Source organism: Micropterus salmoides, unplaced genomic scaffold (assembly GCF_014851395.1).
Source record: "Micropterus salmoides isolate LMB-PRFRI ecotype aquatic unplaced genomic scaffold, ASM1485139v1 Ms_hic_scaffold_2, whole genome shotgun sequence".
Lineage (NCBI taxonomy): Eukaryota > Metazoa > Chordata > Actinopteri > Centrarchiformes > Centrarchidae > Micropterus > Micropterus salmoides.
Window position 1 is genome coordinate 31,330,695 of NW_024041150.1, and position 72,089 is coordinate 31,402,783.

Genomic DNA, 72,089 nt, shown 5'->3' on the forward strand with positions numbered 1-72,089 from the left:
TGCAGCTGTATCATACAAATAAATAGTTAAAAAATCATACATTGTGATTTCTGGATTTTCTTTTTAGATTATGTCTCTCACAGTGGACGTGCACCTACAACGACAATTTCAGACCCCTCCATGATTTCTAAGTGGGAGAACTTGCAAAATAGCAGGGTGTTCAAATACTTATTTTCCTCACTGTATGTGTAGGGGCTGAAGGGCTGAAAACATTGAGTGCTAACTGTGCCAATGACAAATACTCCTCCTCCCCTATTGAAACATCTCACCTAAACGTTTTAATCCACAGGAAATGTTATTTCTTTTATTGAATAGCTAACAGTAGAAAACTGACAATATTGTGTGTGTTGTGTTACATGAAGCCAACTCTGGCTTCACTGATCTCAGCTCTAAATAGCGTCCACCAATAAATAAGAGCCTACAATTTTGCCTACTAACAAATCCCAGTATTCTCTTGAACTTTAGCTTTATAATATCACTGTGGTCCTGAGCTGAAATTCGGTGTAATGGTAAAAAAAAGTGTCAATATTTAGCTGGTGTTTGATGCACATCGGCTCCCATTCATTGTCCTAACCCCGGCTTCCTGTTCATTTTTATCCAACTTTCTCAACAATACGCAACACATTTGAAACCATTGCTCCTAGCCAGAGCTGTTTTGACCAATTTAAAAAATTTTTTAGCCGTTTACAAACAAGTTGAGAGGAAAATGTTAATCTATAAACCCAATAAAAAACAGTTACCAGCCAGCAGTGACTAATATTTACCTTAGGAGGATTATCCAAATTACATTACAGAGATTTTCGGTTACTTGAATTTATGTCATCCAGCTTGTGCTACCAAGTGGGGGGGGGGGGGTGTTCACAACGCTGCCGCAACAAAACAGAGCAACCGCAACATATTGTTAACATAATTTTCCAGGACAACACAAGACTTTCCCGGACATTTGACTTTCTTTCATTTTCCATGACTGGAAAATAGGTCAACTGTTTTCCAGGTTTTCCAGGACGAGTGGGACAACAAGTTTCTGGACTAAATATCCATAACAATGAACTGGAAGCCTCTCAACTTCACACTCTGCTCAGGAGAATGGAAGCACAGGAAGTGGACTGAACTCTCCCATAAAAACACCAGAGAGTCATGTGACTCATTCATTCATTTACACACAGAGCCATCGAAACACTGACGATATCCATTCATCAGGATTCCAGACTCATCACAAGACTTTGTGCGAGCCAAACAATCAAAAGGTGGTTAAACCAAATGGAAGAGGCTTCAAAACGCAGAGCTCCAACACATTTATTTCTGAATCATTCATTTTGATACAAGGATTTAGTGCTAATTAATAAAGAGAATTAAATATAACTATGGGGGATGTTGTGGGGATAAAAAACAAAAAAATTCAGTCCCATTGAATTTAAACTGCAATCGTTCTGTAGGCTTCCTGAGCATTTCTATAACATTTAAAAGGTGTGAGAATTTCCTACGTTATGTCCCTTTATAATAATCCAGAATTTTCTAATCTGTGCAGGAACCACGATGACAATGAAAAGGGTACCTTGAGATCTTTCATCGTGTTTTTCAGGGTCTTGATTGTGTGTCCAGAGTGTCCACCTTCTATGGTGCAGGCGTTGCACACGCACACCTTGTCATCCATGCAGTAATACCTGGAGACGCACACCAAGTAAAAACTCAGATAAACCTTATAAAGGACAGCTCAGTATTGAAATAACAGGTTGGACTCACTAAGGAGTGAGTGCCGCTCCAAATGCGGCGAAAAACGCAATGTGGGAAATATGGAGTGGAAAAGATATTAATGTAAATATGTTTGTTCAGTTGGGTTTTGTATACGTTATTGAAACATAGTATGCAAAAGAATTAGCCTTGGTGTAGAAACTTGTAGTAAGATCCAAGCCACACCAATTCACACTCCCAGCATTACTTGATAATGAAAATAGCTTCAGCCTGAAACATACAATATAATATAAACATAAACATTGTTCCATTATGTTCCGTGTATCCGTAGTTAATATCAGCTGGTCATCACTGACTCAAATAGCTTCAGTAAGTTCCCACCTTTACAAAATATTAACAGCAATATATGAGTGCACATGCCTCCTACCGGTATATCTCATCATGATCTGGGCACTTCCTCTTCCAGAAGTCATTCATCGGTTCTGTCAGCGGGTGCTCGCGGAACGCCGGAAGCTCCAGATGTGGCTTTACATGCTCCTGGCACATCGACACCTCACACTTCAGGCACGTCTTGACCGTGAACATCGACGCAGCAGCGGCAGCACCAGCAGCTTCCTGCTTGCCACCCTCTTCCTGAGAAACGGAGGCAGCGGAGGACCCGTCCCCAGCAGAACTGGAGCCCGACGCCTCGGCAGCGACTGAGGGGCAGTAGTCACATGGAACTGCAAACACACTCCTGGCTGGCTGCGCTGCTAGAGAACACGACAGCAGTTCTCTGGATTTTAAAGCTGTAGCTGCTGCAGTGGTAGCTCTGCGCCGGTGACGGTAGTCATCAGAAATATTGGCTAGTTTGAAGTTTTTCTGAAAGTTGATGCCACACCGGTGGCTGTCGCGGCACTCTGGGCAGCGAAAGCGACCTCTATCAGCTTGCCGCTTTAGGCGGTCCAGGCAGGTCTTGCAGAAGTTGTGGCCACAGGGAAGCAAGTAAGGGTCGCGGTACAGGTCCAGGCACACCGGGCAGGTGAGCTCCTCTTGCAGGACGCTTGACTGTTCTGACTGGGCCGAGGCCATGCCAGTTTTTAGACTGTGAAGTCAGAGGGGTGAGCTGGAGGCGGGAGGATGTGGTGGGAGATGAAAAAGGATGAACAGAAGGATGGACAGAAGTGGGGAAAAGGTGGATGAGGAAGAGGTGGGGATAAAGGGGATTCTTTGTTTAAGTAATTTATAAAGCAAAAATTCAAAACATTTGATTTGCAGCTTTTCAAGTGAATGTCTTTGAGTCTTAAAACTAGAAACATGAAGAAGTCACTTAAGGATCGTTGACAGAGCTAATTTTAATTAGCTAATTAATCATTTATACTATAAAATATCAATATGAAAAATGCCCATCAACCTGAGATGATGTCTTCAAATCAGACTAACAGTTCAAAACACAAATGCTCACATTACAGACGCTGGAAAGATTTCACCTTAATAAATACCTGAAGCAATTAATAAATACATCAAAAGTAGTTGCTGCCCTCCTCATTTGTAGAATTAGAGAGGAAACATGAGTTGATTCATTGATTAAGTAATCAACATAAAATCTGTATGCAACTGCTTTTAATAAATCGATTAACCAATTTTTCACTATTTGCTTGTCCCCAGGCTCTCAAAGCTCATATAAGGTTTAAAGTGATGGTTAGATAACACAAGCAGATGTCTATAGACAACATAACTACTTGATTAATCTGGAAGACAATCTGCAAACGATTCAGTAATAAAAACAAGTGTTAGCTGCAGCTCTTAGTGTGATTAGGCCTCCAGTAACCAAGTTAACTTTTGTCTTATTTCAACCATTGTGTGAAACCGATTTACCCACCAACAACACTTCCTCCTTCCACAATGAAAATAATAAAAATGAAAGTAAAACTCAACTTTAGGCCTTGCTACATACAACTGCCGGAACAAGGTCAGCTGTCCTGCTGCTCAGTTAAGCTTGTTAAAATAAAAAACACACACAGTCTCGGCTCCGTTTAAAGGCTTTGACCCTGAGATAACCTGGAAACCTACCAACCTGTGCTGTTTACATGAAACGTAAAGGTGGTGTCCCCCTTTACTGAGCAAAGGTTTCCAGTCCGTCACCTGACAGCCTTGGACATAACACAGGCCTATAAAAAGCTGCTCTAAAAACTATCACCGTTTATTTAGTATGTTTTTCTGACGAACCAACAATTAGCTAACGTTAACTTGCCTCCCCGGTGTTAGCTGCACTAATCTCCCCCCTGGCTGCTCAGTTGTTGGGACGGTTGATGAGCTAAAAGCAAAACACGACGGACAGACAGCTATTAACGCTACTTACGTTGACAATGCGGGCACTTGCGACGTTATGTTGTCTTCGTAAAAAGATGAAACACTGATTTACCCAGAGCTTCAGAAGCTCACACAAGATGAGGCTAATGTCTCAGACGATGCACCTGCCGTCCTGCTGCTGCTGCTGCTGCTGCTGCTAACATGGTAACACGTTACGACCGTTAGCTCCGTTTGTTTTTGTTCCCACAAACAGCCCTGTCTGTTTTAGCAGTCCGGGGAAATATTCCAGTCATCGGGCGTTTAGTTGCTCATCTGGCGTTTTCGGCATTTGACACAAAAGGACGAGTAGACACACACACCTGTGAGACAGACAAACAGACGGCTGATAGTGGGCAGGCTGATGCGGGGAAAGTGTTGCCTTCAGGGCGACTCGGAAATTCACTCGACCGCTTAGGGCGCTGGTACATGACGGCTGTCACACGTTGTTGTAAGTAAGCTGTTCTTATTAATATAATCAATTAATAAGTCTTATGTGTCTTCTTGTGTGTGTGTTTTCTCTTTTTGTTGTGTTTTCTCATCTGTTCATGTGTTTTTTTTAAACTGTTGTGTTTTGTGCTTTGTTTTTTCCTAATCTGAAATAGGGAATGAAAAAAAAAAAACATTTCTGCAAACATAATCATTCTGGTAGGACTCAAACAGCTAGGAAATAAAATTGAACACCAAATGATGTTTTATAAATTAATTGTTACTTTCTGCCAAAATAGGAAACAGCCAGCACAAAGTCTGACTGCTTTCTGAAAGTGTTTTCTACTAGGGTTTTAAATCCAGTCAGTCGCACACAAATAAACCTCAGTGCTAACAGATAAAAAACTAAGCACAGTTGAGTAAGTCACTTCATTGTTAGAGTTGAATGAACTGAAGATGTATAGCAGGCTATGCTGCTACCGCCATCAGCTCATAAAACTACAGGCCATTCAGGAGTGCCGACAACATGAGCATAAATCAAATGATTTGTTCCCATCATATCATCTTTTGGACTTTAGGGGGGGGTTTGTGTGTGTGTGTGTGTGTGTGTGTGTGAGAGAGAAATATTGGATACTAATACATCTTTGGACATTAAATGGTTAATTCAATTAAACCACGTCAGAGGTTTAGAGTGACAATCACTATTTAGTGTAACTGCTAAAAACTACACACTGCTTGGGCTGCTGGAGGGCTTGCACACCACCCCAGGTTGGAAACTGGATTGAATCCTAAAATAAATTTGAATTAGATCAGAGGGTCAACATTTCGTCTAGAAAATACACAGGTATTTAAGACACAGGATTCCAATTTCAATTTAGTGTTACAAACAAAATGTTCATATTTTATTTAGTGATGTTTAGATGTTTGATGCAACAGACACATTATTTCATGGATTTTACGTACATTAATCTGCAAATTTAAAATGGATTTCTGTAACTGTACTGACAGATACTGAGATACAGGACACTACCATTTGGCAACCAATCCATCCACCAAATTTCAATAGTAATGTAAAATTCTGGCCAATTAAACCTCCTGCACACATGGAGCCTTCTGTGTCACAGTTCAGCCACGAGCTGGGGCGGGGCTTGAACATCCGGATTCGAAACAGTAAAACTTACCCTGTATCACCAAGTATTGGTATCAAATGTCTGGTGAAATTCTTAGTGTCGATTTAAACCAGGTGAACAGCAGCTGGAAACTCAGAAGGAACAGTTTCCTCCAGATATCTGAGCCAGAGCACCAGTATGATGCACAATAATGAAGGTTCGATTCAGCATGAAAGTGAGAAGTGCTCTTTGCTAGAGACAGTATTTTATATAACTCAAAGGGGAAGACTGAAATACAATGAAAAGACAGGTAAAGAACTAACCTCCCATGAGCAAATGTTTAATTACAAAACCCCCTTTTCCATAAATATTGATATGTGTATGAAAAACCCGTATTGAAGATGGGGTAAATTATTTATTTATTATTCACAACAGAAATGACTGACATATAAATGGACACAGGCCTATGAAACTCCCTTTTCCCCATCAATTCAAATAATAGGTACACTTTAAAAAAAAGTAATACAGCAGCACACCTCTGACATCATTTCAGTACACTTCATCATTATTGCCAAATCATCTGCATACATTCTTTTTAATGACATTTTCATTTTCAAGATGTTTCTTTTAAAATATTGATTTAGATCTTATAGAATACACATAGGCCTAAAAAATACATTAAATCAACAGAAATGCAACCAACATACGCAAAAATTGAATACAGTCCAATACAAGAATTTTACCTTTAAGTTTGTTCATGAGTACATTTTAGGGTAAAAAAACTATTTCCAAAAAATGTCAACCTGATTTTGAAAGAAAATGTTTTATATGCCTGTCCACCTTCGCAAAAATCACTAACGCAACATGGTTAAATAAACCTAACTTAAATATACCACTATATCGTCTACTCAAATATCTAAGCAACTATTACAGGTTGCCATGACATTCACAGTGCCAAGACGATAAAAACTACTGATATCGGTGATCCCCTGACTTTTCATGCATCACCATCCGTGGTTTTGTAAAGGAAAAAAGTCTATAATGTTGTCAAGCAAATGTTTGTTGAGTCTTTATTACACTCCCAAAGTGTTCCTTGTGAATCACTGTCCGAACATGTGAGGAAATCCCACTTTAAAGATGACAGGACCCTGAATGGTGAAGCCAAGATAGAAAAGCATTGGGCTCAGTGCTGAAGCATCAGGTTCAATCTCTGCTACGGCCATTATTTTCTTCCCTCCAACACAAAGAATCACGTCCTGCTTTTCACGCCCCTGTGGCATCGTGGGAGAATGGCATAGCTCTCCCTGGACTGGAAGGAGGATATCTTGGATTTCTGGGATTCCCCACACTTCCCCCTTGATCCACATTTCATCGATGCGTTTCTCCTTCATTGCTACACATAGTTCAGAGTCAACTTTTTCTTCCACGATTGCATCCAACCTTGATTTGTGAATCCATTTGCTCAGTCCGGAGCCCTTTCCCAAAAAAAACAGAGGCAAAAGGTAACGGCCTCGAAGGTACTTGGCATACTTTGATCTGTCATACGCTGTCTTCATTAATGTGACATACTGTTGCAGGTCACGGTCGAACGTGAGCTCGAGAGATGGTTGTGCAGGCTCTCCTCTTGGTTCTTGTTCCTCGTCGTTGTCCTCATCCTCCCAGATTTGGTCATTTGACTCGTCATCTTCTGTGGACGGTAGTTCAACTTCTTCATCATCCTCTTCTTGCACCACCTGAGGCTCTACCTCAGGCCAAAACAACAGCAGAACCAAAAGGTAAAACTCAGGGCTTCTGTGCCCTACTTCTGTGTCCAAGAATCTGTGTATTATTGTTTGGAGTTCTCTTACCGGGGTCAGCCGGGGAGAGTTATGCATTTTGTTGCTCAAGATGATGTTGGAGAGGATGTACCTCTCAGCTGCTTCGACATCATCGGTGGTCTCGTAGATGGTCTTCAAATCATCTCGGATTGCTTCTAAATCAGACACTGTTTTCTCAGCCTCCACAAACCTAGCACGTCTTCCCTTTGACATGAAAAGGCCGTGATTCAGACAATCTAGAAGGCCTGTAAAGCTGGTGGATTCAGCTGCTGTTGCTGTTGTGTAGTGTTCGTAACAAAGTACTACATCCCTCCAGAAGTAAGGGGGCTCTGAGGATGTCATGTCAGGCTTGGAGTAGGTTAGGTACCATTCAAAAAAGACAAACTTGTCTATAACTTCTTCTTCATTTACTAAGTTTTGGGTGAAACTACTGTTTTCCTGTGAGAGTTTTTCAAAGGCTATTTTTGCCACTTGCATGAAGCCAAAAAGGCCTCTGTTGTTGAAGAAATTTGAAAGGCTTACAGTACGAGCTATGTCCTCCATTCCAGGGTCCTCTTCTCTCTCAGCTTTCATCTCCACATCTTTAAATGCGTCGAAGGCATCTTTTGCCACGTTTGAGATTTCCTTCAGTTGCGTGGCTTTCCTCATCAAACAGTTCTTGTAAATCTGCCCAAGATTGTCAGCTACATAAGAGTTTTTTGGAGCTCTTGTAATAGCTTTCTTTGCCCATTCTTCAGCTTTTTTATAGTCAGTGATCTCTTCGCGGATGTAAAAGAGACGGGAAATAGTTTGAGGGAAAATTGGGTTCTGTGTGAATTTATCTGATGCCTTTTTCAAGACAGAGACAGCGTTGTAAAAGTTCTCTTTCTTCCCTATATCTTCAATCATCCTTGAGAACTTCTCTCTACCCCTTTCTCCACTTTCTCTTTTTGTCAGCAAATCTTTGATGAACTGGAGTATATATGGTTGGGGCTGATCTCCACAAACTGAGAACATAAATTTCTTCATTGTAGCACTCCTGGAAATCCCTAATTCAGCTAGCAGCTCCACAGCTCTCTTTGCAACCAATGGGTGAATCATATGCACAGAGCTTGAACTGGATGTGCTGATTAAGAAAGTAAAAGGCTTCATTCTTTCTTCAAAGGGGGGTCCTCCATGGATGGGATCAGGTGGTCCAAGGATCTTTTGACACTCAGGCATCAGGAGGTAGGAATCAGGAGTGTATGCGTTCAGAAGTGCCAAAAAAGAGAACAGTTGCGTGTTGGTGGACCCCTGGTGTTGTCGCACATACTGTGCAACAGGTCCAGAAAGGTGTTGGAAATATTCCACCAGTGTCAACTCCGAACCACTAACCAAGGTTTCATCTCTACTGTCAGGGGCCATTATTTCTGTTGAATTACGCTCCATGATGATAAATGTAGACTTTGAGATGCTTCAGAAAGTAGTCCAGCAGTATTCAAACCTAAAGAGGTGATAAGAACAGAGCCCATGTTCATAATTTAGTTTTAAAACATACAATATCATACATATACTATTAATAAATTACATACTTTTTAAGGGGTACCACTTTTAATGAGGCATCCCTTATGGATAGTAATGGTAGTCAGTTGGTCAGTCCACCACTGTGGTCCAGACGTAAATATCTCAAATCAGAGATGGGGACTCGAGTACAAAAAAAAAAAAATAAGATGCAAAAGGTAACGGCCTCGAAGGTATTTGGCATACTTTGATCTATCATACTTTGATCTGTCATACGCTTTCTTCATTAATGTGACTTCAGACTCGACTCGGACTCAAGATGCGGGACTCGAGAACAATGTTTATTTTTAGGAAACGTCTGTCGAGCTTGCCGTTATTCCATCCCTCTGTTACCCATAACCTGCCTACGTAACACGTAGCATCTGTCCTCTGTGAGAGAGGACAACAAACACCGGCATCTGCTGAGCCATTCATCATAAACTTTGGCTTTAAAATTTCATACAACAAGACCCAAACAAAGAAGCTCGTTAGTTATGAAAAGATGAACAAGCGTTTGTTTACTTGCCAAACTTGTGGTGGTCTGCCATCACCTTAATTATTGCTGTTGGCTAGAAAGAGGTTACAAGTTTATTGTTGATCATGTAACCTTACAGTTTTTTTTAGTTATAATGTTACACTGGTTTGAGAGTCTGGTGGTGTGTTGACTTACAGTAGTTTAAAAGCTCTCATTAACTGCATTGCACATGGTTGTGCTCTGTAAGTTAAAAACAGGCTACAGCTTTATTGTTTTAGATTTTAAAACTTTATTGTTTTAGATTTTAAATCAAGATACAAAACATATCAGTTTATAATGCAGAAAGTAAATTAAGTAGGTTAAATTAGCCTCATAACCAAGTATGAGATCAAAATGATGCTTACATGTTAATGAGTCAGGATTAACAATCCAGTAATGCACTGACATGGATGACTGTGCTGCCTGATGAGAATTGTCTCCTAAACTTGTGAAGACACGCAGTGGCACGATGCATTTACTATTTCTAACCATCTCAATGCTTAACCCTATATATGTATATACTTACACACACACACAAACATATTCTGTATATTGTATGTGTATACATATGTACTGTATTTAAAACTCCTGGATCAGCCTTGTGAACCTCTTCCTGTTTAGCTCGATGCTGCCTAGCAATGCCGATGGCAGATATTATTAGACGTCCTGTTTGACTCTGCAATTCCAATTATATTGAATTTCAAAATGTATTCATATAGCTTAACGACGTTCTTCATTAAAATCTGCTGCTACTGTATAACCCTACACTATCAAAATGACTTAAATTATGCACTAATTCAAGGTTAATTTGTGTCTGTAGGCCTTTATAATAAGGTCAACTGGAAGTGTAATCTTCTGGATGCCTTAGCACACCCTTTGAAGAGAGTGATGACATGCTGTCACATTGACAGAGACAGAATGAATGGCTGTTGTTGCAGTTTTAAAAAGTTATTTTAAAAGTAGTCCAACATTCAGAACAGCATTATAATTTGAGATTTTGAATATACCTGAACTAAAACTAGGTTATAAATGCTTTTTCTAGAGAAGCTACAGCAATGTCACTACATATGGCCTGCTGTGAATATACCTACACGTTTGAATTGGTGTACTGATAAAGTAGCCTACTGATTTTACTAGAGACAGTTCTATTGCCATTAACAAGCGTTAACTCCAGTAATTCTGACGTTATCTTCATGTGCTTTAGGCTACTTATCCAGCGGGTCCTCTCTGCTCTGCTTCCTCGAAATTATTACAATGTCTGGCAGTTTTTTATTCTATTTTCTATTCCGAGAGCTGCATGCACATCTCAGCAGGCATAACAGCTGCTTAGGGACTTCTTCTAGGGACTCTGCAAAGTCACGCCCTCCCATTGCCTGCATGGACAGTAGCTGGATTCGTGGTGAGTTCTAGCACAATAAATTATATTTGTTTATTAGATTCAATGTATTAAGCAATTAATAGATTTAGTATGAGTAGAAATGCTGTTTCTGGAGTAGGCCTATACAGTACGTCTTGTGTCGCAAGTGTTCCATTTCCACATCTGCTTGCTACAAAAGGTTTACAAATAGGCCTGGTCCTATGTAAACATTGCAGGAATGATTTAGAAATGTTTAGGAAGTTTTACAATTACGTAGTCTATATACTTTTTAGAAAGGGGTTTGAAACTCTTGTAATTATTAACAGTAACAATTAAGTAATTAAATTGCCTAAATTCAGTAAAAAGAGGAAAGAATATGTGAAACTGTTTCAGCAGTACTTCTATACTGAGTCCAATAAGAGATTGGTGACTAAACTTTCATAACATATGGACTTAGGATCATTTATCGTTTTTAAACAGTAGCCTTACAATTGGCTTATATAGAATTTAAAAAAGATTACATCACCAAACAGAAGAAGTTCCTGGAATAATTTAGAAATGTTTTTAAAAGGTAACGATTTTTTTAGAGTAGGGTTTGAAACTCTCACAATTAAGTAATTAAGTAAATTAATTCAAACTGTTTCAGCAGCAGCAGGATCACCGTGAAGATGATGAAAGATTAATGATAAGATTGATGGGCTGTGAGTTCCAGTATGGTAACATCAAATCATGTTACTGAACATTTCATAGAAAAATCAAAGAAATATAAACAACAAATGCAAACACAAATCTTGTTACCTGTTTGAGTTCCTGCAGATGTGTGGGTGACTAAAGAGCCTGAGGATGTTACTTATATACAGCTTTATGCCACACCTTCTGCATGCTTTACATTCTTGGATCTTTGATCAGACGTCAATGTGTTGAATATCATTCCTTCATGGTGAAAAATGTTGTATTGTGAGTATCAATACCTTCAACAGCTCGTGCTTGAATGACTATTAAGTTACATTTACACAGAAATGAAAGTGAAGTCCTTCAGCTCAGTCATTGCAGTGGTGATAATAGATGTTCTGTTTTCCTGTAAACGTCTTGTACTTTGTACTTCATCAGACTGCAATTACTTGTGTTACATTCCTATTGACATCCAAAATGAGCATTGCAGACAATTATTTAGATATTTCAGACATTAAAGCTGCTCTAATAAATAGTTTAATTTCAACAACAGATTAAATAAATGTAATATGAAAGACTGGAGAATTGTTACCCAACTGTGAAGTTCGGCTCAGCTCTATGAAACGATTTAGCATCTTTCAGCTCAATGTTTTGGTTTTACTACCTGTGACTTTCAGTCAAAACTGTACACGACCTGCACAGCACAAAGCGACATACAAAGTTAGCGACTAGTGAGTGAACATAATGCTAAAAAGACATATTTCCCTAAAGAGCTGGTAGAGACCAAAAACACGTTATGTCAATGTTGCTTGTTTGCAGGCTGTTGCTGCTTCCCCCAAGTGGCTAGAAAATCATTTAATTAAGGATTAAGAACTGTAGATTTATAACAAAAGGTGTTGTTGATGGTTATTAGTAACAGGACATGAAAGTTCATTCTTTACCAAAAGAAAATCTCAACTCAGGGTCTACTTCCAAGATTTTTCTGAAGCTTTTAGCCGCATCTCACAGTCTCCATCAGTGAATGAATTTTGCTCTGTTCTCTGGATCATGGCTCAGATGTAAGTTCCATACTTCACAAAAACAAAACAAACTCAATCCACAGGGAGATGTGGTTGAAAGCCAAGAAAAGGCTAGAAGGTGGACCTTGAGTTCAGATTTTGTTACATTTGTTACATACAAAAATTTAATTCCTCACCACAAATACAACAAAATACAAACCACGTATTATTTTAGTTACTATTAAATGTTACATTTACATAACAACAGAGTAAGTGCAATAAAAGACATTAATAAAAATGGTTTCACTATTCAACTGTCATTTGATTTACAGTAAAACAAAAGTAACCTTAGGAGTAACAAGTGGGTGTTGCATTGCAGGTCAAACGCAACTGTTTTATCGGTTCTATTGTGTTTGTCTTGCTTATGGAAGACCTGTCCATTTATGTCAGCCTGCCAGTGGACTTGGACTCCACACCCAAACTGGTTTTCCAGCTGTGCCTGAAACTGAATGCAGAATGAATGCTGAAGAATGTTGAATGTGATTAATGTTTTTAAGACATTTAAGAAAGTTGGAAATCTCAACATATTTCAGCCCTTTACTGTTAATTACTGTGTGATGCTTTTACTATGAGATTATTATAAATCTAAAAGAGAAAATTTTGAAAATTGTTTAGGTTGTAATTGTAACCCAGGCATAAAACAAAGGTGGAAAGCCATCTGAATCTGGCCCCTACAGTGAGAAAGGATTACTGTATTACAGCATTTCATGGTCAAATAAAACCAAAAGATAAAGGTACAATCCAAATATATACAAAAAAAGGCAGCCACTGTTTTTTAATTGAAAACAGAGGATAAGAAACTACTATTACTCTTAAATGTTGTTAAGAGTGTTCTTAATACAGAGTCAATACTAGTTGTCTGCATCAGTAATGTAACCCGCTATAGTAAAAGTGACTATGACCACTTTATGGGTTCAGGTTGTCTGACATCGTCAGTAACATGAAAAGATGGTGATAATGGACCTATGGCTGATCCAATCTCTGTGGCTGTTTCTGAAACTGAAGGTAATGATGCTTCATTTATCAGCAACCTAACATTTATAATATTAGCGAGCTAGCCGCACTCCTGCACCTTCTTCTTCCTCCTGTCTTTCTTTTTTCTTTTGGTAGCCTGATTTTGAAATGACATGATGCTTCAACATTCCCCTTAAGTCCTCAGCGTCAGTGTGTTTGGAGATAAACTATTTGTACATCCTACTGAAGGAGAAGACTAAACCAATGTTTTAGATAAAAAAAATAGTAATATATTTATAAAATAGTAATTAATAGTATAATTTTTAATAACAAAAATTGCAGATGAAACTTAATTCTAAGATTTTTAAGGGTTCAAAGAAAATTCCTCTATTGGCCCTACTACCACGCACCCCTTTGTAGCAGTGTCATTATTACTAAATTATTTGCTAAATTCACCTACTGCTAAAACACATATTAAGTATATATAAAATTAATAACTCACCATTGTAACAGACAAAAGGTAAGCAGAAATAACAATCATTGTCATTCTACTGATACTGGATGGACCCATCTGAACGTCGCACAGTTCTGATTACCTCCCAGATTATCAGGGTTACTTTCATCCCAGTTTCTGAAAGAGCCAGTGCTTCCATCAGACCACATAAACACGTCTCTGAACAGCCTGATCCAGACACTGTTGTTGTAAGCATGCATACAAATCTCTTCGTGCTGTGCCGTAGTTTTCACACTCACCAGGTCAGTGTAATACTGTCTGCCGAAGCTCTGACCGTCTTGCCATGACATAGTTGTGGTTTGTAGGGTGTAACTTTCTCTCCCATTGCTGTCATCTGGAAGAAAATAATTGATTAATACAGATCAAATCCATCCATCATTCAAGGCAGTTATTTGAAACCATTATGGATGCTGAGGTAATTCGTTTTGTATTTTCTAAAAATTTGTTTTTTTTGGCAAACCAGAGAGGAGTTTTCACTGATTTCACTGATTTCATTCAGTGGGTATTGGATATTTCGGACTCAATGTATTACACTGGCCATTGACCACTTTTAGGCCAACCATCATAAATTAATAAGGGATCAGTATTTCTCCCCCAAAATTGTATCGCAAGCAGTGTGAGAACGCTTTGAAAAATGCATTGAAAGATGCATTTTACAGAAAATATAATCAAACAATTAGCTGAATAAACAAAATAAAAATATGGAAAATCCAAATAATTTAAACATTTTAGAAAGAGCTGCACAATTTGGAGAAAAAGTCATATTGTGATTATTGTGGACAATGTTGCACAAAATACGGATATTTCTTAACTCAAACAAAGTTGTGGGTTGATTCTGTTGTGAGTGTTGCTCTCAGGAGGAGGAAGCTAAAAAGATCACATATTGGGACAAAGGCATCCTGACTCTGCATCTGTCTAAATCTACATCTGTCCACTGCAGATGCTCTATCCACAACCTGAAGGAAGAACTAGTATAGTGTATTAATGTAACATATTAACATTAAAAAAACAAAAAAATTTAAAATTACTATAGTCATTATAATTTCATATAAACTATTTTACCACTAGCTGAATAATAAATCCAGTTACAGCTGTTTCATTTCTGTGGGTTGTTATTATTTATTAAATCCTAGTGCAAAAAAAAGCTCTACATTTGTTAATACTACATACTAACTTAATAATAACTCAATAATCATATTGTTTAAAGAGGTGGCATTATGCTTTTTGTTTTTCCCCTCTCTTTTATGGAGTTATATATCTTTTTTTGTGCATGTCACAGCATTACATGCTATACAACGTGTTGTTGGTTACCCCATACAGTAACCAAAATGTCAACTTCAATTCATTATTCAATTTTGAGATTCATCACAAAATTTTTAATCGTTGCCCAGCACTAATTTTGATTTTATTTATAACACCATCAAAAATATGTATTTGTGTAAAACAATATCATTAAGAAGTTCTTAATATATTCCTACATTTTATTACCTTTGCTGGTGCATGTCTTTGTACTGCAAAAAACACCGTGTGTGACATTAAAAGCGTAATGCATTAAAACATGTTTATCCACTGCATTTACCCATCTGAAAAATATATTTATATACAGCATAGTCTACAAGTCCTGGTCCCATCGGACCACATTTAACAGTCTTTTAGAGAGTCGAAGCTGAAGATGGATTCTGCAAGTCTGTGTGTTGACAGTGGCGGAGGGTCCAATGCAGGTGACAGTGTCTTTTTAAGTTGATGCAATTATTTGCAAGATGGAGAAGTGAGTTGGGGAAAGCTTAATCCCATCCCATTCTAGGGAAAGTTTCTGCAGCACCTTAAAGGTGTAGCGCAGTGTTTGGGGGGTATGCAAAGTTGAGGGCATAAATCAGAATATTTTACACGTTTATTTAAACAGGCATTTTTCAGACAAGAGTGATTGGTAACGTAATATACATATAACATTAAATATGTCAAAACAAGGGCTGGAAACTCACAAAAATATTTTATTTAAAACACCACACTATTATTTACAACTTTAGACGTGTTTACAGGCTAAATAAAGTAGTCAGCTGCGCTAAAATACAATGCAGTCCTTTAGTGTATAATGTTACACACCAGCCTAGCAGCATGTATTAAGTTAATTTGGTAATGTTACTTTAATAACTTCTTTAGTGAAATTGTAATAATTTCAGGTTAGTCAGTATGTACGTTAAACACATCTCCACTTCTGTTCTTCTTTCAACTTACCCACTCTTTGGCAACTCTATACCTTTACAGTATAGAAATTAAATAAACAAACGAGCTTTTAAGCATAGTTACATGTGGGCTTTTTTTTTTCTAGCCCTGGTAACGTTATAACAATAACGTGGCAGGGGTTTTCTAAGCCAGGCAGCTCTTGAGACAGTGGCAATGATATCACAAAAGTAAAGCCCTGTCATGCAGCACCTCTGTCTCAAACAGAAACAGATTCAGTTGCCCTGCTTTGGTCTATTACCACTAAAATGGCAGGTATCTTGTCTTGTCCATAAGCGCATGTGTGGATTCAAATGTAAACACCCACTTGGATTACAATTTACTTAGTATTTTTAGCTATTTATTCAGCGACTATTAAACTTTTAAATAGTATGTGCATCTATAGTAAAACCTACTCCTTCCACACAGTTAGTGTATTACATGAATAAAATGTGTAAAGATTTAAATATTTACTTAAGAAATTGTAGATCTCATTGAAACTTAATTTTATAATGTAGAAATTAAGACTTTAATATATTTTACTATACCACAAAGTTTGTTTTTTCAGTGTACACATACGTTGTCATGTCATCCTGCTGACCTAAAGAGACTTACAGGGAGACAGCAACAAAAGTGAATTTCAGGTCTTTCTTCTGCAAAGCAAGCAGGGGACATGCAAGAGATTGACACACAGGAGACGACACACTTTTTTCCACAAAAGCTCCCATTAGGTGGCTTTAAAATGTCATGCTATCAAAATAGAGGGACATGCATGCAAACAGGACATCCTCCTAGATCATAAAGTGGTTTGCAGGGAGGGAAATTGTATGGAAATGTAAGGGAAATGTCCAGATGTACACACAATAACAAGGTGAAAGTTAATTCAGTTGTCGGTGATGCTAAAGTGACATCAGATATTATTATCAAATGTTATTAAAGAGGTGGTGTAATGCTCATTTTCAGGTTCAAAATCTTAATTAGGGGTTGTACCAGAACAGGTTTACATGGTTTCATTTTCGAAAAACACCATATTTTTCTCATACTGCACATTGCTGCAGCTCCTCTTTTCACCCTATGTGTTGTACGCTCCGCTCTTGAGCTACAGAGTGATGCATTTTACTTGTACAAAATCTTTGTTGGGAATTGCACATGCGCAGTTCCCAGGTAAGAACTACTAGCCAATCAGAAGCGGAGAAGGGTGGGTCGTAAGAAACAAGGTAATGTGATCCAAATCAAAGACTGAGACCGTAACCTAGCAGATGTTACTCTCAAGTCCACAACATCATTGTTCCACATCTTACCATTAGGACTAAAGTTGAACTGATCTATGCTGCTTTGCCGAAAAATGCTACCATAGCGCAAATCACTAGACTCGACCCTGCTCCGTTTTCCATTGCAGATAGTACCCAGAGATAGTACGTAGCTTGTCGTCATAGCGACGCCACACACAACTGCTGCGACGTAATGTTCAATGCGACACACACACCAGCACAGCTTTCTCTTTTTAAGTTAAAACGTTTCAACATTACTCAGAATGTAAAGACAGATAAGCGTATGAAAACCTTCCAGCTGTGTTTTCCTCTGCCGTTGTTGCTGCAGCGGTCTGTGTGACAGCGGGAGCAGAGGGCTCTGTGAGCGGGCGGCTGGCCGGCCTCACACGCTGCTCCAGCGGGTTGGCACAGGCTTCCCCCGCAGCCACTTGCGGAGCTCCTCAACTCCGACAATATTCAAGCACATTTCTGTTTCGCCATCGCTTCAAGTAAAACTGTCAATATTCGAAATCTACACAGCTGATTTCACCTCAAAACTTCTCAGAAGTGGATTTAGTGATGAAATTCCATTCAAAAACTGTTGCTTTCTGTTGCTGGCCTCTGTCTGGGGCAATGATGATGTAGTTAATAGTGACGATTCTCTCTGACCAATCAGCAATCTGTCTTGTTTTCACGTTACATTTTAGTATCCCTCAGCTCGCTTGGAACCTCGACGGAGGTGAGGTGATACGAAAAAATGTACCTGGAAGCAGGTACAGGTACAACATTTCTACAATGGAAAACCAAACAAAGGCGAGTCGAGCCAAAGGGCCTCCGCTCAGACTAGCTTGGTTTGAGGGCGTGCCTGACCCCGCTAGCCGCTTGGCAAGCTTTATGATGCGTTTTCATTGTGATGTCACAAGTAAAGGAAGTGAAGGGCTGGACTACAAACGAGCTGTTTTCAAGCGGTTCAGAGCAGAGTTTTCTGTGGGAGATGGGAACTCCCTTTAGGCTGGACTTTGGGGTTTTTCACTTTGCAAACCAGTTACATGCACAAAAAAGATAAATAACTCAATAAAGGAGAGGGGAAAAGCCACAAAACATAATACCACCTCTTTAACTTTAGTTGTTCTCTTGTGTTAGTCCATGTATTTAAAGACCTGTGAATACATTTTGGACTGAATGCAACAGTTTTATATCTGGATTTTAATGACATTGTGGGTTATTTATTCACTTTCATAATACACAAAACCATTATCCGCTCCACATGTAAAGTCATTCCACACACCCGTGTGAGACATCTGTCCGCACCATACATTGTCTGTGAGTTCCTCCTGCCCAAAGCCCGATCCAGCTGTATGTCACATGACTGCCCAACGTGTTGACCAGCATGTTATTGCAATCCATGTTGTTCACGGTGGCCAGGTTGGTGCACTCTACTCTGCAGAAGCTCTGAGCCTCATACCAGGTAAGGGAGCCATTGATGAGGTGGTACTGCAGAGGCACTTTGGGCAGAAGGTTTAGACATTTAAAAACTCTCATGCAAAGCAGAAACGTTAATATTCAAACATACAAACTGCATCTACAGAGAAGATTAGGCGTGTCCTGAATTACTGCAGAACTGAACCTCAGCCTTTTTTAAAATTTATTTAGTAATAACATTTAGAAAGAGCACCACAACCTTGTGGTGCGCAAACAATCAATCAGACATAATGTCATTATCAAATCTGTATGACTGTATAGTTGAGTTTAGTTTAGATACACAGTTTGTAAAATACTCTTGAAAAATATATATTTTTTCCCATTTGCATCAGTTTTGTAAACAATTCCAATTCCTTCTAGTTTAATTACATAATGCATGAATGTTAAGTTACTTGGTTGGTCTGTGAAATTTTCACTACATGCTACATACTACTGCCAATAACCTCAGGAGCACACAAGCCCTGCCCGTAATTACACAAACTGAATGAGTTTTATTTGAATGTTAACTAATATAAAAGGGCATGATGACCTCCAACAAAATCTGTCAACAAAAGTGATGACATCTTAATTAATTAGATTTATTAGAGAATTCTATATTTTACAATACAGAATAATTTTAGTGCATTTTTTTAACACAGACTTACCTCTCCTGTTGTTGAAACCTGTCACAACCATCTCTGTTCAGGAGTTCAGGTTGTGTGTTGGGAAAAATTTTTCATGTCATTTCATGCAAATTTTGACCAGTAGTGAGGAGGAAACAAGCAGATTTGTTTAGCAGTGGTCCATTGACATCAGGGTGATTTGCTTGCCCAGCTTTAAAACAATAAAGTAATAAAACTTACGCTTCCTTCCTATCCTGTTCTTCCTATTTTCTATTTCACCCTCTTAAAATTAGCATTTTAATGTCATTTTTTTATTTATTTCGCTATGTTGCTTTTTTTTTATGTTTTATGTAAAGCACTTTGAATTGCCTTGTTGTTGAAATGTGCTATAGAAATAAACTTGCCCTGCCTTGCTTAACAAGAACATGTATACAAACCCTCAAAATCAGTGTTTATGTATTTATGTATGGCTTCATTGCTGACATTTTCAAGAAAAATATAATGAAATGAAACATAATAATAATAATAATAATAGCTTTATTTATATAGTACTATTCAATACATGTAACTAATTGCCTTACAGCAATTATGTAAAACATAGATAAGTATCAGTAAAACTGGTATCACACACAGTGTTTTCCAGTAAATAACAATAATAATCATAATAAATAAAACATAAGCAAATCAAAGTACAAATAAAAGAAAATCTAATTATGCATCACACAGTAAAAGCTTTTTTGTAGAAATCTGGCGTAAGAAGTGAGAATAAAAACAGGAACAGACTCTGCAAAAAATTATATAACATAGACGTTTTGTGTGTATATTTTGTAGTTTAATTTTTATTCTCAGTTTTATGAATATTTTCATAGGCAAACAGATACAAATTTTAGACCATCTTTTCAGGAATATTACCATAGTCAAAACAATGCTGTGTGTTACCGGACAGAGCTAAGCTAACTGGCTGTTGGCTACAGTTTCTTAATTATTGTACAGACATGAGAGTGAACGAATCATATTATCTAACTCTCAGCAAGAAAGTAAATTAGCCTGTTTTCCATAATGTCAAAGTATTCATTTTTATGTGCTGCAGCTGCTGCTTCCATAGTGGACCTTTAACAGAAAGATTTGTTTTCTCACACAATTTCTTTGAATGCAAAAAATGACAGCTTCAACCTTCCTTAATTTAGTCATAATTGACTGAGTAAGATTAATGTGGCTCAGTTAAAAATGAAATGTTAGCACACAGCCAAAGTAACTTTAAAAGAAACCTTGTATACAGTTACATTGAGTAAATTAAAAAGAAGGGGGTAAAAACACAGCGTTTATTTACAAATACATTTTCATCTTTATCAGCTTTCCTGTTTTTACCATCCAGTACACACAGTCCACTGGTCCACATTGTTCAGTTTCAGCCCAGTCAGAGTGGCAGGACTCTTGATTCAGCTCCCTCCGGTATCACACACCTGTTGGAGTGTATTTGTGTACTTTTACACTTCCCTGCTGATAAACATGTTGCCCTTTACATCATTTGCTGCTATGTCAAAACTTGCACAAGTCAAGTCAAGGCAGTATGACTTGGGATCAAGTCAGCTGAATCCCACAAATAGCCACAAACAGTGGGCCAATGTTCAGGCTTTATACTGGACTTTTATTGAGCAAGTAACTAGACAAACTCTATTTATGCAGCAATTTTAAAAATAGTACAAGTTAAAGAAAGAATAAAAGAGGAAGAGTGAAATTTTAAAAACTGACAAAACAGCATATAAAAACAAGGACACCAAGTTCACAAACCACTAAGTATAATGTTTTTAAAACAAGACAAAGACCAAGAAAACTAGTTAATTTAAAGTCTAACTGAAATTAAAATTCAGAAATCAGTTTACAGTACCTCCTTTGTTTTGATTTGTGTGTACTTATTTGTTCTAAACTGCACTTGCCAAAAACAAGAAATATATGTTTCACATTATTGCCTAGACTTTGATTTCAGTAACTTTATCATCTTTTTAAAAAAGTGAAGAAAAAATGACTATAACAAAAAGAAAGAGACTTGGCAGTAAACATGACATTAAAGTCTTACTATGTTGTCTTCAGTCTTGTGTGAAACTCGTCCTGACGTCTTCCAGCTGATCTTGAAGTCACTGATCCTCTTGCTTTTCATATTTGTCTCCAGCTAGGAAGCATTCACAAATAATTGGTTTTACATTTATTCTACCTTTAATAAAGAGCAACTTGGGTATTATTAGATATTGCTTTTTAACTTTTAATTACTAATTGCGTCATCACGACTACTAACGCTGCTACAGGGGTCAGAATTTGGACTTTCCATACATGAAATGTTGACTAAAAGTTAAAATTGAATAGGTTTTACCTCCCATGCCATGCCCTCACACAGTGATAGACTTTACGAAAGCACATATGACACAATATCCCATTAAAATGTATCTTTCTCACCTGCTTCAAGATTTGTTGTTGAATGACCGGGTCACTCATGTCAAAGTCAGTGCGGATCTTCAACACAGATCTCTTCTTCGAGTCTGAAAAATGGCATTTTGGCATGAATGCTGGGTAAGCAGCAACAAAGAATAACAGACTGGTAGTGAAAGTAAGAATACTGTATGTTACAAATGAATAATTGCTTAGTAAATAACATCAATTATGAATAAAGTCAATTACATTTTTTAACCTACCAAAAACATTTACTTAATAAATATTGATGCAAAACAGAAAAAAAAAAAGCAAATCCTCATATTTGAAGCTTCAGTCAGCAAATGTTTTACACTGTTGACCACTCAAACCACGGTAGGTGGTTTCAGTCCTACCTTACAGATTGGAGCTTCTCTGTCCACCTCGGTGGACAGCCCCATTTACCTAAAGGTTCTGTCTTAGGCCTCATCTTATTTTCTTTGTATATGCTGCCCCTGGCCTCTATTTCTGAGAGGTATGAGGTCTCTTTCCACTGTTTTGCAGATTGAACTGCTTGATGTAGATTCTCTCGGCCCTTTAACTTCAAACAACTGCTCAACTGTGAGGAGTCTTGGTGTTGTATTGGATAGTGCATTTAAATTTGATAAACAGATACTGTTAAATCCTGCTTTTTCCAGTTGAGAACTATAGCCAAGGTAAAGACCTATCTCCCTCCTATATATTTGGAGAGGGTGACCACATCTGTGTTGCGCTCCCTCCACTGGCTTCCTGTACATTACAGGATTGATTTTAAAATCTTACTTTTAACTTTTAAATGTCTTAATGGATTGGCTCCATTGTACTTAATGGAGCTTCTTCACGTTCATACTGCAGCTAGAGTGCTGAGATCCATCAGTCTCCTCCTCCTGGATGTACCCAGAAGCAGACTTAAAACCAGAGGCGATCGAGCCTTTAGTGTAGCTGCCCCTAACCTGTGGAACAACCTGCCAGTCCATATCAGAACCGCCCCAACTCTCGAACGTTTTAAATCACTGTTAAAAACATCTTTTCTTTGGCATTTCCTTCGAGTTAAGTCTGTTATTATTCCTGGCAATGTTAATATCACTATATATTGTATACTGTATATTACAATGTTTTATTGCTGTACTTTTACTGTGTAAGTTCTTGTTGTTGTATTTTAACCTGTGAAGCACCTTGGTCAACCTTGGTTGTTATAAGTGTGCTATATAAATAAAATTGATATTGATATTGATGAGGCTTTCTGCAACATATGCAAAGTCAGTTACACAATTTTTATCTTGGTTTGCACATTTGCGTTTTATGTATTTTTGTGGTTAAACTTAAAAGGTCATGTCCTCCAAAGAAAAATGACCATATAGGTTGTTTTAGCCACACAAAATTACCACTCATGTTAAACGTTCGTTGTGGCAGCGACCTCTAGTGGCCGTACAATGCAAACACATGACAAAGACGGTGACGTATTATAAATAGCCAGAAAGTGGAATTTCAGTAGTGGTGGTGGGTAGGGTCCTTCACCCAGGTGACTGGCAAACTTACGTAGTAGCATTAGCTACTTTAGCAATAGCTTTAGCATTAGCTACGTTGGCTTCGTAGCATTAGCTTGGTGAAATTAGCTTTAGCTACATTAGCTTCATAGGGGTGTGTGCCTAAACCTAACTCAGTGTTTTATGCATGTAGACGGTGAACCCAACAGCTGTACAGATCACGGCCGATCTGCTAGCAGCAGGGTTCACCTCACTTGTGTCGCAGCGGTTTCCCCGTGTTTATGTCATTTGACGTGGGTCACGTGATTTCCAAAACGAAGGTATGGTAAGCCGCTATTGTAGGATACACTCATATAACAGCACCTGTAGAGGCACCATTTTATAGGCTCATATGAGTCGTTTTTGGAGGTTGGTTAATACGAACTTGTTGTTTAAGTTGGAGGACTTGTTTCCAAAGAGTAACTTAACAGCCACCTAAAAATCTGTGTTTTGCTGCCCTCTCCTTTTGAGAGTTTCAAGCCTGTTTCATCGCTGGTTTGTGGTTGGTTACCACACCCAACAGTAATGTAGTACACTGGGGGTAAGGAATGAAAGGGGGTGTTGAGTTACTCCTTAATCAAGACCTTAAAGGGATGTTCAGCATGTGTGCTTACCAACTGTTTCACAGGGCACACTGTTAAAAAGATAAAAGCTAGAAAAAATGGTATCGCCTCATTAATTGTATATTTCGACAGTGTCAACAGGTACCTGAAATAGTCAGCGAGTAAAAAGATGAAAATCTTTGTCCATTTTGTTGTAGGGTTAGGTTTTGTTGTTGTTTTTTGTGGTTCATCTTTTGCTCTTTCAGCATGACGGTGACAAGTGAAATGCTCAGCTCCATTGGCAGAACACCCTGTGATAGAAACATATTTTGGTTTAAGTGGGAAACAGTTTAAAACTTACCAAGCACATACACCTGTACTTCACAAAGTGTCAAATTCTTCTGTAGTCCAGGAAGAACAACATGGACAAAGCGACCTTCCATTATTCCACACTGGTAGTTGTATTTGCTCTGTCCCGTTGCAATGGAGATGATGGCACACCTGAAATATAAGAAAGCGATAATCAAAGGCTGATAAGTACTAGTACTTCTACAGCAAGTAAGTACTCTTTTCTTCCTGCACCTTTGGTTGCTGGTGTCATTTTTGAGACTGATGCGGATCTCAGCACCGTCCAGCTCCTCTGAGCAGCAGTCGCTGATGCTGGTGACAGACACAGCTGTTATTTTGTAGATACTCCTCAGTCCAGTTGCCACCAGGGGTTGTCTTGCAGTGGAACTGAAGCACAGGTGCTTTGTGGATCCTTCCCACTGTCTTCATCAATGGCCATTTGTGGAGCTGTTGCTGCAGAAGCTGGTCTTCCAGACTGTGTGGCTACTCCTCTCGGTGCCACGTTGGCTGACAGGAGTGTCATGAAGGCATTTGCGAAAAAATGAATGAGTAAGGACCAGTTACTGATTCATATGGAGAATCACAGCACTTAATGAAAACTGAAGTACTTCATCACGACAAAATACTCTACAGCACATCTTTGAGGCCAGATTGCTTATTGTAAAGCAAATCAAAGTGTTAGATAGATAAACCAAAGTATTAGACACATATAACATTTATTTATACCTGATATTGGCATTTGATAAAAATTAGGGCAAAAAACACACACTTAACCATTGTGTAGATGTTGAGAAATTTCACCATATATGTGAAAACTTTAACTAGTCACTGGGCCGTGAATGTGTGTGCAAAACTAACATTTACAGAACATTTAACAATTTCTCACCTAACATGCAATTTAAAGTAAAGGATCTTCAGGGTTATCAATTGAATAATTATATAAGCTGTGCTCTGCATTCACTTTAAATCAGATTAAAGTGTTGAAATAAAATTATTTTGAATCATGAAAATCATAGAATGATGACAGAATAATTTTGTGAAGATTTGATAAAGATTTGAATTTTGGAATAATAGCTGTAGTTTCTGTGTTGAGTGACTTCTTTGTTTGTTTGTTCATATCTTTGTTTTGTGGCAGTATATTATATGTTTTTGTGGTCAGGTTATGATGCCTGCAACTTATTTTTTTTTCTTGGTAGTTTTTACCTTGCATGTGGATAGAACGCTTACAGTATGTTAGTCAAGCTTGTTATCTGTCCTTTGCTTCCCTGTGTGTCATATTGTTTGAAATATATAACTTTTTACAAATATTGATTGTTAGTGTTTCGAAAAATAAATGCATATAGACACATTTTGAACTCCAAAGAATTGCTTAGCCCTCAGCATGGACACTATTAATATCTGAGCACAAAATAGCTTCTAAATTCAGCAGAAGGCTGAACGTGGACAGACCTTAATCTTCAATTAAGTTCTTTTGTAAATCTATATCAATAACACTAAACAATATTGTGTCAATTTCTTCTTCATTATGTTCACACAGAAATCATGGCATAATTGAACCAACTATTTAGAGGCCATTGCTCAGTGCTGCATTACTTCCTGTAAGGGTTGTAGTGGCGTACACTTTGACCTCACAAAGCTGAAGTCGCCTTCCTACACCACGGATGAAAACATTGACGTAACGTCCTTCCATCTGGTCGCAGTTAAAGACATATTTAATTTCATTGGTCACAGTGATGACTCCACACCTGATGGGCAAAAAGACAGAAAAACAAAGCTATTGATTGACAGTAGGATGACGATTCCTACCTTTCAAAAAATGCTAGTTAATGAAGATTTATCCGTATGTAGCCTTTTATTTAAATAATGACATAAAGACGGTGGATATTCGGTAATATGAGTTCAGAGCGCAGCCATAATGTGACGTTTTAATTATATTATATAAAGTGCTAAACGATTCATTATGTACTGTATTATACTATTAATATAGTTAAGTATAGTAAGTATATATAATTTATATATTATATTAATAGTAATGAATCATACTGCATATACATTTTAATAGATTAAACGTAATCCAACATCTCATATGCGCTCCTCTATTATACTACACCACATATGGTGTCTATACTATACCTACAATACTGTGTTTGGTTTAAGGTGCAATAGGCTTATTTTTAAATAATATAATTTTACTTTACTTATTAATTATCTCGTACTTTGTGTATTTTTTTGCATATAGGCAATCATTCATTTACGAATGAAATAGCCCCTCCCAAACTGAAAATATCCAACATGAACACAACATGAAATCAAGTTTAAACCATTACATCACCTGGGATTGTTGTTGCCATTGTTCTCCAGTGAGTTACCAATGAGGATTTCAGCCCCCTGTTGATCATAAATGCAGCAATCTGATCTTGGGATCACTTCAATATATGAGATGTTGTACGGACCCCGCATGTCCAGTCTCCACCAGGGGTTGTTTTCCCAATAAGTGCAAACACAGCTTCCATTAAAATAGTTTGAAAAAGGTTTGCCATCAATCACCAAGTTGGCAGACGTGTCGAGTCACCCACTGATGACTGAGCAGCCACTCCACCCAGAGCCACATTAGCTGGAAAGTAGGCACAGTGAAGTGATTATAGTGTCAATAATCAAATGCATGTTTGCAGTGCAAAATATAAAACATCTACACAGAAAAGCACTTGATAAGAAGATTAAACATGCTTTAAAATTAAAGGGAGAAAATACATATTATAATATGTATTTTCTCCCTTTAAAACAAAAAGACTATGTAGCTTACTGAGTCTATCAAAGATTGTTCTTTAATTGTTCATCATCCTTTATCTCCGTTAGCTAACTTATCCACACTCATACCAGCCGAAGTATGGAAGTACGATAACAAATCAGAGTCAGACTTATCTTGTGACCCTTTGAAGGGGGCCGATCAGTAGGTTAGGAACTAGGATAAACTAAACTACTTAGCTGTATAAAGTAGTTAAAACTTGTTCCACCTCAAACAGCAAGAACAATGTTGCTTAAACACTATATATTATACAGTAATAAATGTCTGACAGGATGTTTTACAGCACAATCAGTACATTTACTTGGATATTTTAAGCACATTAATAATATTTTTGTACTTTTCTTACCTGCCTGGTGAGTAATCCTTAAAGTGAGAAGGATTGACCCTGCATTGATACGAAACTCAAATGAGCATGCAGCCTGTGTCAGTTCTTACATTTTTATGGTTTGTTTCCTTGTGGCTTAATAAATACATTTTAGTTTCAGAATGTATCACAATGTGAGAAAATAAAATAAATGATATGGGAAAATTAAAGAAAGTCATGTTCTTCTTGACCATACAGGATTTAATCTATTAATGAGCTATAAAGGAATGAAATTATCTCCGATCTTTTTTATTGCACTTTGAATAGTGTTTTTAGTTCAAGTTCAAACAAAAATCCACTTATTTAAACACATGAATGTCTTTGTATCACTTACCCCCAATAAAAAGGATTGTCCAACTCCACTCCATGATCTATATTTAATTGTGTGTAGCACAAAGAATGCTTTTAAACCTCTTCATAAAACATAAGCTTAAAGGCAAAACGATGGCAAGACTTAAGTTAACAAAAAATCTCAACTTGCCTGTGATCTTAATCTTTTATGTGATGTGCATTTGAATTGATTTGTATACGGATAAATGCAAAACACATTTACATCATAACATGCATGAGAAACAACACCTGACACCTGCTCAGTGACTGGGATCAAGTGTGCTCAACAAAATACAATGATAGCTTTGACCTCGGGGTCAGCAGTAGTGTCGAGTCTGATGCAAAGTTAAAAAATAAGGTGGAGAAACTCATACGTACAGCTACAAAACATGAGCTACATCATAATGAGTATACTTAAAACTTGAGTCTGCAAATCACTAAATGTAGTAAAATGATGTACAATCTTCTTCCACAATGCAATGCAAAAAACTGTTAAGCATTAAAGTGAAGTATCCGTTTAAATCACAGTTTTACTGCCTTTGCACAACCCCCATGTTGCATAATTTAATGATAGGCTATAAAATGGTAAAGCATATTGATTTCTTGTTTACTAACTGCAAAACCAGAATACTACAGTAAACTGTATACTGTGTAGTATGGAACTGGGACACAGTTCATAATAGTTTTGTTAGTTTGCTTATCATATTTGATGTGGTGCAAAAGTCTGTATAATATTTTATTTGCATCATAAAGTACCAACAAAAAAAAAATCAGTAACAAATCCTAAAGAATTGCAGTGAAATTTTAAATATATCATGAAATATGACTATATTTAATATGTTCTTTTCTGCTCTCAGTTATGAAGAATCCTTTTGAATTGTTAATGTTCTGTCTTCAGTGATTGAATATTACAATACTACTTATTTCATGTCCTGTGTGCGTGTACTGGTCTGTCTGTCTTAGAATAGATGTTATCTATTAAAATGTGCATGTCATTGATTTGGTTGTCAGCCGGGGTGACAGCTGACAAGACGTTCTTGATTTGTTTCTCTACTGTGAGGAGGATTTTCAACGATTGATGTCATTCATGCTGACTTTTCTGCTTGGAAGCTCACATTTGGTTTTCCATTCAATTAACCAAATTTGAATGTGCATGTTGAAAAACTTTGAAGCAAACTAATGGGCTGGCACTTTGACAACAACAAACCCCAGCTCACAAAGTCATGTGTGTGCAGTGATTTCTAATAGATGTTTATTATGCCACATTGTGGTGTTTATTGCTGAAACTATGATTCTTTTGCACAAATCACACAGCAAAGAAGTGTATTATCATGCAGCTACTCCACTACATTTGTCTGAAAGTTTAGTTACTTGCATTGCTGTAGTTGCTTTTCAGATTAAGAAATTACATAAAGAAAAATGTGATAGACATGTTCTTAATGTCAGTGCTTTCCAACCTTTTTGGTTTGTGACCTCTTACAAAAAGCAGTGTGTACTTGGGGCCCCTTTTCACGTTTCAGATGTACAAACGTGGACAAAATTGTTGGTACCATAGGTGTCATTTACACTGGGGGCGCTGGGGACATGTCCCCATCACATTTTGAAATGGATGATTTTGTCCCCATCACTGTCATGATACTGTCTGTATTTTTTGTTTTTTTGTCTGCTTTATTCGTTCTGTGTTCTGAGTCCAGTTCCTGTTTGATTCTTGTCTTGTGTTTTGTTGCTGACGTCTTGTGTGCAGTCTTCTGTTCTGTTAGTCCTGTCTTATAGTTCTAGTCCTGTCTTTGTTGTTTCTGCCTGTCTGGCTTAGTTACCTCTCCCTGTTTGGTTGTTTGATATCAGATTGTTCTGTTGGTTTTTTGAATTTTTGAGTTTTGTTTAAAATAAACCCAGAGAACTGAAGCTGAACCTGTTTGTGCCCTGCATTTGGGTCCTCAACTTGCTTTTGAGGTTGGAAGGGTACCTTCTCCAGACTACATGTTTCAGCTCCTTCCACAGATGTTCAAAAGGATTTAGATCAGGGCTCATAGAGGACCACTTCAGAATAGTCCAATGTTTTGCTCTTAGCCATTCTTGGGTGTTTTAAGCTGTTGCAAGACCCATGACCTGCGACTGAGACCAAGATTCCTCACACTGGGCAGAACATTTCTCTCCAGAATGACTTGATAGTCTTAAGATTTCATTGTACCCTTTACAGATTCAAGACACCCTGTGCCAGATGCAGCAAAGCAGTCCCAAAACATAGCCAAGCCTCCTCCTACCTTCAGTAGGTACAGTGTTCTTTTCTTTATATGCTTCATTTTTGGGTCTGCGAGAAATAGAGCTGACTGGAGCAAACAGCTCTAGTTTTGTCTCATCTGTCCAAAGGACATTCTCCCAGAAGCTTTGTGGCATTTTTCCAATTTGCATTCTTGCTTTTTTATAATTTGCTTTCAACAGTGGTGTCTTCCATTAAGTCCACTTTGGCTTATTTACGTATAAATAACTGATTCATCACATCTTTGACTCTGTCCTTCTTTGGGAAGAAAATTTCTTTCACATTTGGCATAGTTGGCAGGATTGGATGCTCCACTGATCAACTCTTAGGTCCAAACTACAGGTAACATTACTGGTAGTGAAAGTCCAAGTGAAAGGGAAACCGCCTGACTTTTGGACCGGGTCCTGACTGTGTGGTGACCGGCTGGACGCTCCAATTGACTTAAAATAATGAATACGGTGTTTTGAATCATTTCTTGCAATTGGAAAAAAAAGCCTAGATTGATAGAGTATGTGGGAAATGTTTATCAGAATTCGACGTAAAACCTTCGTGGTAGTCAGATGTTTCTGGTAGTTTCGGTCAGACATCATTCCAGAAAAAGTTCTCCCAAGTGGGGTTTTGTAGAACTATAAATAAACCTTAATTGTCAATCCTTCAGGGTATTTGAAGATAGATCGGGTGTGGTGATAACCAGTCTCATGTAAATCCCGAAGAGCGTATTAGACTAAAAAAAAAATAATAAAGTAACAGCCTATTTGCAAATCCTGAGTGATTCTGGAAACAAAAAGAAAAAAGACCTGCGTGTTTATGAAACAAGGGTGAGCCCTTGCTGCAGCGGCCTCAGACCTGTGGCTGTTGTTTGCATGTTATTCTCTCTTTGTCTCTCTGCTGCTATAAAACGGTCCTATCTTAAGTAATATTAAATATATATACATATGAATATACGTATATACTATGAGTAGTTCTGTTATGCTAAGTAACACATGCCTAGAAATAAATTAAAGATGTTTTCATGTAAAGTCCTATAGAGGATTTAAGAGGTTTTTGTGGTTTTAAAAGTGTTTGTTCCAAACATTATGCCCCACTAAGAATAGGAAAAAATGAAAGTGGGTGTATGTATGAGATTTTATGAACTGCATATAGGCTACAGAAGAGTGAACTGCTCGGGATGTGATCATACAGGTCATCTGGTGGAAGTTTACCAGACTTATTGTGTGCTTGATAAGATCTAACCATATACAATATGGGAAGATCAGAGTGATTGTGTTTTTTGTGTCATTTACTTTGCGATGACTCCCAGTCTGTTCTCTGCCACCACAGACGCTTTTAACTCCCTTGTTCATTCAGTAACAGTCCCAACTCGTTATTGGTCCATGACAAAAAAATGTCTGGTGCGGGTCTTCATCTGTAGTAGGCTACTATATTCTTTCACCAAATCTACTGTAACTACAGAACAAACAATCTGCTTCATGTTTACAACAGAGGATGGAGAACAGTTCTGATACGTAGCTAAAACTCTGGTGTGGACGGAGATCATATTTGTTTTAAAACTCCATTTTTAAAAATATAGCCACGAGCGGCAATGATTGGGATCCAAGCAAGTCGTGAAAAACACAACATTTGACATTTGCAGAGAAGAAGAGCAGATGCAGATGACGATTAAAGTGATCAAAGAATTTGCACTTTGAAATAATTGGGGAAATGCAAATTAGATTTTTACAGCATCACCTTGAGTGTCATTAAATGTACCTGACTACTGGGTGAAATGCTCAAACCACCTGCGACATTTTGTGTTTCCAAGGTTTAAAGTTTAAGCTGGACAAACACTTTTAAGCAGCGAAAATTAAGAAGAAAGTGTCTTGGGATCCAAATAAAATATAGAGTAGGTGACTTACTGACTGAGCCACTAGTGACAGGTTATTTCAACACACCTTCTCACAAGTTGAGGTAGTAATGTTGCATGTGCCAGACCTGGAGAGTTTTGTCAGTTTACACTTAAAATGCTGCGTGAAAATTCATGCATCATTCTGCTGGATTTGGGTGTGTTAACAATTATTTTGATGGCATTTGATCCAAAACTGAGCAAAAAAGAAAAAAGATCACTGCAGACTCACTGTTTGACCGATCAAAAAACCCTTGGAAACACTTGATATCGGCCATCTAGAGAATGTCTGTGTTGATTTTGTTAGCGTTTTAACATCTATATCTCCACAAGTCTTTCTTCAATGATTTAGCATTCTGAAAAATTTAGAGTGACTGACTTCTGAACTGACCATAGGTTGCAGTGAGGCAAACATATCAGTGGATGTGCTGAAAAAATTTCAGCTCTCTAGGACGTACAGGTGATTTTCTTACATTTTTGGAAGTTTGGAATGAAAAATGTCTAGCAATTTACAATTTAAGCCACACCCACATTGAGCAATCATTACCAAATTTTATACATCAACTGAGTAGTGACCCTAATATGAATTCATATGTTTAACAAGTTTGATCCGTTTATTGCTATTTAATCACAGCAAAATGTTTAGTTTGGGATCATATAGCTGTCGTAATGGTGAGTTGTGTTTATTCACATTATCGTGTTGTGTGTGAACACTTGGCAGTTGTCCAGCGACAAAACTCCCGCGAGGAGAGCGTTGAATGGATTAAATTTGCATTTGGTCAACACAGTCTCACTCCCTACTCGTCAAATGTCTGACGCATGGTCAAGGCCCTTTGTCGTCGCTTTTTAAAGACTTGGGTAGCCCTTTTGCATCAAATATTGACGTTTAGGGACCCACAGTCAAGTTAGCAAACGCTTAGCAACAATCAATATGCAATATCCGGTTACACTTTCAAGATAAAACGTAACGTTTCGATACATTGCCATGTTGAAACGCGCATTATTAAAGTCGTGAAACGTTGCAGTTTCGTTAGGTTTAGGCACAGAAAGTACTTGGTTGGGTTTAGGCAACAAAACTACTTGGTTAAGGTTAGGAAAAGATCATGGTTTGGGTTAAAATAGCTATGTATGTCAATTAAGACTTAAGTTAACTAACGTTAATGTCAATTTACCTCACTCGCCTAAATAAAAACATTTAATGTTTTGTTTCGCACGGGACACAAACCCTGTTCTCCTGCTTCAAGGTCTGGGTTCTGGCCCTCTATCCACCCCAATCACCTCCTTACTTCGTCTTTTCTCTTAAATATCATACTTGCCTTTACCATCAGAAACTGACACAACAGGGCTTCCCTCAATACATCGAACTATGACGTCAAAGGGATCCCTAGTGCGTCACAAACTGACGATTATGGCTCTTGACCAAGCGTCCATATGTGACGACTTGGGAGTGAGACCGGGTTGATTTGGTATGAATGCATGATAAAACGGAGTAGTGTAGATGGGGCCTTAATGTCAGAGACAACTCCTTCACACTTAGCAAGTACTGTTTCCCTGGCTGACCAAATCCAGAAAGAAGCTGACATACAGAGGAGGGAACAAACACTGTACCCTGACCTGAAGACTCTCTCCCAAACCCAAACCCCAGTGACTGAAGAAAGACAAAATGGAAAAAACACTATCTTCCTAATATCTTCCTAACTTCTCCTCTTCCTGAGCCAAGAAGAAGGAAGGGTTGAACACCTACTGCTCATGGTGACATTTCCAAATCCCCAGCCTCGACCACCTGGTGAGAGTGAAAAAACAGTATTTACATAACAAAAATACATACAGTTAACACCAGATTTTTTAAACACTCCCTAGTTTGACATTTAATGTACAAAGTGTTAAAAGTGACAATTCTTGTAGTCTCAGGAACAAAAGTCTCACTTATCACATTTAAAGTTCAATTTCAATTCAATTTTTCAATTCAATTTTATTTATATAGCGCCAAATCACAACAACAGTTATCTCACAGCGCTTTTCATAAAAGAGCAGGTCTAGACCGTACTCTATGATGTTATTTACAGAAGCCCAACAGTTCCCACCAAGAGCAAGCACTAGGCGACAGAGGCAAGGAAAAACTTCCTTTTAAGAGGCAGAAACCTCGAGCAGAACCATGGCTCAGGGTGGGCGGCCATCTGCCTCGACCGGTTGGGGTGAGAGAGAGAGAGAGAGAGAGAGAGAGAGAGAGAGAGAGAGAGAGAGGAACAAAGAGAAAAAGAGAGGGATGGAAGGAGAGAGAGAGGGAGCCATCCTGCACAATATACACACACAGAGGTACAGACAGTGAAGGTGATGTTGCTATGGACTAAATGAAAAATCGTACAGATATTTATAGTAGTGTTAATGGTAACAGTCGTAATGTTAATTATTATAATAACAATAATAATAATAGGACTAGTAACAATAGTCGTTGCAGCAGAGGGTGTCGAGCAGGAACACGGGGGCAGCAGGTGACCCGCAGCCACAGATCCAGACTCCACAGCTCCAGAGCCAGAAAACCTGCAGGAAGTGAAAGGAGGAGAGAGGAGAGGGACGAGAAAGCACAAGACTACCAGAAAGGGGAGAAGTTGTGTTAGTAACATGCAATAATGGGATGAGGTTGCATACAGAGGGAGAGAAAGTAGAGGAGAGAGGAGCTCAGTGCATCATAGGAAGTGCTTCCTACTGCCCCTAAAACATCAAATTTTTCATCAACATTTCTGATACATTTGAAACAACTATCAGACTTGCTCACACACACACAAAGTCACATTCTTGTAGAAAACGGTGCCATTGTGGGAATGCCCTCAGGCGCCATGCAACTCTGCCATCCTGCCTGTAAAGAAAGAAGTAAAAGAGGGTTGGAGTTTCGAGATTTCTCGGTTCTGTTTTCACATTTGTAGAATGGGTAGTGATGATATATTTGTGTGTTTCTGCCAAACCAGGGGATCGTTTAAGTGACACAATGTCACTATTTAGTTTTATTTTGTCAGAGAATGGTCATAGGGTTTTTTTCAAATAATAAGGTGCATTTTGTTCCAAAATAGGTGTGTTAATTTGGATAAGGAATTGGGTACAGGAAATCTAAGATTTTCCAAAACAAAAGTCTAAATTCTTTTGGCTCTAGCAGGCTATAGCCATCCGTGGATTACAATCTTTTTTGTGGAGATTTTTACTGACTCATAGCACCTTGACTGGCTTTTGTGATTTTAACGATTTGAAGTAGGATTGTGTCTAGCTCTTCTTTTGATTCAGGCCTTACTCAGTTAAATCTTTCTGTCTTTTTAACTTTAACTCAGTTTTTTGTTTTTGTAGATTTTGTTTCTTTCACTCTAGGAACAAGACACGACATATGCATTAAATGAAATTTTCTTCCACAGGGAGAACTCCTGCCCACAAAAGATGTTCTCATCAACCCATTGTTTGCATTCTTTTTTCATCTGCTTACTAATGCTGTATGCAAATGTTAGGCCCATACTGGTTTCAAACGACCCAGTGTAAAAAGTAAATGCAAAGTAGATGCTGTCTGTCTCCCCCATGTGCAAATGCTTTCTCCTGAATTTTTTTTCCCTCTAAAGATGTTTGCTGGCATGGTCTCAACCATGGATCAAAAGGAGAGATGGGAAATATTGTAAATATTACGGTGTGCACCAAGTTTTTTTTTTCCAGTATTGTTAAGTGCTGTGCTGAAAATTATTTTAATAAATGTATATTTTCTTCTAACAAAACTAATGATCTAATGAAACTGAACATTTGCATATAAGACATGAGAGGTGCAATGCGGATGAATAACATTGTTTTCAAAATAGGTAAACTTTGACAGAGCTCGGCATACTTTATTAAAGACATGCATTTAACCATGCTCATACTTTTTCCTGATCCTACATCAGGAAAACTCAACATTCAGACAGGCAGTGAAAACAGTGACATCATCCTTGGCATTTTGGATCATTCCAGGTGATACGGACAACTTCAGCTGTCGCCAAAGGAGCTGAGTGGAGCAAGTGGGCCCATACATCCCAACGCAAAGTTTTTTCCTGTGATGCCTTTTCCTACCATAGGAGCACCTGACAGATGGAAAATTGGAGGGAAAATCTGCTGCAAATCATTGCCTGCAGTGTTTTATCCTCGTCCTGGTCAGTCCAATCCTGGTCACCAGGTCAACACCAAGATGACAGCCGCTTATACAAGTGTATGAGTTTACAATAAACAGACTCCACTACTCATCTAACAGCAACACCTACATATGAACATGGCGCCCCCCGAGGCAGACGTGTTTGCTCTGCTCCCAAATGCAGGGTTTTTCTTTTTTTTTTTTTCTGGAGTGCATAACACACACTAACACACACAGTCATTTTGAATTTACTGGTTTTATACCACCAGAGCTACAGCACATTCTTTGCTCCCGAGGCCACCACCACTACTCCCAGGAAGGCCCTGAAGCTCCGAGCTCGACTGAACAAGCTGGCCCAAGGAGTGCCCACCAGAGGAAAGAGGGGAGGGCTTCATGCTAGACTAAAAGTCCAAGCTAGCCAACCACCACTACCCAGCCTCCTGCTAGCCAACGTGCGATCGCAGGAAAATAAACTGGACGAGCTCAGAACCAGGATTACAGTCCAACGAGAAATGCGAGAGTGCTGCGCTCTAATTTTCACCGAAACCTGGCTCTCAGGTAGCGTGCTAGAAAACACAGCTACAGACTCACTCCGTGCACCGGGGAGACCGGACTGCAGTCTCCGACAAGACCAGTAAGACCAGTGCAACCTACGGACTGTATTCCCTAAATACTACCAACACGTAGACATTCCCACCCGTGAAAAGAATACACTGGATCATGTTTACAGCAACATACATGGTGCATACAGAGCTGCACCCCGCCCCCACTTCGGACTTTAGGACCACATCTCTCTGTTCCATCTCCTCTGTACCCGGCCTACAGACAAAGACTGAAACAAACCCTGCCACCAAACAAGTTAAACTCTGGACCCCAGAGACTGAGAGAACCCTGCAGGACTGTTTTGCTCAAACAGGCTGGGATGTGTCACTCAGGAGGACTCTTCGGTCAGCAGGACGACAGGACTATGCTGAACCATAAAGACATGGAATATCTCATCTAACAAGAATGTGAATAAGTGTATTTTCCAAAATGTTATATTCCTTTAAGTATTTCAAGAGGTTTTATCTGCCTATTTGTCTCGACTCAAAACTTTAGTCCACTGTTGTTGGGTCAGTGGATTTCAGCTGATAGTCTAGGTGAAATGTGTCTGGGGTCAACAAGATTGGAGGCTACACTCACCTACGTTCTCTGCGACCTCCAACTGCTCATTACTCTGAAAGACAAGTCCATTTTTGACACTAAAACAGCATCCTCTTACTGTCCTGACAGTGGAGGTGAGGAAAATGTTTTGCATTTCATCAAGTCCAATATTCTCCACCTAAAACTGCTGCCTGCTAGACGCTGATGAGAGCAGTGGGAGTGAACCTGAAAGACACTATAAAGATCCACAGAGCACACTACAAAGTTGGGTGATAATTCTTCTTTCTCATTAAAATGGTTATATGATCCATTGTTAATATAAAATTATTTATTATAGCCGCTTTAAGAAAGGTAGTGCCTATTTACATCGCTTTTCAATAGTTCTCTTATTGTACTGGAGAGCACTGGCCTGTACTACGACGTGAGGTAACTGGTTTATCCAGGTAACTTCAGGAGTAACTTCATGACGTCTGGTGTATCTTCCTGATTAACCCGTACTACGAAAGGTGGATAGGTGTTTACCAAGGTCTGTTGCCATGGCAATTTACGCTGCATCTCTAAACTGCTCCAAAACTGCAGGTTTTGTTTGTGATTAACTCGAGGTTACCCTGTATACATGGACTACACACCACATCTGAACTCAGTGTCAATGATGAGAAGTAGGATATTAATGCATGCACTAGATACATATATATTTATATTTACATTTATTATTTAAGATCATCCTGAATTGTTCCACTGCGGTTGCAGCTGAAGTGAAGTTATTCTTAACACAACAGCATTATTTTCATTCAGCAAGCCCAGCAGCTTCAGTGATTTTAGGGAGATCTTAAGTAATTAACGGGACAGTTTCTTAGATGTAGCCCGTGTGTAGGCTACACTTGAATTATCCCAAGTGTATTCCCATATTTAGATTGACTATTTTACGTGTCCAAAAAATACAGAGCCAGGGTGGGGGTTAATAAACCGAGAAAAAAAATCCTAGATGAAAGTTTTAAATTTACGAGAACAAAAGTCAGAAAAATTCCCTGAAATTAAAATCACAAAAAATTCCTTATCTCTGGTGTCGTCTGAATACGCCCAATCCATGTCAAAGTCTCTAAGGTGCACGATCATATAGTGAGTGTGGGCTTAACTCACCTATTTCCTCACTGCTAAAGTCTAATAAATTGGTGGCATATACAAGGAATTCATTTATTAATTTGCATTTCAGTAACTCAACGCCCTTAGAGACAAACGTGGACTTCTTGTTACAAGGAGCTTCAACCCAGCATCCATGCTGAGACACTGCAACAGAAGCACAGTTTCCCAAATTCTGTGTGCCGCTCATGCCGCTCAGCCAGTACCTGAAGGATGTTTCTTGTCCATCCGACCACATCCAGGCATCATTGAACAGACCGATCCACACTTCCTGGTTCCTGACTAAACTGTCATCTATCTCTGTATTAATCACCTCATTGCTATGTCAGTGTGGTTACTTCTGCAAAGCTTTTAACTGTCCACCAAGCTTGTTCCTCTTGAGTAATAAACATATGTTGTCATGTCATCCTGCTGACCTAAGGAGACATACAGGGAAACAGCAGCAAAAGTGAATTTCAGATCTTTCTTCTGCAAAGCAAGCAGGGGTCATGCATGAGATTAACAGTAAGAAACACTTTTTCCACAAAAGGTTCCTTTAGATGGCTTTAAAATGACATACTCTCAAAATAGAGGGACATGCATGCAAACAGTACATCCTCCTCATATAGTGGTTTGCAGGAAGGGAAAATGTATGCAAATTTAAGGTAAATATCTACTCTTGCACAATAACAGGATGAAAGTCAATTCTGTTGTCGGTGATGCTAATGTGTTAGTAAGCAGTGGTTGTGAAACTTTTTGTCTTGTGGCCTGGAAAATGTATCAATATCACCTCAATACAGGTTATGATCAGTGAACAAAGAGTGATTTGAGAAACATGATAGGATAGTAAAATACATTGTACATATCACCTTTTTAAAGACAAAACCAGTGGTTCCCAATCTTTTTGGGTTGTGACATCAGAAAATATTAACTTTAGTTGTTCTGAAGTGTTAGTCCATATATTTAAAGACCTGTCAACACCTTTTGGACTGACAGCTTTACAGTGATGGTGCATAGATAAGATGCTTGCCTTTGGTGTGGGAGACCTGGGTTCAATTCCCACTGTGAGACATCCACCATGTGTCCCTGAGCAAGACACTGAACCCCTAGTTGCTCCAGAGGCATGCGACCTCCGACATGTATAGCAATTGTAAGACACTTTGGATAAAAGCATCAGCTAAATGTAAATTTAATTTGCATATTTGAACGTACATGTCAGTAATTAACTGCGTAAGTTCTGTGGTGATATGGTTTAGTTATTTTGTTTATCTTATTCACCTGCCTTGGCAAATGTTGGCAAATTTGCGCATTTTAATTAGTTAACCTAATTTCCATATCAATGTGTCGATTGTGATGACATAGGCTACATTTTACTGTACTCACCTGTAGTGTCTCCATTAGGTACAAGTATGTACATGTACAGCCTGTATGGCCATGATATTGCCTAAGCTGAACTTTAGCCAACTTATTACATTAGCTAGTAGCTCATTATGCATGTTAGCCAGATACTAGTTGACTATATTTTGTCTTTTGGCTAATTAGCAGTAAACTCGAGGCACAGGTAGCTAAGTCTTTCGTTGATCACAACTCACCTCCACACAAGCTGGGATGGAAGATTTATGTGATAAGGAGAGAGGCAGAGCATCGAAATGACAAATCTCCCCACCTGATATTTAGATTTTTTAATCAATAATTATATCTGACAGTAAACCCTCAAAATCAGTGTTTGTGTATTGCTTTATTGCTGTTAATAATTGTGTACACTTATGCTATCCTACCCTCACACTACTGACATTTCCAAGAATTTAAATATAGTAATAATGATGATAATATTTGTATAGCAGTTTTCAATGCAGGATTTACAGCAATCAATGTAAAACATAGACAAGTTGAACAAAAACTGGTATCACACACAGTGGTTTGAAACTACTACTAATAATAATAATGCAAGCAATTTGTCCTAAGAAGTGAGATGAGACACAGCAAACAATTATATAATTGTTGTGTGTACATTTTGTAGTTTCATTTTTATTTACACTCAGTATTATAAACATTTTCATAAGCAAACCAATAAATATTTTAAACCTTAAAATGCATCTTTTCAGAAATATTTCCAAAGTCAAATAGTCAAAAAAATGCTGTGCGTTACCGGACAGAGCTAAGCTAACTGGCTGCTGGCTACAGCTTCTTAATTATTGTACAAACAGGAGAGTGAAAGAATCATATTATCTGACTCTCAGCAAGAAGTAAATTAGCCTGTTTTCCATAATGTACAACATAAGTATTCATTTTTATGTGCATCAGCTGCTGCTTCCATAGTGGACCTTTAGCGGAAAGATTTGTTTTCTCACACAATTTCTTTGAATGCAAAAAATGACAGCTTCAACCTTCCTTAATTTAGTCATAATTGACTGAGTAAGATTAATGTGGCTCAGTTAAAAATGAAATGTTAGCACACAGCCAGAGTTACTTTAAAAGAAACCTTGTATACAGTTACAGTGAGTAAATTAAAAAGAAGGGGGTAAAAACAAAGCGTTTATTTACAAATACATTTTCATCTTTATCAGCTTTCCTGTTTTTACCATCCAGTACACACAGTCCACTGGTCCACATTGTTCAGCTTCAGCCCAGTCAGAGTGGCAGGACTCTTGATTCAGCTCCCTCCGGTGTCACACACCTGTTGGAGAAAAGACAGCACACACACTCTATAGTCTGACTCCCTCTACAGGTAAACATGTAGAAAAGCACAGAATACACCTTTTGAGCCTTTGACCATATTGTTGGTGGTACTGAGAGTCAAAGACTAACACATGGTTGTGTTATTATGTCAATCGAAAGATTGGGAACAACACCACAAGATAATAAGGTGAATTATTATTAGATATATTCCTACATTGTATATTTACATGGAAAATACATTAAATACACAGTGAGTATGTGTATGTGTGTACTTTTACACTTCCCTGCTTATGAACATATTTCCCTTTACATCTTTTACTGCTATGCCAAAACTTGCACAAGTCAAATAAATTGAATATGACTTGGTATCAAGTCAGCAGAAACAACAGAAACAGTGGGCCAGTGTTCTGGCTTTAACCTGGTCAGTAAATAAACAAACTCTAATCATGCAGAACTTCTCAATATAGTAAAAGTTACAAAGCACTTTAAAAAAAAAGAGGTGAAAAAGTAAAGAGAAAAAGTGAGAAAACAGCACATGAAACAAGGACACCAACTTCACAAACATTAAAGTATAATGTTTTTAAATCAAGACAAAGACCAAGAAAACTAGAAATTTAAATTCTAAATTATATTAAAATTCAGAAATTAGTTTACAGTACCTCCTTTGTTTTGACTTGTGTGTACTTATTTGGTCCAAACTGGATTTGCTATAAAGATGAAAATATGATTATGTTAGCCATTGCCTTGACTTTGTTTTCACTAATTTTATTATCTTTTTAAAAAGTGTAGAAAAAATTACTATAACAAAAAGAAAGGAAGTAAACATGACATTAAAGTCTTACTGTGTTGTCTTCAGTCTTGCGTGAAACTCGTCCTGACGTCTTCCAGCGGATTTTGAAGTCACTGATCCCCTTGCTTTTCATCTTTGCCTCCAGCTAGGAAGCATTCAAAAAAATCTGTCTTTACATTTCTAATAACTTTAATAATGAGCAACTTGGATATTAATAGATATGGCTCTTACAAACTATTAATTACTAATTGCTTCATCATAACTACTAACACTGTTACAGGGGTCTAATATCAGAATTTGGAATTCCTATACATAAAATGTTATGATGAAGAAGTTTTACCTTCCACGCCATGCCCTTTCACAGTGATAGACTTTACGAAGGTACATATGACACAATATCCCATTAAAATTTCTCTTTCTCACCTGCTTTAAGATTTGTTGTTGGATGACCGGGTCACTCATGTCAAAGTCAGTGCTGATCTTCACGACAGATCTCTTCTTAAAGTCTGAAAAATGGTTGCTGATGTGATAGCTGTTATGTTATGTAATATTTTACCATACCATTTGTTTAGCATGGTTCAGTTTATTGATGACATTTTTTTAATCATAAACTGAGTTTTAGGAATAATTTTCCATCCCCCAAGCAGTTCAGGTTCATTTCAATGCACTTTGAAAATAAATTAAATACATTTTTCGAAAATGTGAACAGTAAAATGCTGAATGCCTGGCAAATTTAATCCATTTCACAAGGGTAAAAAAGTGGTTTTACTTTCAAATATGTTAATTTACTCTAGAAAATCATAATTTTTCATCAAGCATGAATTCTGGGTAAGCAGCAACAAAGAATAACAAAGAATAATAGACTGGTACTGAAAGAAAAAAAATACTTTCTTAATAAACTTTTTAAATTTGCAGTAGAGCTGCAACTACTTATGAATTTTAACTGTTAGCAATATTTTTTTCAATTAACTAAATAATTTAGTTTACAAAAAGAACTTACATTGAAAAATGTCAATTACATTTTTCAACCAACCAAAAGCATTTACTTAATAACGATGCAAAACACAGAAAAGCAGTAAATCCTCACATTGGAAGTTTCAATAAGCAAAGGTTTTGAAATTTTACTTGAAACTTTTTGTAAATCAACTAATTCATGTTTTGCTTAAGGAGTAATTTAAAGCATAAACTCGTATAACACTTACATTGGCAAAGAAACATAGATTTGGTGTTGCAGGATCTTACGCTCCATTTTCTGTCAATGTAAGCACAGTTCGGACCCTCTCCTACGTTTGTTGGGGGTTTCAGACCCTGGTATCTGAATGTGGAGATACTCCCATCAGACCACTTCCAAGAGTCTCCAAACAGGCCGATCCATGCCAGCTTTCCTGTCGGCACCATGATCTGGATTTCCTGGTTCTCAGCCTGGTTCCTCACACTGAGCAGGTCTGTGTGGTACTCCCTGCAGTAGAGCTGTGCATCGGCCCACATCATAGGTGTTTCCACGAGAATCTTTGTTGCTGGTGCCCCATCTCTGCCTGTGAATAAAGAAATAATCATGATGTACCAACACATACTCTAAATTTTAATAAAATTCCACACAGTGGTGCTTTACCTTGTGGTAAAGTAGTAGTTGTTGGTGTGGGAGTAATTGTAATAAACCAACTAATTACAGTGTTTTCATTATTATGATATTGTTTTGCAAGATAATTTGAAGGACAATATCACTGGTTTGGTACGCACATGTCCTACACATACATGTAACATTGCAGTGTATGTTTCAATATTTTTTTAAATTCACTTCCTACCCTCAAGACATTTAATTAATTTATCATTTTGTATGTACAAAAATATATTCATGAACTTTAATGTTTAACAAGACAAATGCCTATAGTGACCAGCTCATCAACCACATTTACTTTGGTAACACATGTGAATAATATTTTCCATAATATTACCATCAAAGCATAAGAAGTAATTAGGTATGTCACAGTCCAGGTCTCTCCATTCACCCGTTTGTTGTATGCAAGCACAGTGCTGGATGGCGGTCTTGCTGGGCTCACCGACATCCCAGTTCCTGAACTCATCTTCACCATCTCCATAGTAACCCTCATCTGACAAAGACCACTTCCAGGTTAAGACATCTTCATACAGCCCAATCCAAAAATCGTGGAAGTCATTCTCCATTTTGTCTATGACTCTATTCATGTCCTGAACGTTGCTGATGGTGGCCAGATCAGTGTACATATCTCTGCAGTAGGTCTGGGCTTCAAACCATGTTTTAGGTTCACTGTAAATGAGAACGTAGTCACGGCTACAGGAATCGAAGAAGCAGTAATCTGTTGGTAGAAAAAAAAAATCCACTCATTTTATTTGTGAATGGATGATGTAGCAATGAAGGCCTGGCATGATTGCCTGTGAAAAAGATTGAAGTAGAGATTAATCTTAAATAATTGAGTGCAATTACTTAGCATGACTGTGGCATTTATAAAAGGGCTAAAAGTTAAATCTTTATTTTGAAATAGCAATTTGCATTTATGAATGGAAAATATATCATCAGCATGGAATCGGCCACTACCACCACATTAGCTAACAAAGGCAAGGCGCTGCAAGGCAAGTTTATTTGTATAGCACAATTTAACAACAAGGTAATTCAAAGTGCTTACATAAAACATAAAAGCAACAGGGAAATATGTAAAAGTTTAAAAGCAACATAAAATATAATAAAAGTACAATGTTACAATCGGGGTTAAAAGAGTTAAATGGAAAATAATAAAAAGCTAAAAACAAAGAAAAAGAAATCAGGACAGTAAAAGTTAATTTTAAAGAACTGACTGTTTCAGCAGAACTATTGTCATAGAGATTATAATGTAAATAATAGTATCATCTGCAAATGTGATGACCTTCTATTTCCAGTTTTGCATTGCAAGGATTTCATAAAACTGCATAATCTGTGTACCATGGGCCGGCGGCTGCTGAGGGGCTATGTTGTAAGGATTCTTCAAAGTGCTGTAGACCTCCACCTCACACAGAGACAGTGGTATATCAGGATGGTTCACAGTCACATACCGACCCGCAATTCCACCACAATCCACAGTCACCAGAGATTGTGAACTGGAGATGACCCTGCAGCTGAAAAAGAGAAACAAACAAAGAAGGTGCACATGACATTTCTTGTACCTTCACTCATTTTATTATACATATTTTATTTAAACATATTCATGCATATTCATTTGTGCTCTTGTAACTGCACTATCTACCAGAGACCAAAAGATGACTTTAATAAAAATTGTCACAATTTGGAGACAATGGATAAAGTGATGTAACACTTTGGACGTCAGTTTACATACATACAAAATTACATCATTAGTAACAGTGTCGACAATTGTAGAACTTTCCAGCAGGTATAATTAGTGGTTTACATATATATCATAAGTGATGGGTGTTATTATTATGTTCTGGAGTATCCAAGAAATAAGTGTGTACTTTTAACGACTTATTCCAAACGAAGCCATATATGTTATCTTCTTGCTAGGTTAAAGGTTTATTATTATTCCTAGTCTCCAGACTATATTTTCTGTGTATGCTTCATTAGGTACAGTGCGCAGGCGTTTCACCTTTAGGTTTCATTTTCATTTAGTTGATGTTCAGGACTGGTGAGTGACTAAACTAGCATGGCTAGTAATTCAGATGAAAAATTAATATCACATGACTGGGTAATATTATTAGGTAATTCTGGTGTTTGTGTTTTCATTGCAGGTTTACAACCTAACAAAACTAACTAGACTAACAGATATCATAGCGGTAGCATTCAGGCTACCTAGTTTGTGGACGAGTATTGTGTATGTGTGCACAATAAAGCCCATAATGAAACTCGAGTTGTATCCGCCGTAGTTGTCCTGAAACCCTTCCAGTGGGGAGTTTATTGAGCTATAGAAGGTAGCTCAGTAGAGAACTGGACAACAATTTGGCCTGTAAGTCCTATAAATTCTGTTCTAAAAAGTTATTATACAATGAAACTGCTTACATGATACTGTTCAAACACGCTGTCGGACAGTCTTATGGCAACAAAATGCCCCCTTTAAATGTTCAAACAGGGTAAATCTTCTCTCTTCAATTTTTACGTACTAACATCAGTTCACAAGAGTAATTAATCCTGTAGTCACTAGAGAGCTTTGTTACTTGAAGGTTAACAGAATTTTTTGGGCATTTGCAATTGCTGCTGAGTCTGTAGATTTTCTTGGAAGGACAGTCTTCACATAATATAAATATCAGCATAATGGGCAAAGCATTCATCCAACTTTGTCTGACCGTATATTTACCTTTTGCCATCCACTTGGACCATATCACCATAGCAGCAGTCCTCACTGAAGGCAAGCTGTATCACAGTCACATTGTAGGGAGCCAATAGATCCACTTGTACCCACTGACCAGGTATGTCTTCAGTTACACTGCAAGTTGAAAACTGACGGCCATCAATAACGTTGCTTGCTTGACCTGTGGTTTTCCACCTTAGGGAAGACTGATAAGCCACTCCTCTCAAAGCCACATTTTCTAGTGAAGATAAATGAGTTTAAAAAATTAAATTAGAAATGATCAACAAAATATATTAGTAATATTACCCGTTACAGGCAGAAATATAACAAAGGCTGCTGGTTGTTGGTTTTACGTTGTTGCTATTTTATAAAATTTGACATTGTAGTAAAAGAAAATTAATTTGGAAAAGCTATTGTTAAGTGTTGTGCGTTCTCTTTAAGGAAGACTAAACATTAATCGTATCCAATTCCAGGCTTTCTGCAACATATGTAGTGTAAATGGTTTGCACATTTGCATCTGTGTGGTTAAACTTAAAAGGTCATGTTTTTTCCTTAAAGAGTAACAGCAATCTAAAAACCCGTGTTTAGGTGCCCTCTCTTTTAAAGAGTTTCTAGCCTGTTTCACTGCTGGTTTGTTGTTGGTTACCACACCCAACAGTGATGTGGTGAGGTCCTGAAGTACACTTGTACACTGCATCCAAGTGAGAAGTTAAGTTGCTGGGGATTTTCAGGGGTTATTAAAGCCTAGTTCACACTACACGATTTTAGCCTGATTTGCCGCTCAGCTAGCTCGGCAACCGTCAGGCTATGATCAGGAGTAAATAAGCGGTTGATTGTCAGTCATCAGTCGTTATGTGTGAACTACTCAATGACGCATCAAAATGGCTCCCCGACACATGACTGCCACATCGCCGACGTCTGCCAGATATCTAGCATGCCAAATATCTAGAAGAGTCGGACGACTCGACATCCACATCCAGCCAATGAGAGCAGGTAGCTGGCAGAGCAGGCAGCTACTTTTTTACCGCAAAACACGTTTCACTTCCCTCCAGCTCTCTCTGTAGCTCAGACAATCTCTGCTACCTGCATGCGCTAATGCATTCATTCACCCATATTTTTTTGTCTTTATAATTGGTATCTTTATTATAACAAACAACAGCTTTTTCCTGTGTAGGTCACGTCATTTTCTGTTTCACATTTCAGGTGTGTTTTCTTGACAAAATGTGGTTTGGAGACGAGCGTCGAATGACACAGTCGCTGTCAGCTCATGTAGGATGTGACCCCTTGTCACCTATCATTCACATAGTGTGAATGCCACAACAACTTCAAGACTCCTGTCACAAGACGGCAAGTTGTGTAGTGTGAACAGAAAATGACGTGACCTACACAGGAAAAAGCTGTTTGTCCCTGGCGGCGGGGAGCTTCCCGGCATGGCGTTCTGCTGTTCTTCCTCGGGGCAGGGTACAGTTTCCCCTGGGACATGCGCTTTGGGGGGGGTCATGGGATGCCCTGGCTTCTGGGGGTGGGGGTCTCTGGGCACTGCGCGGGTTGATCCGGTTGCGGTTTGGAGGGCTGCAGTGGGATTGTAGGGTGATTGTCGATGCATGTTGATGCATTGTGCTTTTTCCCTGGGCAGGGTCTCTGGATGGCTGCTGGGCGTTTAATTTGTGCATTGGAGTCCGGGGGAGGCATTTCCGGCCTAGACGGCCTTAGTTGGGGGGGACGGCGGACTTTTATTGGCGGGTGCACGGTGACCTGCGCGGCGGGTTTGCTGCTGGTGTTTCTCTCCGCTGGCTTTCGCTGTTGTGTTCTTCCGCTCGCTCTCTCTCTCATTTGCCCGACCTCGCACGCGGGATTCGCAGGGGGGTGCTGGGCATTGGGTGTTGCCGTGCTCGCGCAGTGTGCGCGTTGGGCTCCTCATTTGTGCATTGGTGTTGATAATTGCATGACAATTGGGCGTTTTGGTTGTTCGCTGCGCAGCGGTAGGGTGCTGGGTGGGGGGGAGCACTGGTTTATGTTGTGTGCGCGCCACGGTCAGTCCGGGTGCTGCTCTTCCGTGGGTTCCGTTCCGTCGGCATTGCGTTGTCAACTGGCATTTGGGTCGGGGTCTTCCGCATTTGCATCACGGTGCATCTGGGAATCTTTGTATTTATTGTTATTTTTTCTTGGGTTTCTTATGTTGTCCCTATTAGAATTATTCCTGATGCTTTTCTTTCAGTTACTTATTTAAATTAATTGTTATTATTCCAGCTCTCCTGGCTGTGCTGTGTTGCTTATTTAGTGTGTGTGACTGTTTCTTGTTTTCATTTTTCTCTTAGTTGTCATACTATGTCAGCTGTTTATTGCTGCTGTTCGGCTGGTTGTCTTTTACTATTATTATTATTTTTATTGTTTGTTTGTTTGTTTGTGTTTGTTTGTGTTTGTTGTTGTTTTTCTCCTCCCCAAGCTCCCCTCTCTGTTCTATTGCTATAGGTTTCGTTACTTTCTGCAATTGGTGTTTCCCTCTGCTATTCCCTGTTGTCCCCACCCTCCATCCCCCTTCTCTTACAGTTGTTGTCCTTTCTCTGTGCTGTCTGTCTGTGTCCCCCATCTCCATATCTGCCCCCCTGTCCAGCCCAGTGACAAATCAATACATAATTAAATAAATAATAAAACAGACAAAAGAGTATTTTAATACTCTCTTGTTAAAGTAAAATCTGTCTGGCACAATATGGTATCCAGCTCATCATACTCTATACCAGGCTGCTGGGCAGGACAGGTTTAAAAAAAACTAACAAAAAAAAAAAACAACTTACTCTTTCATTAAGACCTTTAAATGGATGTGCAGTGTGTGCTTTACAACTGTTTCACAGGACTCACTGTTAAAAAGATAAAAGCTAGAAATAGTATAAATAGAATAGTATATTTTTACAATGTTACCATGTACCTGAAAAAGTCAGTGAGTAAAAAGGTGAAAATCTTTGTCCATTTTGTTGTAGGGTTAGGTTTTGTTGTTGTTTTTTTAGTGAAAGACATGGCTCTTTCAAAATGACATGCCCAACCAATGAGGTGAAATGCTCAGCTCCCATACCTGGAATACCCTGTGTGCATCGTATAGAGTTACACGCAGTGTTGGGCAAGCTACTTAGAAAATGTAGTGAGCTAAGCTACTAGCTACTCCACATTAAATGAAGCTTCCCTACACAGAAGCTACCCCCCAGTGAAATGTAGCAAGCTAAGCTACAGCAATGTGGCAAAAGTAGCTTAGCTACATCTAGGCTACTTATAATTTTTTAATATTTTATAGTTAGGTCACTTATATATATGTATATATAAGTTTCTGTCACTACATATCAAAGTTTCCTCCTCACTAGTTGAAGAGGTGTCCAGGCTGGACCCTGATCCTTCTCACAAGAGGTGTTACAGTAACTATCACAATAGAAAGTAAACTCAGTCAGGCATGTCTTTATTCCCCTGCAGACATCAGCCCAAGAATCGATACGTGATGTCACCGTCACACGGAAGCGCTTCCGCCGGCTGCACATACAGGTCCATGTGTAGCGGTGGCGTCACTTACTGATCCTTCAGAAATGTTTGAGAAAATGTAGCATGTGTGGAAGCTACCGCGCTACTCAGCCAATAAACGAGCTTCATTACTGAAAAGCTATTTGATTGAGAAAATAGCAACGCTACCACCGAGGGGCTGAGAAATGTAGTTAAACTAGTAACGGCGCTACTTGCAGCCCAACACTGGTTACACGACCCCTACCCGCCGGTTGGTGCGAGCAGTCCTGAACCCTTCACTCTACGTTAAATTTAAGGTAACACTATCTTGAACTATTTGAAACATTTGCAACAAGCTAAGAGAGTTAGCTTATGTAGCAGTGGTGAAATAAATACTATTGGCTTGCATCTGAGGATAATGGCTAATTAACTAGCTAACATCAGGTAATTTCACCCCACACGTTACTTCACAGTGGCAAGAGTACTACATATCTGCGATTTAGTACAATGATTAAATTTAGGTGGTATCGAGTCTATACTTCCACCATTGTGTAGGCTACATCTATTCAAAATCACGACATGAAAAAAAGAAAAGAAAAAATGCTGAGGTTGCTCTCTCTCCCCTTATGTGTATGTACATTGACACTAAAATAACAATAATCAATTTTATGCCATTATTTGATATTATTCTAGCAGCATAGTATTGTTGTTGCTTAAAAATTAAACATATTGTGTTAAGTGGAAAAAAGTTGATATTTTTTACCTAGATATTTCAAAATAATAAATTTTAGGCCTTAAATCGCAATACCACAATACCGTGTAACCATATGGGTAACATACTGTCAAAATCTCATACAGGCCCATGCCTACCTGTGACATAAACATATTTTGTGAAGTTTCATTCTTTATGATGTGCGGAGCTTACCAAGCACAGTCCCATACACCTGTACTTCACAAACTGTCAAATTCTTCTGTAGTCCAGGAAGAACAACATGGACAAAGCGACCTTCCATTATTCCACACTGGTAGTTGTATTTGTTCTGTCCCGTTGCAATGGAGATGATGGCACACCTGAAATGTAAGTATGAAACCAAAGAGAGAATCAAAGGCTGATAAGTACTAGTACTTCTACAGCAAGTAAGTACTCTTTTCTTCCTGCACCTCTGGTTGCTGGTGTCATTCTTGAGACCGATGCGGATCTCAGCACCGTCCAGCTCCTCTGAGCAGCAGTCGCTGATGCTGGTGACAGACACAGCTGTTATTTTGTAGATACTCCTCAGGTCCAGTTGCCACCAGGGGTTGTCTTGCAGTGGAACTGAAGCACAGGTGCTTTGTGGATCCTTCCCACTGTCTTCATCAATGGCCATTTGTGGAGCAGTTGCTGCAGAATCTGGTTCTCCAGACTGTGTGGCTACTCCTCTCGGTGCCACATTGGCTGACAGGCGTGCCATGAAGACATTTGTGAAAAAATGTATTCAGTAAGAACCAGTTACTGATTCATTTGGAGAAACACAGCACTTAGTGAATACTGAAGTACAGTTCAACAAGGCAAAATACTCTACAGCCAAGCTAGCAGATCTTCGAGGCCAGATTGCTAATTGTAAATCAAACCAAAGTATTAGACACATATAACATGTATTTATACCTGATGATGGCATTTAAGTAAAGATTTGAATTTTGGAAAAATAGCTGTAGTTTCTGTGTTTATGGGATTTCTGAATCACTTGTTTGTTTTGTGGCAGTATAAAAAAATTACACTTTTTTTTTTTTTACACAATTAAACACATTTTTCCACATTTTGTTGCGGTAAGGTTATGTTGCATGCATCTTACTTTTTTCTTGGTAGTTTTTGCCTTGAGTGTGGATAGAAAGCTTTTGTTACAGTATGTTACTGAAGCTTGTTATCTTTCCTGTACAATACTATTTGCTTTGCTTCCCTGTGTGTTATATTGTTTCAGATGTCTTGACATTTTCACAAACATTACTCCGAAAAATGAATACATATGAAAAAGTATATATATTTTGAACTCCAAAGAAAATTTTATCACGCACGGACTGGAAACCATTGATGTCTGAGCATAAAATTGGATCTAAATTCAGCAGAAAGCTGAACATGGACACACTGGTTTCTTCAATTAAGTTGTTTTGTAAATCTAAAGATCAATAACACTAAACAATATTGTGTCAATTTTTACCGCATTATGTTCACACAGAAATTATGGCATAATTGAACCAACTATTTAGAGGCCATTGCTCAGTGCTGCATTACTTCCTGTAGGGGTTGTAGTGGCGTACACTTTGACCTCACAAAGCTGAAGTCGCCTTCCTACACCACGGATGAAAACATTGACGTAACGTCCTTCCATCTGGTCACAGTTAAAGACATATTTAATTTCACTGGTCACAGTGATGACTCCACATCTGATGGGCAAAAAGACAGAAAAACAAAGCTATTGATTGACAGCAGGATGACGATTCCTACCTCCAAAGAATGCTAGTTAATGAAGATTTGTCTGAATATATAACTTAAAAAATAATAATATGAAGAAGCAGGATATACGGTAATATGAGGTTTCAGCACTAAATGACTAATTATGTACGGTATTAAATATATGAATAGAGTGAGTATATGTACAATTTATATACAGTATAATTTACTGGGAGTGTGATGACATCTCGCACCACGAGATCTTGGGAGATTAAGTGGTGACAAGGTCAGGTAAAAAGCTGTCTCGCGAGACAAATTAAATTTTTCACATGTTGTCAAGCCACACATTAATTTTCTCACGCAGTGAAATATAAATGTATAGGCCTAACTTATCAGATCAACACTGCCCAATGATTGACACCGGCATAACCTGCTCGCAACTGTCTGAGAGTACAGACCGCTGTGACGAGTGGTAACGTAGCTGATAGAGTTTTGCAACATAAACATCTAAAAACTGAAGCCAGCCTTGCTCTGTTTGGAACTGTGAGCTGCACTTCATCTGAGCTGCAGATTTGTGGTAAGATTCCTGCCTGTTAAGAAGTTTTTCCATTTACTTTCAGTTTCACATGCATTTCACCTGAATTTTGTGTTTTTCTTTATATATATATATATATATATATATATATATATATATATATATATACACACACACACACACACACACACACACAGTTGAAAATGACACCAGTGTTGCCGATACATCACCTGCTACTGATTGGTTAGTGCAAATCAAAAGAAATAGCCCTACAATAATATCTGGCCCCGCTTGTGCTGAAATAGATCTCAGTCATGACAGCAACAGTTACTCACATAACCACTTCCTCTTAAGTGATTGTGACTTTAAAATAAAAGCGCAAGAATGTATTTTGCAGCAATGCTTTATGTCGAGCTTTTACTTTGAAGAGTTCTGAAGGACATTCAAAGAATCTCTTTGTTTGCTTGACACACCTCTGAAAAAGCCGTCACTAAACGTGTGATTGGATTCCCCTGAATTTTCCCCAGAAAAATTAAAATAAGTGTCCATAGGTTTATGAATGCGGATCAAACGCCGGGCACACACTGCAGCTTGCTTTATGTGAGCATTTGAACTGTCCTTTTATTCAATTTGTTTAACAAGGGAGAAAAAATATCCCCAATAAGATAGAATCGATTGCACAACCTACCCTTCAAGAGTCCCGCACGGTACCAACTGAGCTAAACATGGGCATTCTTCCATTCGGTCTGACTTTGTTCTGGCCCGCCTGATAACGGCTTGGAAAAATTTGGCCCGATGCCAGACTTATTTGCCGACTCCTAAAATAGCCCCTCCCAAACTGAAAATATCCTACACACAATGTGAAACAACCATTACATCACCTGGGATTGTTGTTGCCATTGTTCTCCAGTGAGTTACCAATGTGTATTTCAGCCCCCTGTATCTCATAAATGCAGCAATCTGATCTTCGGATGACTTCAATATATGAGATGTTGTATGGAGCCCGCATGTCCAGTCTCCACCAGGGGTTGGTCTCCCAATCAGTGGCAGTGCAGCTCCCAAGCAAATAGTTTGAAATAGATTTGCCATCAATCACCACGTCTGGCAGAAACGAGGGGTCAAACAGTGATGACTGAGCAGCCACTCCACCCAGAGCCACATTAGCTGGAGAGTAGGCACAGTGAAGTGATTATAGTGATTATAGACTAAATAATCAAATACTTGTTTGCAGTGCCAAATATGTAAAAACATCTACACAGGAAAGACCTTGATGATAAGCCTAAGCATGCTGAAAAATTAAAGGGGCTGTATGTAGTTTTTCATTGAAATCACTAATTAATAAATCTAATTTTCACTGCCTTATTGACAATGGGCTGTCGCCTTACTTATAAATGAAGCAAGAAGTTTTCTCTGTTGCTTGCATCAGCCACTATTGTGCTTTTAATGTGAGGACTCTGCGAGCACTTGCGAGGCTCTCTTTGATCACATCGACAAAACCACAGCTAACAACATACTGTCCACTAACACCATAAAACAACCATCTCCCAGCAAAACACAGATTCCAACATAAACGCCACGTAAGGACACAAAACAACAATAAAGTTTTATGTGCTGAAGCCCATCAGACCAAACAGATTGAGATAATGTCAAGTTAACACAACACAGTAAACATCAAAAAGGCTTGAGAAACACAGAGAGAGTCACGTTAAATGTTTTCTGGTGCAAAGTTGTATCGCTTTCCACATTACTTCACTAACTAACGCGACCCAGTCTACTAACCGTTTCGTTATCATACATTTACGTCAGATGTGCTCACATTGCTGAGCCTCCGGTGAAATATACACAGATAGTAATGGTAGTTATCATGTAATGAGCATCGATTAGTTCAACCTCAAGCAGCTGATAAAAATATTACTGTAACATTGCAGTGGGAGTTTCCCTTAGTTTCCAGTTTGTGTAAAGCTGTCTTCCTGTCTGTCTATAGCTGTTGTCACGCTGCCTTTTTGCAAACTGCATAATGCCCCTTTAAAGACAGAAAATCTATTCACAGAAACTAACAAAAGGACTACATATGTAGCTTAATGAGTCTGTCAAAGATTGTTCTTTAATTGTTCATATAATCTTCATCCTGCATCCAAACAAGCAAATTAACAAAATGCCTGTTACTTTAGATTGTAAACTACATTGAATGCTTTTTAAGACTTTTCAAGACCCAGAACATTTGAAACACAGTCCAAAATAAATAAATATAAATGTATAAATTTGTTTTCTTTCTTCCCTCTATTAATCACATCGAGACCCATCAGGTTTAACTTGTGACCATTTGAAGGGGGCCCAATCACCACGTTAAGTACTGACAATCTAATAATGTCATGTATATTTAAAAACGACAGGATGGTGTTCTGCAGAATGAGTACTTTCACTTATTCATATTCATACAACTTTTATACTTGTCTTACCTGCCTGGTGAGTAATCCTGAAAGTGAGAAGGATGGACCCTGCAAATACATTTCAAAATTGACACGAAACTCATGTGAGTGTGCAGTTCTGACATTTTCATAGTCAGTTTCTTTGTTGTTTAAAATTACATTTTTGTTTCAGAATGTGTCATTGTCAATGGGAAAATCTAATATATTAATTTAGGAAATCTAATAAATCAGTTTAGGAAAAATAAATGAAGTCATGTTCTTCTTCACCATATAGGATTTAATCTACAAATAAGCAACACGAAAATATCTAAACTAAAACATATATAGAACTTTAAAAAGTGTTTTTAAAGTTTAACCAAAAATCCATCTTTTAAACACATGTATATCATTGTATGACTTACCCCCAATAAAAATGAATTTCCAACTCCACTCCATGATTTATACTTAATTGTGTTCAACACAAAGCATGTCTTAAAGAATGAGATCGTTTTTTATATAAAAAAAAAATAATTAAGCTTTAACGCAAAACGTGTGCTTATGATGGCGAGAATTCAGTTGCCTAAACAGCTCAAGATGCAGGTGTTCCTCATTTACCATGATGTGCATTTGAATTGATTTGCATATAAATAAATGCAAACCCCATTCACATACTCAAATGCATGAATGCAAAATATTAGCAACACCTGACACCTGAGTGACTCAGATCAAGTCCCCATGACAAAAGGGCACCTTGAAAATAAAATAGAAGCACTGACCAAAATAGAAGCACTGATCCCAGCCCTAGTTACACCCTAATGAGTATATTCAAAACAGTCAGTATGTACATTAAATTTACAAACACAATGCACAAACATTTCCAAAAGTGCAATGCAAAATATAGTTATTAAGCATTTAAGTGGATTTTGTGTTAAAGTTACAGTTTGATTGACTTTGCACAACCCACGTAGTGGATCATTTAACATATGTTGATTTGTTGTAATATAAAAACACCAATATATATATATATATATATCTCATGATAGACAGGGCAGTCCTGGTTCTTTTCTTCTGAAGAATCCTTGTGGATTGTAAATGTTCTGTCTTTAGTGATCAAACATTTCAAATATGATATTGCAATAATACTTATTTCATGTTGTGTTGTACTGGTCCTTCTGTATTAGAATATACTTCACCAGGGCTGGTATTTATCAAGCTTCTCAAAGTGCCATTGTAGTCTTAAGTGCTGAGAATTCATGAAATTTACTCCTACTTTTAAATAAAGTAAGAATAAAAGCCAGTTATCACATTTCTTAAAGCTAAGAATCACTCTTACTCTCCCAGTTATTTAAGGCAGCTCCAGAGGTCTCTCAAGTGATTAGGAGCTGCTATTTGGGGCTTGTGACGGCACTGTGGAGACAGAGAGATGTGCGAATATTTCAGGAGAGCAAGAATTTCTGAATTATTTGACGACACACAGTTAGACGGGGTCGGACAGCGCAGGCATAAACTTTGTCAGCGAGCTGGTGAGGGACGTCATCTCACCACCTCTTATGCAGTAATGCCTTTTCAGTTAAATTAAAGGTGGTGATGAATAAATGTAAATGTAATGATGACGCTTCATTTATTTGCTACAGGACAAATGCAGCAATGCTGATGATTTTGGCCCGTCACAACCATCAATAAGCCGAATGGTCATGGAAACAATTATTGCACTTGTAGCTCCACACACTGTCACGCGTTTCGTTGGCTTCCCAACAACATCCCCCGTAATCCAACAGAAGCAAACAGTTTATGCAAATAGCCGGCAATACATGAGTAGTAGGCGCATTTGATGGTGTTCATATAAAGATAAACGTTATCTTTCATTTATTAACGTGTAGGCCTATATCATGATGTTTTCTCTTGAAAATTTTTAATTATCAAATATGTGATATTTATTATATTATTATGTGATAATATAAACTCCTTTTAGGAATTTCACCATTCAATGTGAATTCATCTAAAAATATTCTTAAAGAAGGAAATCTTCTCAGTGATTGGTCCGTGGCTACATCGTCATCCAAAATCCTGTTTGCGGCACAGCAAAGTGTCGTGAATCAGCTCTCAGACTGATTTAGTCTTACACTTCACTCAAATTAGGACTATGATGCTTGATAACTAACTTTTAAGTGCAGCTTTGAGCCAAGAATTTTTTTACTCTTAAGTCAGTTCTTTGCAGCGTTCTTATGAGTACTTCTGAGAAGCTGGATAAATACGGGCCCTGAGCACCAACACCCCCGGTACCAGGGGCAGCACGTGATTTCCGCGCAAATGGGGAAATTCATGTCTGAAACTTGTCTTGCCATGCTACACACCTCTGTGAAGATAGGAGACTCAGCTCGAAGCTCAAACCAACCATTTTTATCTACACCAAACACCAAGCATTTAAATGAGCTTATATCACACCATAAATCGCTCTGTAATCACTGTCTATCTTGATTGCCTGGGAGCTGTGGCTGCATTCTCTCGCTTTTTAAGAGAAGTGCCGCTTTGGAACACCTGGTCTTTTTTGCGGTCTGGCCGACTGTAGTAGCTACATCCAGGGTATCAAACGAAAGGTCATGGTAGTGCTTTTTGTCATGGGAATGCTGATGAATATTCTTATATGTTTTTATCAATATTTCAGTGTTATGTTATTTGGAACGAGCCAATCCCAGCTGACATCGGGCGAAAGGCGGGGTACACCCTGGACAGGTCACAAATCCATCGCAGGGTAACATGGTTATATGGACAGAAATAATGTTTTAAAGATAATTCCCAATAAAAGTCAACATTTGAACAATAAATATTGCCAAAATATGGACATTTGCCTGGCACATTTTTAAAAATATTGTATTATAACTGTTTCAGTTTATTTTCATCAAATTTACAGTTAAATTGCATCACAGGTGTATTAAAGATGTTCAGTTGCATTACGATCTATGGTTTTGATGGTTTATTGCATTAAAAATATAGCTTTTTTACCAGGTGAAGATGAAAATTCATATTTATCATATTTTTCTTTATTGCATCTCCATTTAGTCTGTAATGGTAAAATAAATATGTATATATTTACAATTTTTATTCCTTAGCTTCTGACCAGAATTGTACATCTAGGCCAAATGGTTGAGGAGTTATTTCTTATTCATTTATATGATTTTAGGCATTTTTCCTGGGAAAAGGTGGCAGTCCCAAGTGTCACAGTGTCATTGCCTTTGCACAACCCACGTAGTGCATCATGTAATATATCATGATATATAACTGGACAGGGCAGTCCTGGTTCTTTTCTTCTGAAGAATCCTTGTGGATTATAAATGTTATGTCTTTAATGATCAAACATTTCCAATATGATATTGCAATAATACTTATTTCATGTCATACTTCATGTATTAGAATATATGCTACATTTTAAAATGTGTGTGTCATTGCTTTGGTTGACAGCGCAGATGACAAGGCTTTTGAATCTTGAGTTTGTTCTCCTACCTTGGTGAGGTAGGATTTTCTCAAGTGTCCTTCATCTTGACTTTTGTGCTTAGAGGCTCACATTTGTTTTATCTATTTGATTAACCAAATATAAATGCGAATGTCTTGGTTTTGGAAGCAAATTAATGGGCGGGCACTTTGACAAGTGCAAATGACTTTGTAGAGAGAGATGTTTATTAACCCACAATGTGGTGAAACTATGATTGTTTTGAACAACAGAGAAGTGGATTATCATGCCGTTATTTCACTACATTTGTCTGACAATTTAGTTACATTGCTGTAGTTACTTTTCAGATTAAGATTTGATAAACTTCTAAAATACAACACATTGTTATCCGTGGTACACTACATTTCAGAGGGCCATATTGTAGTTTTTTATCCACTACACTGATTCGGCAACTTTTTTAAATTACTCATATTAAAACAAAAAAAGATCAGAGAAAAGACAAAAAAAATTTCTGTTTTTTCTTCTTTCCTCTCACGTTAATCACCTCGTGACCCCTCAGATTTATCTTGTGACCATTTGAAAAGGCTCGTAAGTTGGGAACTGCTGGACTAAACTAGCTAAGTGAATATAAAGTACTGGCTTCACCTTGGCCACCTGTAACAGTAAAATAGTAGTCAACCATTGATCAGTATTACCAACCTAATAATGTCAAATTCAATATGTGTCTGCAGAATAATTACTTTTACTTATACTTTAAGTACATTATTCTGATTATAGCATGATTTTAAATGATTTTACTAGTAATGGAGTATTTTTACGTTGTGGTATTGTTATTTTCACAAAGCATCTGAATACTTCTTTCACCACCCTCCTAGCTTATACAGTACATTTCTGATCTTGTGGATCTAGTGGAGCCAAGTATACTGTGACAAGTAACGGACACTGACAGCGATTCATGAACTTGATCATGTACTTTTTACTTCACTTGTCTCACTGCAACCAGGAAAGTGTTGTGACATGAAGAATCAGTGAAACGTAGTTTGTTTGAGTGCTGGATAACTTTGACACTTTTGACAATTTTGCAATCTGTTAATGAAGAAACGACAATATAAATTAGAGTTAAAATGAATTAATCAATTAGATGATCAACAGAAAAATAACTATTTTGACAATCAATAAATCATTTCAGACATTGGCTGTCAATCAAGTGCCAACAAATCTCTGGTTCCATCTTCTCCAGTGAGAGACTTTTATTATATATACAGTTATATATAAATATAATTATATAAACGGAGTTATCTTCAGGTTTTGGACTTTTTGAACAAACAAGATATTTAAGGACATCTCCTTGGACCCTGAAAAGGTGTGAATGACATTTCATCAAGGGAGTAGTATTTGGCATTACTATGAGCATATTGAATTTGGTCATTCCAGCTACATCTTTGCATAGAAACACGCCTGAGTGTTTTTTAAAGTGACGGTCTGCTAACCCCACCGCTGTCTGAATAAGGAGCTGCTTCTGACCACCTCCAGAAGTCTCTTTTAGCTCAATGTCTTAGTTTAACAGCTACTAACTGCATGGTTTAGTCTCACCGCTCTCAACAACATCATTTTTCAGGAGCAGCAAGCTCTAATAAACTGTACACTACCTGCCCAACAACAAAAAACAAGGGTTGCATCTAACTGCTAAGAAAGCCAAATTGCTAGAAGAAAAATATATTTTGTGAGTTAGTTTTGAGTTGTTGCTAAAAATATTGGATTTGCATTTTGTGGTCAGACTCCAATGGGTTGATAATGTTGTTTAAAGTCTGTTAGGAAAGTAGGCCAGGGGCCGGCCCTGACAGTGTTGAAGCCCTAGGTGAGATTTGAAATTTGGCACCCACAATCCTAAAAAGTCCACCACAATTGTAGGGGTCATCACTTCACAATCCTCAGGAATTGTTTAAAATGTTCAGCAGCCAAACTCACAATTTTAGCATTATACATGAACAAGTCAATAACCATGTTTCATAATGAAGAAATGTGATCCGTCTCCTTGTCAACCTCCACATGATAGCCTAAATCGGGAGACCAAACCTAACCTGGGATCTTGGAATGTGTCTCTACATAAACTGTGTGTCAACCCAGAGACAGTTTTCTTGCATTGCAGTAAATTTATGAGGTAATTTTCCTGAAATGCAAGAGCATTCATTTACTTTCAATGGTGGAGGGGACAAATGAAGAGGAGGGTCTGGGGGTCCTCCCCCAGGAAATTTGAAGCATTAAAGATTTAATTTCCACACCAATTTATGGTTAATCTTCATCTATATAAAGGAAAACACAATATTCAGGCAGCAGGTGACAATTCAAATTATAAAAATTTAATAGAATATTATTCAGTAAGGCTTTCAGGCATTTTGAAGCTACTGCTTTAAATTTAATTAATTTAATAAAATCCCTGCAGAGTCAGAACACATGTTTTAGTCTTCTATCCGCTTTTGAGCCTCTGTTTAGGGAAATAACCTCTTTAAATATGTGGCACCTTTTCACCTCAATGATAAATGTATTCATTTTAATTCAGTAAGCTGGACTTTACCTGTGTTTCAGCAGGATTTCTGCTTTCTGCACATTCAGAATTTCTTCCAAATATCTCTGCTTTTTGACATGTCCAGAAAAAAATAGCAATATTACGAGACTGACATCATCATTTAAATACAAATGAACAATATTTTTATTTCTACCTGCTCTATACTCTTCTGTGCATTACATTATTGCTCCGCTGGTAAACAGGCTATCCCCTTTAGACTAATAAGCAAATGTTGTCATACTAACAGACTAAACTTGGATAGTGACTGTAGTAAACCTGCTAAACATCAGCATGTTAACATTGCCCGTGGGAGAGTGCTGACATTAGAATTTAGCTCAAATCACTGCTCTGACTAAGCACAGCCTCACAGAGCAGCTATATAACTGGAAAATCTGATTTAACAAAAAGTGACAAATGACAAAAAGTGGGACAGTCCACAGTCCATTATAATAAAAGTGTATTTACAACAATAAATTCCAGCCTGTGCTCCCCAGAAAAATTACCACATTGGTCATTTGAAAAAGCATGTTAGTACAACTCATATTTCCGTTAATTTTTTCATCGGCCTCTAGTGGCCGTACAATGGTAGCAAAGGAGGGAGTAGGGCGTATTATAAATAGCGAGAAAATCCATGTAAGGAACCTAGGACTTTCACACAGGATAACGGCATTCAAGTCTCACATGAATCCAAGTAAACGGTGAGTTATTTTGAGTAATACAGAAGTGAAATAGTCTTACTGACTTCTACCATGAGTTATGTGACTTCCATCACATGTGTGAATTCTTGTCATTTTCATGACTTAAAAACCCTACTAACTTTACCCCAAAACACAATGTTTTCCTAAATCTAACCAAGTAGTTTTGTTGCCTAAACCAAACCACAAAACTAGCAGTGGCGTTTTCTCCCAGAAGTCAAGGGAAGCCAGGCTTCATCTGTTTTTATAAGACTCTATTTTCCATTTCAATAAAAACACACTGTTTATAGTTTCCATAAATCTTATAAGCTATTGCGGTCATCTCTTCCCCATTTCTCACTATCTTACAATAAGTGAAACAGCTCCCCTCTAAATGCTGCGCGTTGGATGTGTGATACATGGTTTTACTAAACTACCACTACAGCTGCAATTTAAGATTAAATCTGACGGAAGACCAACGGCAAAACTGGAGCTGGCCTGGAGAGGAAAAAGGGGTTTTGGACGTTCAGTGAGGAAAACTACATCCGTACAGAGTGGCTAGCTGGTAGCGCCAAACTTTGACTGACTGTTGTTGCGAAGGACGAAAAGCCAGTGGGAAATTCTATAACTTGGTTATTGACCACTTCGCCACCATGACGGACAGGAGAATGGCCTTCCTTTTCAAATAGGGTGAGTGAAATGACACCTCCTCCCCTCTCTGAACTTAACTGCAGCTATTTGTGCGATTTTTAATGTGGTTATATTGTTGTTTTCCTTTGCTTGCCTGGATTTAGCTGTGAATGACTAGTCAGTTGAAGTAACCTTATTGTTTTTACTGTGGTTGTATACACATAGACAATGAGCACCACAGACAGCACCTGTCACCTGGCACTGGGCCAGCTTAGGCTTCCTGAATAATTGTCTACACTCTGTTGGTCGGGTACTCGGTTGTTAGTCTTCAGTGATGTTGTGTTATGAACATTTGGCCAAGCATAAGAAGTATGTAGGCCTATTTGATACATGCACCACTGCTAATGCAAATGTCTTCAATCATCTTCTGATTGAGCTTGTGAATGCTTCTTTTATTCTTAAAACTGCACCATAAGCAGCGGGCTATGTATGCTATCTGGGGTGAGAGGGTGAGAGAGAGAGAGAGAGAGAGAGAGAGAGAGAGAGAGCATAGGTCTCGGTAAATGCAACTTTCAGTGTGTGTATTGACATCAGATAGTGTGCATCTTTAAAGTTTGATAAAATTTTTGTAAAATTATACCCTGCACTGTAATAGCACAATGCATTATATAATTGACCTCCAAAAAGCACATCCCCTCTCACTTGGCTTCCCCAACAATTTACCCCACCCCATGCCACTGAAAACTAGGAGAGTAAGTTAAACCAAAGTAGATGAAGGCTGACCAAAGAACTTAGCTTGAGTTTTTGTTTATACTTCTTGAGGAGATGCAGGCTTGAATAAATAAAACCAAAGTTAGAATCATGGCCACAGCACCGAAAGCACAGCAGCTTCAAAAACATCAAAGAACAGTATGCAGATGAGGTGAGGATGACAGGCAGGGACCAATAAATCGCAGGTTTTTTGTGCCCTCACTCCCCTCCCTCCCCTGAAGGATGGACTCCACTAAGAGGTGAAGAAGCTCTCCGCGTCGTCTGGATGCCAACCGCACAGTTAATACACTGAACAAAATTATAAACGCAACACTTTTGTTTTTGCCCCTATTCAACTCAAAGATCTAAGACTTTCTCTATGGCCTATTTCAAAAGGCCTATTTGTCTCAAATATTGTTAACAGATCTGTCAAAATCTGTGTTATCTCCTTTGCCGAGATAATCCATCCACCTTACAGGTGTGGCATATCAAGATGCACAGGTGTGCCTTAGGCTGGCCACAATAATCTGTTTTTGGTTTCTAAATCCAAAAACGAAAAACGACTAAACCAAATTCAAATAACGGCACGATTTTGGTTTGTTGAAATTCATTTTTTCATTTCTCCATTTGAAGATAGATATTTAAAGTAAGATAGGTGGGCCAGGTGACCTGGAAGTATTAGTAAACATATTAAAGCCAAGCTTGTATAATGGTCATATCTGTAACATTATGCAGCATTAACGTTGTACCAGGGTCACGTTAGATGAAAATGAATAAATAAATAAATAAACCTGGGCCGAGAGAAATACGTTAGCAACAGTAGTTAATTACATGCACTATAATCAACCCGATCTCATCTCAACTGTCACAGTTACATGCTTTGAAAAAAACGTGGAAAAACGTTTATAGTGTTGCAACACAAAGGAGGCTAACCCTACCTGCAACCTGCCTCAGGGCCGATGTGCACAGCTGTAGGGTTAGCCAGGTGACATGCATATATTTATTGACTTAGGTTCAGGGGCCGTGTCCACCAAAGCGTTTTTTTTAACAATATCACACAAGTGGCAACGAGGCAAGCTGATCACAAGAATGAGAGCTGCCTGAAGCAACAGGACGACACCCTACTTGAAGGGGGAGGGGTCTTGCTGGCAGCGGTGGAGCGCCGCTCCAATCTGCATCACCAAACGACAGGCAGCTCCTGGATTGGAGGAAGTGAAGGGGTGCCGCTCCAATTGGCATCCTCTGACAACGAGCAGGATATGGATGGGCTGGCAGTGTTTAGACCAATCGTCAGCGAGGAGCCACACAGCCTGATTAGCATATTACTAGAAACAGTGCCAGTTAAACACATACAAACAGCAGCTGTAACAGTTTACAATAAATAATAATAATTAAAAATAAATGATTATAAATGAAACATAAGGAAGTCAATATACAAATAAAAGAAAATCAAACTATGCATCACACACAGTTTTTTGTAGAAATGTGTCCTAAGAAGTAAGGAACAGACTCTTCAAACAATAATATAATTTAGACTTTCTGTGTGTATATTTTGTTGTTTCAGCTGGCTGCTGGCTACAGCTTCTTAATTATTGTACAGACATGAGAGTGAAAGAATCATCTTATCTAACTCTCAGCAAGAAAGTAAATTAGCCTATTTTAATGTTGAAATAATAATTTTTATGTGCATCAGCTGCTGCTTCCATAATTGGCTTTTAACAGAAAGATTTGTTTTTTCACAAAATATCTTTGAATGCAAAAAATGACAGCTTCAACCTTCTTTAATTTAGTCATAATTGACTGAGTAAGATTAATGTGGCTCAGTTAAAAATGAAATGTTAGCACACAGCCAAAGTTACTTTAAAAGAAACCTTGTATACAGTTACAGTGAGTAAATTAAAAAGAAGGGGGTAAAAACACGCGTTTGTTTACAAATATATTTTCATCTTTATCAGCTTTTCCTCTTTTTAACATCCAGTACACACAGTCCACTGGTCCACATTGTTCAGCTTCAGCCCAGTCAGAGTGGCAGGACTCTTGATTCAGCTCCCTCCGGTGTCACACACCTGTTGGAGAAAAGACAGCACACACACTCTATAGTCTGACTCCCTCTACAGGTAAACATGTAGAAAAGCACAGAATACACCTTTTGAGCCTAAGACCATATTGTTGGTGGTACTGAGAGTCAAAGACAAACACATGGTTGTGTTATTATGTCAATCGAAAGATTGAGAACAACACCACAAATAATAAGGTGAGATATATTCCTATATATACATTGTATATTTATATAGAAAATACATTAAATAGTATGTGTGTCCTTTTGCACTTCCATGCTGATAAACATTTTGCCTTTTATCATTTGCTGCTATGTCAAAACTTGCACAAGTCAAATAAATTGAATATGACTTGGTATCAAGTTAGCAGAATCCCACAAATAGTCAGAAACAGCCTGCCAGTGTTCTGGCTTTAACCTGGACTTTTATTATATCAGTAAATAGACAAACTCTAATCATGCAGAACTTCTCAATATAGTAAAAGTTACAAAGCACTTTAAAAAAAGAGGAAGGGTGAATTTTAAAAGTCAGAAAACAGCACATAAAACAAGGACACCAACTTCATAAACCCCAAAGTATAATGTTTTTAAATCAAGAAAAAGACAATTAGTTGATTTAAAGTCTAACAGAAGTCAGTTTGTTTGACTTGTGTGTACTTATTTGGTCCAAACTGCACTTGCCAAAAAAATACATATATGTATAAAATTATTGAAATTATTGCCTAGACTTATATGTGGCAACAACTTCATCATCTTTTTTAAAAATTTAAGAAAAAATTATTATGACTATCACAAAAAGAAAGGAAGTAAACATGACATTAAAGTCTTACTGTGTTGTCTTCAAACTCGTCCTGACGTCTTCCAGCGGATTTTGAAGTCACTGATCCCCTTGCTTTTCATCTTTGCCTCCAGCTAGGAAGCATTCACAAAAATCTGTTTTTCATAATAATTACTAATTGCTTCATCATAACTACTAACACTGTTACTGTTACTATACATAAAATTTAAGATGAATAAGTTTTACCTTCCACGCCATGCCCTCTCACAGTGATAGACTTCACGAAGGTACATATGACACAATATCCCATTAAAATTTCTCTTTCTCACCTGCTTTAAGATTTGTTGTTGGATGACCGGGTCACTCATGTCAAAGTCAGTGCTGATTTTCACAACAGATCTCTTCTTAAAGTCTGAAAAATGGTTGCTGATGTGATAGCTGTTATGTTATGTAATATTTTACCATACCATTTGTTTAGCATGGTTCACTTTACTGATGAAAAATTGTTACAAGAAACATCACTATTGACAGTTTTTTAAATCATAAACTGTAATGACCACCACTGCAGCTGATGAAGCAACTGCAGCCTCAGTAACAAACATATCAGGTTTTTTGGCACATTCGGTGGCAAGTTTTTTTTTTTTGGCCTGTATCTTCCCTTTACACTTCTGACACAAGAAACAGAGGTCAGGGAGGGGGGAGGGAAATAGAACTAATGGGCAGCTGACCGTGCTTTATGGGCCAGTCGTCAGCCTATTTTTTAAACAATTGTATAAATAAGTAATTTTTAAATTACATCAGCCCCATTTGGCCTGGTATGCCAGATTACCAGTCCACCCCTGTGTACCTGAAACAGGGTTAGGTTTTGCTGTTGTTTTTTGTTGTCATGCCTTTTGCTCTTTCAACATGAGATGCCCAATGAATAAAGGGAAATGCTCAGTTCCCATAGGCAGACCACCCTGTGGCATAAACATTTTTTGGTTTAACTGGGAAACATTTCATTCTTCATGATGTGTGCAGCTTACCAAGCACATACACCTGTACTTCACAAAGTGTCAAATTCTTCTGTAGTCCAGGAAGAACAACATGGACAAAGCGACCTTCCATTATTCCACACTGGTAGTTGTATTTGCTCTGTCCCGTTGCAATGGAGATGATGGCACACCTGAAATATAAGAAAGCGATAATCAAAGGCTGATAAGTACTAGTACTTCTACAGCAAGTAAGTACTCTTTTCTTCCTGCACCTTTGGTTGCTGGTGTCATTCTTGAGACCGATGCAGATCTCAGCACCGTCCAGCTCCTGTGAGCAGCAGTCGCTGATGCTGGTGACAGACACAGCTGTTATTTTGTAGATACTCCTCAAGTCCAGTTGCCACCAGGGGTTGTCTTGCAGTGGAACTGTAGCACAGGTGCTTTGTGGATCCTTCCCACTGTCTTCATCAATGGCCATTTGTGGAGCTGTTGCTGCAGAAGCTGGTTCTCCAGACTGTGTGGCTACTCCTCTCAGTGCCACATTGGCTGACAGGCGTGTCATGAAGCCAGTTATGAAATACGTATGAGTAAGAACCAGTTACAAATTAATTTGGAGAAACAGCACTTACTGAAGACTAAAGTACAGTTCAACAAGGCAAAGTGTTGAGAAATTTCACTGGATAACTTAAAACATCAAATATTCATTAGGATACATCCTCTCAGGGTCATGAATGTGTGTGCAAAACCAACTGAACATGCAATTTAAAATACAGAAACTTGAGGGTTATCAATTGAATAAATGTATAAGCTGTGCTCAGGGCCGGTCCTGACAGTGTTGGGTTGGAGCCCTAGGCAAGTATTTATATTGGCAACCCCCCCTATTGGAAATACCACATGCCCGAACAGTTCTGCAGGCAAACACATGAAAAGCCAAGTCAATAATCGTCCAGACAATAAAGGCTAAATTATGAAACCAAACCTAACCAGGTATTTGGGAATGTTCCCCTCAGAAATTATGTACTGTATCAAACAGAGATTGTTTTCCTTCATTATACTTAATTCATGGGGAGCATTGTTTGTAGAAATGCAAAAGCATAGTTTTTATTTGAACACTGGAGGGGACCGATTTTAAGTGGGGTGTCTCGGGGGACCTCTCCCTTAAAATTTTGAGCATTAAACATTTAATGTCCTGAAACACAAAATTCACGCCACAGGTGAAAATTCAAAATATAAAAAAAATGAATAGAATTTAATGCAGTAAGGCTCTCAGGCATTCTGTAGTTATTGCCTTTAAATATGTTTTCTCCTGTAGATCAACTTTTCTCATTCAATAAAATCCCTGCTGAGTCAGCACACATTATTTAGTCTTCCCTCCTCTTTTCTTTGAAAATTCAGCAGCTCAGACAAACTGCAGCTCACATTCCCACCTCAGTTAATACACTTTGATATTGCAAAACTACCAGCTACGTTACTACTCTGTCACAGTCTGGCTGCGACTCAGCCGATCAAAGCGCGAGTTGGCCGCACTTTGTTACTATCATGGCGTACGCTGGTGTCGCATCAGCTGGGCTGAGTTGATTCGTGCCAAGTTGAAAACTGTCTCTTCCGATGCCCCCTGCCATTTTGCACCCATAGGCAACCGCCTATGTCGCCCATGCCCTTAGCCGGCCCTAATCAGATTAAAGTGTCAAAACATTATTATTTGAATCTTGAAAATCCTACACTGATGACAGATTAATTTTGTGGAGACTTGATAAAGATTTGAAATTTGGAAAATAGCTGTGTTGTGTTCAAGGGATTTATGAATGACATGTTTGTGAAGCTTGTTATGTGTCCTGTACTGTACTTTGCTTCACTTTCACTTTTTCACAAATGTATGTATAACTGTGTTGTATGTTTTTCTAATGGACCCTGAGTCTGACAATAAAGTTGAAGTGAACTGAACTGAACAAATATTACTCTGATTGCATACATATAAAAAAAATAGATATGTTTTGATCTCCAAAAAAACTTATCTTGCATATGCTGAAAACTTCAGCAGGAAGTTAAACGTGGAGAGACCTTATTGAATGGAGTTGTTTTGTAAATCTAATTATCAATAACACTAAAAATAAATTTGTTTAAACTATGTTCACGCAGGAAGCACCACATAATTGAATTAACTATAGATGTCATTGCTCAGTGTTGCATTACTTCCAGTAAGGGTTGCAGTGGCGTACACTTCAACCTCACAAAACTGAAGTAGCTTTCCTACGCCACGGAAGAAAACGTTGACATAACGTCCTTCCATCTGGTTGCAGTTGAAGACCATGTTAATTTCTTTGGTCACAGTGATGACTCCACATCTGATGGGCAAAGAGACAGAAAAACAAAGCTATTGATTAACCTGCACAAAATGGTAGTTACAACAGATTTGTCTGCATGTATACATTTTTTAAAAATAACATGAAGAAGCAGGATATATGTTACTATGAGGTTAATAAGGTGCAGCTGAATGCAACAGCTCAGCCAAAATATTATATTTGAATTATATTCAGTTTTAGAGATAAATCATCCATTATATACTGTATTATATAGTACATATACTATGTTTATTAGCTGAATATCAGAACATTTCTAGAAATATAATAAAAGTATTAGTATTCAAAAAGTATTAATTATAATTAATGAATAAGTGGCAACACCCTGGAATCAGGGACCAGTAACTAAATATGAACCAAATAAGAAAGTGCTGGATGGGTGCCAAACAGAGAGGGGTGAATTTGTACACTGGCCTTGGTTACCAACTTACTGAAATGTTATACCCAAATAATCACAGGCAACAACTTCTTAAAATTATAATAGGATTTATTTAACTCTATCAATGATCAACAACTCTGGCAAGTAAATCACTATTAACTATCCTAAGCAAAAATTAAATAAAGCCAACAAAGCAAAGCATACAAGACAGGCATGTGTGTGAGAGACAAAGCAGGGGGAGAGACAGAGAGGAGGGGGGTCAATGTGGCCACGTGAGTGGTTCGCGGACCGGGCTCAGAATGGGCTCAAAGCCGGCAGATTTTGGAATCAAAATGGCGGTTTAAAGCCATGTGATTCAGACGCACTCTGATGCTAGACTGCTGTGGGTCACATGTCAGGTTCTGATCGTTTTCTCTCATTTTGATGCCAACCAACCGCACTTGTCCAGTCCGAATGACATTCCAATGTCGTTGCTGTAGATCCTGGTAGTGTGGATCAGTGAATTGATCTCTCGCTCATTTCTAGCACACAGCTTGATGTCATTCATGTAGAGGAGGTGACTGATGGTTTTTCCATTTCGGAACCGGTATCCATAGCCAGTCTTTGTGATGATCTGGCTGAGGGGGTTCAGGCCTATGCAGAACAGCAGCGGGGATAGTGCATCACTTTGGTATGTGCCGCACTTGATGGTGACTTGGGCAATTGGAAATTGAGTTGGCTTCCAGACTTGTTTTTCACAGCCCTATTGAGTTCTTGATGAAGGTTATTAGTGTCCTGTGCTTCTTGTACATTTCCTTGGCTCCCCTGGTATTACTGCCAATTCCCTTCTGGGCCCTGTCCATGTATTGAGCCATGTGCCTACTCATTTTAGCCGCTATGATGCAGGAGCTTCCATGTTGTGCAGAGGCAGGTTATTGGCTGGTGGTTGGATGGGATTGTTCCCTTCTGGGGATCCTTCATGACCAGGACTGTCTGTCCTTGGGTTAACCATTGTGGATGGGTCCCATCCATCAGCAGTTGGTTCGTGTTGCCAGGCATTCATGGAGCGCGGTAAGTTTCTTCAGCCAGTAGGTGTGGATCATGTCAGGGCCTGGTGCTGTCCAGCTCTTCATACCTGCCACTCTTTCTTGGATGTCTGCCATTGTAATAGCTACTGGATCTTGTTCAGGGAGATTGCTTTATTCTCCTGGCCTCTGCTTTTCACATGCTCTTTGTGGCTCATGGTGTTCATCTTCTAGCCAAGCATCTCTAGGCTACTGAAACCCGGTACTGATAGGGAATCGGTTCCTATATGACCGGTACCTACGGGACAGAATGCACATTATGGCACCTCATTTCGATGCCACTTTTTTTCCTTTGGTGCACTGAAACAGACATAAGGAGCGTCATCACCATTTACTGCAGTACAAATGTAGCGTCCCTTCAATCTCAGGTCAGTGATGCTTGTGTTAAGCAAGTATGTGCTGTAAGGGCTTGTTGACTGCAGCCTTAAATGGTGATTGGGACTTGTTGTGACCCAATGGGTCCTGGGTCCCCCTTGCCGTAGCAAGCAGAATTGGTTGTGGAACTGGGGCTTTACAGAATGATGATGGAGAATAATCAAAAAGTGAGTTTGTGAGTTAAGGCAAAATAAACGAAATAGCCCCTGCAAACTGAAAATATCCAACATGAAACAATGTGAAAGAAGTTTAACCTATTTTATCACCTGGGATTGTTGTTGCCATTGTTCTCCACTGAGTTACCAATAAGGATTTCAGCTCCCTGTATGTCAGAAGTGCAGCAATCTGATCTTCGGATGACTTTAATATATGAGATGTTGTACGGACCCCGCATGTCCAACCTCCACCAGGGGTTGTTCTCCAACCGAGTGGCAGTGCAGCTCCCATGCAGATAGTCTGAAAAAGGTTTGCCATCAATTGCCAACTGTGGCTTACGGTTGGAGTCATACGATGAAGACTGAACAGCCACTCCACCCAGAGCAACATTAGCTGGAGAGTTGACACAATTAAAATTATAGAATTGATAATTTCATACATATTTGCAGTGCAAAATATCAAAAACATCTACATAGGAAAGACATTGATAACAAGCTTGAACATGCTGTAAAATTAAAGGCAGAAAATAAAATACAAATATGAACATTATAAGAGTTTTAAGAATTAGATATTAGAACATTTCATTTTTAACATCTTCTATGCTTTTTTTGTTGGGCAAAACTACATTTAATGCTTTTCAAGACTTTTCAAGACCTGCAGATATTTTGAATAACTGTTCAAGGCTCAGACAGGTTAAATTATTTCACCAAAAAGAATAACATAAATAAACAGAAGTATAGCAGAACTTTTTTTTCTTCTTCCCCCCATTAATCATCTCAGCACCGGTCAGGTTTGTCTTGTGACCCTTTGAAGAGGGCCCAATCCTTAGG

At 38.3% G+C, this 72,089-nt stretch overlaps 3 protein-coding genes and 1 pseudogene across 5 annotated transcripts in view; all 4 read right to left on the reverse strand.

The window, feature by feature from the left end:
* Nucleotides 1-4,390, reverse strand: part of LOC119912893 (C-type mannose receptor 2-like) — an 8,315-nt gene extending 3,925 nt beyond the window's left edge. The window contains exons 1-3 of one of the 3 annotated variants that reach the window (XM_038732118.1): nucleotides 4,097-4,390; nucleotides 2,120-2,797; nucleotides 1,556-1,664 (exon numbers count right to left, since the gene is read on the reverse strand). In XM_038732118.1, coding sequence (XP_038588046.1) covers nucleotides 1,556-1,664; nucleotides 2,120-2,763 — 753 coding nt within the window. In that variant the 5' untranslated portion in view covers nucleotides 2,764-2,797; nucleotides 4,097-4,390. Of the gene's footprint in view, nucleotides 1-1,555; nucleotides 1,665-2,119; nucleotides 2,798-4,033 lie in introns of those variants that run through there. The other 2 variants (XM_038732117.1, XM_038732115.1) reach the window with 2 other exon arrangements.
* A 1,563-nt stretch (nucleotides 4,391-5,953) lies between these two features.
* LOC119912894 (sterile alpha motif domain-containing protein 9-like) lies at nucleotides 5,954-11,686 on the reverse strand. Its single transcript, XM_038732119.1, has 2 exons — nucleotides 11,563-11,686; nucleotides 5,954-8,837 (listed from the first exon to the last, which is right to left on the reverse strand). The coding sequence occupies exon 2, from the start codon at nucleotides 8,780-8,782 to the stop codon at nucleotides 6,659-6,661; it is 2,124 nt and encodes a 707-aa protein (XP_038588047.1). The 5' UTR covers nucleotides 8,783-8,837; nucleotides 11,563-11,686; the 3' UTR covers nucleotides 5,954-6,658.
* Nucleotides 11,687-21,153: 9,467 nt separating this feature from the next.
* Nucleotides 21,154-26,097, reverse strand: LOC119913326 (annotated as a pseudogene).
* A 14,838-nt stretch (nucleotides 26,098-40,935) lies between these two features.
* LOC119913325 lies at nucleotides 40,936-55,144 on the reverse strand. Its single transcript, XM_038732732.1, has 13 exons — nucleotides 55,101-55,144; nucleotides 53,523-53,805; nucleotides 51,948-52,099; nucleotides 50,840-51,113; nucleotides 50,604-50,749; nucleotides 46,202-46,433; nucleotides 44,839-45,011; nucleotides 43,838-44,218; nucleotides 43,085-43,417; nucleotides 42,306-42,388; nucleotides 41,935-42,027; nucleotides 41,752-41,799; nucleotides 40,936-41,090 (listed from the first exon to the last, which is right to left on the reverse strand). Exons 2-13 carry the CDS (start codon nucleotides 53,648-53,650, stop codon nucleotides 41,067-41,069), a joined length of 2,067 nt encoding a protein of 688 aa, XP_038588660.1. The 5' UTR covers nucleotides 53,651-53,805; nucleotides 55,101-55,144; the 3' UTR covers nucleotides 40,936-41,066.
* Nucleotides 55,145-72,089: the final 16,945 nt, after the last annotated feature.

What these genes read in the sequence shown, in the direction of transcription:
- LOC119913325 (XM_038732732.1), bottom strand. Translation starts at nt 53,650, where the DNA reads ATGCGGGCTCCATACAACATCTCATATATTGAAGTCATCCGAAGATCA. An exon ending in GTCCAAGTGGATGGCAAAAG is followed by an intron (nt 45,012 to 46,201) that starts GTAAATATACGG and finishes TCTCTTTTTCAG; the next exon opens with CTGCAGGGTCATCTCCAGTT. An exon ending in TTACTTCTTATGCTTTGATG is followed by an intron (nt 43,418 to 43,837) that starts GTAATATTATGG and finishes CTTTATTCACAG; the next exon opens with GCAGAGATGGGGCACCAGCA.
- LOC119912894 (XM_038732119.1), bottom strand. Translation starts at nt 8,782, where the DNA reads ATGGAGCGTAATTCAACAGAAATAATGGCCCCTGACAGTAGAGATGAA.